General features: G+C 43.2%; 2 protein-coding genes and 1 non-coding gene across 5 annotated transcripts; all 3 read left to right on the top strand.

The window, feature by feature from the left end:
• Window positions 1–2,453: 2,453 nt before the first annotated feature.
• Hemgn (hemogen) lies at window positions 2,454–16,893 on the top strand. Its single transcript, XM_045142012.1, has 4 exons — window positions 2,454–2,532; window positions 5,148–5,241; window positions 11,017–12,191; window positions 16,787–16,893. Exons 1-4 carry the CDS (start codon window positions 2,454–2,456, stop codon window positions 16,891–16,893), a joined length of 1,455 nt encoding a protein of 484 aa, XP_044997947.1.
• LOC123458251 lies at window positions 15,599–15,705 on the top strand. Its single transcript, XR_006635547.1, has one exon. It is a non-coding gene; the product is annotated as a U6 spliceosomal RNA (small nuclear RNA).
• A 3,956-nt stretch (window positions 16,894–20,849) lies between the features above and the next one.
• Trmo (tRNA methyltransferase O) lies at window positions 20,850–52,165 on the top strand. Of its 3 annotated transcripts, none has more exons than XM_004657037.2 (5): window positions 20,850–20,955; window positions 27,958–28,132; window positions 30,451–30,608; window positions 37,443–38,063; window positions 50,279–52,165. In XM_004657037.2, the coding sequence occupies exons 1-5, from the start codon at window positions 20,880–20,882 to the stop codon at window positions 50,500–50,502; spliced, it is 1,254 nt and encodes a 417-aa protein (XP_004657094.2). In that variant the 5' UTR covers window positions 20,850–20,879; the 3' UTR covers window positions 50,503–52,165. The 3 variants fall into 3 exon arrangements, with proteins under 3 accessions (XP_004657094.2, XP_045014775.1, XP_045014779.1); XM_045158844.1 differs by lacking the exon at window positions 20,850–20,955 and adding an exon at window positions 28,481–28,610 and having other exon boundaries at window positions 28,013–28,132; XM_045158840.1 differs by lacking the exons at window positions 27,958–28,132; window positions 30,451–30,608 and having other exon boundaries at window positions 20,869–20,955.
• Window positions 52,166–60,948: the final 8,783 nt, after the last annotated feature.

Genomic DNA, 60,948 nt, shown 5'->3' with positions numbered 1-60,948 from the left:
CACAAGGGGGCGCACACATCTGGAGTTCGTTTGCAGTGGCTGGAGGCCCTGGCGCGCCCATTCTCTCTCTCTATCTCTGCTTCTCTCTCTCTGTCTGTCGCTCTAAAATAAATAAAATAACAAAAAAATTAAAAAAAAATAGAATAATTAAAACATTCCAAAGGAACTAGTATTTAAAATGCTGGCTTAGGTTGTTAGGCACTTTTTTAATTAATTTTTTTGTTCATTTTCATTTATTTATTTGAGAGTGACAGAGAGAGAGAGAGAGAGAGAGAGAGAGGGAGGGAGGGAGAGGGAGAGAGGGAATGGGTGCTCCAGGGCTTCCAGCCACTGCAAACGAACTCCAGATGCATGTGCCCCCTTGTGCATCTGGCTAACATGGGTCCTGCAGAATCGAGCCTTGAACCGGGGTCCTTAGGCTTCACAGGCAAGCGCTTAACTGCTAAGCCATCTCTCCAGCCCTTGTTAGGCACATTTATTTATTTATTTATTTTGGTTTTTCAAGGTAGGGTCTCACTCTAGCTCAGGCTGAACTAGAATTCATGAATTCACTATGTAGTCTCAGGGTACCCTTGAACTCATGGGGTTGAGGATGTAGCTTGGTGATAGACTCTTGCCCTGTATGCCTGGGGCATTGGATTAATGCCCAGTACCTCACAAACCAGGTGTGATGATGTACATGCAGGAGGATCAGGAGTTCAAGGTCATTCTTGGCTACTTAGGGAGTATGAGGCAAGCCTGGAATACAAATGAGTAAATAGTGGGTTTCACTAGTTTTATTTATTTTAATTTATATATTAGAGAGAGAGAGAGAGAGAGGCAGATAGAGAGAGAATGGGGCATGCCAGGGCCTCTAGCCCCTGCAAATGAACTCCAGACATATGCGCCACCCTATGCATCTGGCTTATGTGGGTTCTGGGGAATCAAACCTTGGTCCTTAGGCTTCACAGACAAATGCCTTAATTGCTAAGCCATCTCTCCAGCCTTATTTATTTATTTATGAATGAGAGAGAGAGAGCCAGCAAGAAACAGATAGAGAGAATGGGTGTGTCAGGGCCTCTAGCCATTGCAAATGAATTCCAGACATGTGTGTCACCTTGTGCATCTGGCTTTTACATGGGTACTGGGGAATCAAACCTAGGTCCTTAGGCTTTTTCTTCTCTCTTCTCCTCTCCTCTCCTCTCCTCTCCTCTCCTCTCCTCTCCTCTCCTCTCCTCTCCTCTCCTCTCCTCTCCTCTTCAATTCTCTTCTCTTCAGTTCTCTCCTCTCCTCTCCTCTCCTCTCCTCTCCTCTCCTCTCCTCTCCTCTCCCTCTCCCTCTCCCTCTCCCTCTCCCTCTCCCTCTCCCTCTCCCTCTCCCTCTCCCTCTCCCTCTCCCTCTCCCTCTCCCTCTCCCTCTCCCTCTCCCTCTCCCTCTCCCTCTCCCTCTCCCTCTCCCTCTCCCTCTCCCTCTCCCTCTCCCTCTCCCTCTCCCTCTCCTCTCTCTCTTTTTCTTTTCTTTTCTTTCTTTTTTTTAAAGTTTTTCTGGGTCTCACTCTAGCTCAGGATGATGTGGAATTCACTGTGTAGTCTCAAGGTGGCTTCAAACCCACAATGATCCTTCTACCTCTGCCTCCCAAGTGCTGGGTTAAAGGCATGTGCCACCATGTCTGGCTTGTCCTTAGACTTTGAAGGCAAACGCCTTAACCACTGAGCCATCTCTTCAAGCCCTCACTAGTTATTTTGATTAGGTGAGCAATTGGGTACTAACTTGCTTTGAATTTCCAGTTTGGTCCTTTATTGCTAAGTCAAGGAGCACACACAGCAAAACTTGATAATATTTTGTTTAAGGTGAGGAAAGCCACCATCAAAAAGAAATTCATAATTCTCATGTCCATCTTTCATTTTTGCAAGAATTGATTGTATGAAATAAACAAGAGGAGAACTATTTACTTATTATGCAAATCAGGAAGAAAGTCACAGGAAGGGAAGTAACTTGTTATGGGGCCACTGATCTAGTTGGAATCTAGTCCCAGGATTCTTTCTATACTTGGCTTGGCCACCTCCATTTGTGAAAATGGAATCTCTCCAGCTACAGCTTGGGAGGACATAGCCTCTATGTCAGTCACTTGGTGTTATAAAAAGGAACGTGGACACTTGCTGGCTGCTGGGCCAGACACTGCACATGCTGGGCTGTGCCAGAGGGGTTCCCTGCATAAACAGAAGCCACACTGGAAGAGCAGGACAGCACCAGCCATTTCCCCACTCACACCTGTGCTGTGTGATAAAGAAAGTAGAATTCGCCCACAGCTGTGGTCCAACCAGATAAAACTTTTAGGCGGGCAGTAAGTGACAAGTGAACTTGTATGTGGGCATTTTTTTTTAAAGTGTGAGTTGGTTTTGATATTTTCAAAAAGCTTTTAGGCTGCTTGTGGAAGTCAGAGCAAATACCAGGGAGGCATTGCGGCCAGCAAGATGGACTTGGGGAAGGAGCAGTCTCATCAGAAACTCCATCAGACACTGGCCCCTCATCCGGAGGAGTGCCGTGTGCCAGGTAATGAAGGGATCTTCTGCGGGCGGGGGCTGTTGCAAACACTCAGGCTACGATTCTTTTTCTTTTCTTTTCTTTTCTTTTCTTTTCTTTTCTTTTCTTTTCTTTTCTTTTCTTTTCTTTTTTTTTTGTGGATCTGGGGGTGGCAAGCATAACTGTACATTTCTTATAACCTTAGATGTGAAGAACTGGGATTAAATAGGCCAGAGAAACACAGGGGGATAATAAATCATTAATAAGAAATCTGCTTAAGTGAGAGATAATGAAAATCCCCACTACAGAGTGGCTGCAGTAAAGCAAGTACATCCCACTGCTGTGTGTGGCATTTGGAAAGAGATCTGGTGACAGGATGCAAGAATTAGAATAGCGCTTACTCTTTCTTATTCTGTCTTTACATCTGACCTAAAGCAGCATTTCTCCAAGTGTTTTATAGAACCCTAGGGCTTGAGATGTCCTAAGAGTGTCTTAAAACTTTCTGGAAAAAAAAAAAAAACTTTTTGGTTTGATGGATTTCTGGTATTCTGATAAACTGATAGACCCCTTCTTATAATAATTAAATACATCAAATTGGATACATAAGGTTTCAGTTGTATTAAGAAAGTTGTTAAAATTGAGCCAGGCATGGTGGTGCATGCCTTTAATTCCAGCACTTGGGTGGCAGAGGTAAGAGGATCGCATGAGTTCAAGGCCACCCTGAGACTACTGAGTGAATTCCATGTCAGCCTGGGCTTCAGCGAGACCCTACCTTGAAAAAGCAAAAAAGCCAGGCATGGTGATGCACGCATTTAATCCCATTACTCTGGAGGCAGAAGTAGGAGGATCACCATGAGTTCAAGGCCACCCTGAGGCTACATAGTGAAATCTAGGTCAGCCTGGACCAGAGGAAAAAAATAAAAAAGAAAGCTGTTAAAATCTTAAAATTTTTAACACACTTGTAGATATGCATATTTATAAATGCATTAAATGAGATCAATGAAAGGTGTGGTTGAGATAATGCAGTTCTGAGCACTCCTCTGTCACTTCTTCTCAGCACCATGGTGCCTTCTGAGTCATCCCAAGGTCACTGCCATCTGAAAAGAGAAGGTTCTCTAACCAAAAGTGAGAGTAGCATCAACATATGGGTATGAAAATTAAGAGAAGTGTTGCCGGGTGTGGTGGCTCACGCCTTTAATCCCAGCATTTGGGAGGCAGAGGTAGGAGGATTACAGTGAGTTTGAGGCCACCCTAAGACTACAGAGTGAATTCCAGGATTCCAGGTCAGCCTGAGCTAGAATGAGACCCTACCTTGAAAAAAAAAAGTGCTTATTGGGCTCCCTTTCTAATAAATAAATTTCTAAAAAGGATAAAATCAGCCAGGTGTGTTGGCACACACCTTTAATCCCAGCAAAGGTAGGATTGCTGTGAGCCAGAAGCCACTCTGAGATTACATAGTGAATTCCAGGTCAGCCTGGACTAGAATGAGACCCTACCTCAAAACAACAAGAAGATAAAATCATGTTACGCTATTGTATGATATAAGGCTTAGATAGAATTGAGGAATAAAATAAAAGCAAGTTATTATGTTAAAAGTGACAGATTTTTTTTTCTTTTTTTTTGGGGGGGGGTTCAAGGTAGGGCCTCACTCTAGCCCCTGCTGACCTGGAATTCACTATGTAGTCTCAGGGTAGCCTCAAACTCATGATGATCCTCCTACCTATGCCTCCCAAGTGCTGGGATTAAAGGCATGCGCCACCACACCTGTTTTGTTTTGTTTTTTTCCTCGCTAGGCCAGGCTGTTCTGAAATTCACTTTGTAGTTTTGGGGTGGCCTTGAACTCATGGTGGTCCTCCTATCTCTGCCTCCCAAATTCTGGGATTAAAGGCATGTGCCACCATGCCTGGCTATGATCAGTTTTTTCTTTCTTTATTTCCAATGACAGAAAGAAAAGAGAATGGGTGCACCAGGGCTTTTAGACACTGCAAATAAACTCTAGATGCATGTGCCACCTTGTGCATCTGGCTTTAGGTGGGTATTGGGAATTGAATCTGGGTCATTATGCCTTGCAGGCAAGTGCCTTAACTGCTGAGCCATCCCTCCAGCCCAATTTTTTTCTTTTATTATTTGTTCAACATATCAAATTATTTTGAATAAAGCAATAAATTGACTCACAACTATGGACAAATACTATGTCTGACTAATCTCTAATCTTTTCACACACTGTTCACTAAATTTCTGTTCTGCTTGTTTGGAGGTACATGGATAATTAATACATGGTCCTTGTCCTCAAAAGTCTCGGAGCAAAGTCTTGGGATGGAGAGATGGCTTAACAATTAGGGCATTTGCCTGTGAAGCCAAAGAACCCAGGTTTGATTCTCCAGGACCCATGTAAGCCAGATGCACAAGGGGCACATGCATCTGGAGTTGGTTAGCAGTGGCTGGAGGCTCTGGCATGCCCATTCTCTCTCTGTTTGCCTCTGTTCTCTCTATCTCTCTCTGTTTGCATATAAATAAATAATTTTTAAAAAAAGCCTTGGAGCAAAACCTAGGACAGGGATTCTCCCACTTTGCAATAGGGTTCTTTTACTAACCATTGCCATGGACCACCACACTCTCCAATAACTTTTATTTTCACCCTATAGAAATCATTGGAACATGGCGTCTACGAAATAGAGACCAACTCAGGAAAAGAAAAGCTGAAGCCCAAGAGAAGCAGACGTCACAGTGGCTCCTTGGGTATGGTCCTGTCATACAGGAAAGGGATGACTATTACCCAATGGCTCCTGGGGCATGATGTTATCAATGGGAAGGGATGAATACTGACAGAATATGCTATGTGGCACACAGTCTTGCTCATGCTAACACGAGCCATTCTACCTTTCCTACTCTCTTTTAAGTCAGGTGCTGTTGTTATCCTTGTTTTACAAACACAAGGGAGAGCAGGGGCTACCTTGCACAGAATCACATAGTGGTGTAAAGTCATAGCAGCAGAATTCATTCTCTCTCTCTCTCTCCCCCTCTGTGTTCCGCTCTGTCAGGATAGCTCATGCTGGTCTCTATCTTGCTTGAACTTCTGATCCTCCTGCCTCCACCTCCTAAGTGTGCATCACCACACCTGGGTTATGTGGTGCTGGAGAGCAAACTGAAGAGCCTTGTGCATGCTAAGCAAGCACTCTACCTCCTGAGCTTCATCCAGCCCTCAGCTGAGCAATCTTGATCTCCTTTGGTTTCCAGGGCATACCTCCAGAGGACTGCCTTTGATTGCCTTGCATTCCTATTGTTGTCCCAAGCTTTCTTTACTGTGTGACTTTGTATTTGTCATTGCTAATTAAAAAAAAACTGGTCTGTGCCAGGCATGGTGGCGCACGCCTTTAATCCCAGCAGAGGCAGAGGACCACTGTGAATTCAAGGCTACCCTGAGACTACGTAGTGAATTCCAAGTCAGCCTGAGCTAGAGTGAAACCCTAACTCAACCCGCCCCCCACAAAAAAAAAAACCTGGTCTTTAGGCTTGCCTATCCATCTCTGTGCCTGAGCGCCACTGTTACTGTACTGATGGATGGTTTCCAAGCTTTCTGAGTTGAGGAAGTCACCGAGGTGGATGACACTGTGGTGAACTTCCTGGGAACTAACTGGCTAGACTTGCTCTGCAGACATGTCTTCATGTGGCCGAGGACTGTGCCCTTTTTTCTCACCACAATATATGTACACAATGGTAGTGGCTTCAGAGGGTGCCAGCAGAGAGTAATGGTCCAGAGCATGGCTGATAAACCAGAACAACCAGCTTGGCACTCCCAGCTTCCTAGTCATTGACTTTGGGCAAAGTGTTCAGTATCTCTGTGCTTCAGACATGCCATCTGCAATGTGGAGAGAAGAGTGTCCACCTGTGTGAGGATTACATGAGCTAATAAAAGTAAATTACTCATGTCGGGCGTGATGGTGCACACCTTTAATCAAAGCACTCAGGAGGCAGAGGTAGAAGGGTTGCTGTGAGTTCAAGGCCAGCCTGAGACTACATAGTGAATTCCAAATCAGCCCGGGCTAGAGAGAGACCCTACCTTGAAAAGAATTTTATCATTTGACAAAGCTTGGTGTGGTGGCACACCCTGTAATCTCAACATTTGAGAGGAAGAGGCAGGAGGATTACAAGTTTGGGGCCCGCCAGAGATACATAGGAAGACCCCCATCTCAAAAACAAAGAACAAAAACAATTTTCTTAATTGTTTTATTATCTTGGTTACTGGGAATAATGATTTAAAATGTTGAGGTGCCATAATCTCATCTTTAGATTACCTTTGTTTTTACTGACCTTCTTCCTTTCCTTCTCTGACAAGGTTTCATATAGCACTCTGCCATGCACTCTACCAATTGAGCCATCTCCAACCCCTTTTATGTGATATTTTTTTTTTCGAGGTAGGGTCTCACTCTAGCCGAGGCTGACCTGGAATTCACTATGTAATCTCAGGGTGGCCTTGAACTCAGAGCAATCCACCTACCTCTGCCTTCTGAGTGTTGGAATTAAAGGTGTATGCCATCACACCTGGCATTTGTTTGATTTTTTGAGGTAGGGTCTCATTCTAGCTCAGGCTGACCTGGAATTCACTATGTAGTTTCAGGGCAGCCTTGAACTCACAGTGATCCTACTACCTTTGCTTCCCAAGTGCTGGGATTAAAAGCATGCACCACCAAGCCTGGCTTGCTGGTGTTTTGTTGTTGTTGGCTTTTTTTTTTTTTTTCCAAATTTGGGTCTCACTGTAGTCCAAGCTGACCTGGAACTCACTCTGTAGTCCCAAGATGGCCTTGAACTCACAGCAATACTCCTACCTCTGCCTCCCAAGTGCTGAGATTAAAGGTATGTGCCACCAAGCCTGGCCACCGTGTTGCTCTTCTTTTTTAAACTATTTATTTGAGAGAGAGAGAGAATGAATGGGTGTTCCAGTGGTCCTGCCTCTACAAACAAACTCCAGATCCAACCACAACTTTGTGCATCTGGCTTTATGTGGGTATTAGGGAACTGAACCAGGGCTGGCAGACTTTGGAAGTAAGTGTCTTTAACAGCTGAACCATCTCCTCAGCCCCCACACTTTTTTTTTCAACTTTTTTATTGACAGCTTCCATAATTATAAACAATAAATCATGATAATTCCCTCCCCCATTCTTTCACCAAAAGTGAGAGTAGCATAAATATAGTGTATAAATCTTTTAAGAAGTGCTCACAGGACAGTTTGGCCCTACACTTTTTTTTTTTTTTTTTGAAGAAATCATCTAGGGATGGCCCAGGTTCAATACTCCAGGACCCATATAAAGCCAGATGCACAGTGAATGTGTCTGAATTTTGTTTGCAGTGACAAGATCTTATTCTCTGCTTGCGAGTAAGTAAAAATAGAGTTAAAAAAATAATGGGCTGGAGAGATGGCTTAGTGGTTAAGGTGCTTGCCAGCAAAGCCTAAAGACCTGGTTCGCGTCCCTAGTACCCATGTAAAGCTTGATGCACAAAGTAGTGCATGCGTCTAGGGTTTGTTTGCATTGGCTGGAGGCATTGCTGCACCCATTATCTCATCTCCTTTATATTTCTCTCTGCTTACAAGTAAAAATAATCAAACAAATAAATAATAATATTAAAAAAAGAATAAGAGCTGGGCGTGGTGGCGCACGCCTTTAATCCCAGCACTCGGGAGGCAGAGGTAGGAGGATTGCTATGAGTTCAAGGCCACCCTGAAACCACATAGTGGATTCCAGGTCAGCCTGGGCTAGAGTGAAACCCTACCTCAAAAAAAAAAAAAAAAAAAAAAGAATAAGGCCAGGTGTTATGGTGCACCTGGGAAGCAGACTAGGTGTATTGCTGAGTTGAAGCAAGCCTGGGACTGAATACAAAGTGAGTTCCAGGCCAGCCATGCCTAGAACAAGACCCTACTTCAAAAAAACAAAAAAATCAAACAATAACAATACAAACAACAATGGTAGTACACGTCTATAATCCCAACGCATGGGAGACCTAAGCAGGAAGAGTGAAAATTTGAGAATTGCCAGGCATGGTGGTGCACACCTTTAATCCCAGCATTTGGGAGGCAGAGGTAGGAGGATCACCATGAGTTCAAGGCCACCCTGAGACTACAGAATGATTTCCAGGTAAGCCTGAGCTAGAGTGAGACTCTACCTCAAAAAAAAAAAACTAAAAAAAGGAAAGAATATTTGAGGACTGCTGGGTGAGGTGGCAGAGATAAGAGGATGGGCTAGAGAGGTGGCTTAGTGGTTAAGCGCTTGCCTATGAAGCCTAAGGACCCCGGTTTGAGGCTCGATTCCCCAGGACCCACGTTAGCCAGATGCACATGGGGGTGCATGCATCTGGAGTTAGTTTGCAGTGGCTGGTGGCCCTGGTGAGCCCATTCTCTCCCTCCCTCCCTCTCTCTCTCTCTTTCTCTCTTCCTCTTTCTGTCTGTCTGTTGCTCTCAAATAAATAAAAATAAACAAAAAAATTTTTAAAAAGAGGATCACTGTGAGTTCAAGGCCATCCTGAGACTACATAGTGAATTCCAGATCAGTCTTAGCTAGAGTGAGACCCTGCCTCAAAAAAACAAACAAAAGGGCTGGAGAGATGGCTTAGTGGTTAAACGCTTGCCTATGAAGCCTAAGACCTCCAGTTTGAGGCTCCATTCCCCAGGATCCACTTTAGCCAGATGCACAAGGGGGGGCACGCATCTGGAGTTCATTTGCAGTGGCTAGATGCCCTGGCGTGCCCATTCTCTCTCTCTCTCTCTCTGTTGCTCTCAAATAAATAAATAAAATAAACAAAAAATATTTTAAATAAACAAACAAATAAATAAAATAAACAAAAAAATTTTAAAAACAAACAAACCAAAAGGACAGCCTGGGAAATACAGCAAGATCCTGCCTCAAAAATCAAAAGATTAAAAAAGAGGTATACATTGATTTATTGAGTCCCATAAAGGTCTAGGAAACACTGGTTTTACCCAATAAGCATCTCGTTAACTTAAAAAACAAAAACAAAAACATGGTTTCTTCAGGAATAACAACAGTAGGAAGTAGCTTGTGTGCCTTGCTGCAAGATAAACCGTGGTCCTCATGATCTTCACGAGAGGTCCCACAGGAAGACGAAGCAGGGAGAGCATTTCAGCCCTCCTAGTCTGTTAGAGAAGGAGCCACAAGCAGGTAGAATGGAACAGAATTTCAATAAGTTTGGAGAAATGCTGAAATGCTTATTTATGGCACCTCCCCCACCCCTGCCCATCTGTATTAGCCATCTGTATTTGGTTATATTTGCAGTGCCTAAAAATTTGTCATTGGCTGCAATTCACATGCATATACTTTCATTTTCTAGATCTTTATCTATTTATTAGGAGTAATATGCTACGCGTGCCTTTCTATAAGGCTTCTCTTTGCAACCTTTGACTCCACATATGGAACACCTCATTGGCTATGTATTGTAGTTGGCAGTCTGCACAGAAGGTACTGTGTCACACAAGCAAGCCATGCACACCACCCCTGCAGCCTGCACAGAAGACAAACCATGCTGCAGCACAGAGCCAGACTCACCTTACATGTTCAGACTTATGCAGGGATAGTGGGGCTCCCTCACACAGACTAAACTCAGAGTGAGTGTGCATGTAAACCAGGTGTGCCAGTCTATTAACATGAAGTAGGGGGCTGGAGAGATGGCTTAATGGTTAAGTCACTTGCCTGTGAAGCCTAAGGACCCATATTCAAGTCTTCAGATCCCATGTAAGCCAGGCGCACAAAGGTGAGGCAAACACAAGGTGGCACATGCTCACTAGGTGGCACAAGCATCTGGAGTTCAATTTCAATGGCTGAGGCCCTGGCATGCAAATGATCTATCTGTCACTCTCTAAAATAAAAAAAAAATAAATAAAGGGCTGGAGAGATGGCTTAGCAGTTAAGGTGCTTGCCTATAAAGTCAAACAACCCAGGTTTGACTCCCCAGGACCCATGTAAGCCAGATGCACAAGGAGGTGCACACATCTGTAGTTTGTATGCAGTGGTTGGAGGCTCTGGTGTGCCCATTCTCTCTCTCTCTCTCTACCTGCCTATTTCTGTATTTCTCTCTCTTAAACAAACAAGTAAGTAAATAAATAAATAAAAAAGCATGTGCTAGCATGCCTGGCTTATTTAAAAATAAAAAAAAACCCACATGTATACATCTTCCATAACCAAACTTAAAGAATTATCTGTCCCTCTCTTCCTCTATCTCTACCTCACATCAAAACCAAACCCTTTCCCCTCTCATTCTCTCTCTCTTTCTCTCTGCTTTCAAAAAAAAATATAAAAAAAAAAATTCCTGAAGGAACAATTCCTCTCCTAATAGTTGAGACTATCTGGGTCTGTTCATTTTGCAAACAAAGAATGAAGTCTACAGAGATTAAGTGATTTGGTCAAGGTCATACGACAAGGTGGCAAGGGATCTGGGTTCGTTACTAGAAGCCTTTATTGGAATTCTGTAGCCCTGTGGTTAACACTAATTTTGGTTTTTCTGCAGAGAACAGAAAAAACGCAAGTATCAGAGAACAGGCAAAGGAAATCAAAGAGGCCAAAAGAGACAACGAAATGCAGAAGCAAAGGTGGAGCCTCCACCACAAAGAGAAAAGGAAGTGGAGAAAGTGCCCGCACTCGCTGAGAGAGACACCGAGCCACCTGCCACCGAAGCACTTCCACTGCCAGCCTCCCCGCCAGAAGCTGCGCCTGCCGAGCGCCCATCTGAACTACGTGAAGAAAGCATTGGGTACCAGGAGAGTCCTGAGTGCCACGAACCGGCAGTACTGAGCCACTCTCCTGAAACAGGCCAAGATGTGACTGAACCTGAAGACCTCGCTCCTAAAATGTCCCTAGAAACAGCTGTCTGTCAAGACCATTCTTTCAAAATAATCCAAGATGTGGCTGGACCTGAAGTCCTTTCTCCTAAAATATGTCAAGAAACTGCTATGTGTCAAGACCTTGCTTCCAAAGTATGCCAAGACATGGCTGAGCCTGAAGTCCATTCTCCCAAAACCTGCCAAGAGACAGCTCTTCCCAGAGACCTTGTTTCTGTATCTGAAGACGCAGCTGACCCGAAAGGATGCTCTCCCGAAGTATCCCCCAGAGCACATGTGCCTGAACCCTATCCTCTTGACACGAGCCAAACAATAGTCATACCAGAAGAATCTGTTTCTGAACCAGATCAAGAAATGGCTGAGGCTGAAGGCTCCTTTGCCAAAGCACAAGCCATAGCGCTGTCTGAAGATATTTCTGCAGAAACACACCGAGAAGCAGTTGAACCTGAGTACTTTTCCCATAAGATATGTAAAGAAATTGCTGTGCCTACTAACTCCTTTCAAAACACAATCCAAGAAACACCTGGGTCTGAAGAATATTCACCTGAAATAGACCAGGAGACTACTAAGTCTGAAGATTATTCACCTGAAACCTACCAGGAAGCAGCCAGGCCTGAAGAATATTTACCTGAAATATACCAAGAAACACCTGAGCTTGAGAACTATTCACCTGAAACCTACCAAGAAGTGCCTGAGCCTGAAGATCTCTCTATTAAGACTTGTAAGAATAGGGAAGTGCCTAAAGATTTCCTTCCAGAACCAAGCCAAGGAACAGATGGGCCCCAAGACCAGGACCCTAATGCACGGCAGGAAAATGCCAAGGATGTCTGTACTTTCTGTCCAGGTAGGGGCTATTTATAGCAATAACGTAGGCCCATCTTCTTTAGAACTATAATTTACAACTGCCTTTGACAGTAGCCAGTTATCTCATCAGATACTATGCCTATCATTGAATACTTTATATATATATATATATATATATATATAAACTTGAAATATATATGTAGTAATATATATGATCTTTTAAAAAACATTTTTATTTATTTTCAAGGAGAGGGAGGTAGAGAAGAGAGAGTGAGAGAATGGACATGCCAAGGCCTTTGTATGTGCCCTTTTGTGCATCTGGCTTTACATGGGTACTAGGAAATTGAACCCTGGTAATCAAGTTTTGCAAGCAAGGGCCTTAACTGCTGAGCCATCTCTCCAGCCCTAAAATATATTTTTTCACATAGCCAATAGTCTGTCTTGGCACATTTCCAAATAATTAAAAGAAAAAAAATTGAAAATGCAAGCTACCTAGTTGGACAAACCATAGCAAGCAAAACTAGCCCAGAATTGGATGGATAAATTAAGTGTAAATTATTTTTATTTGGTCTATGTGTGGGGGGAAGTTAGTGTGTGCTGGTGGGGCAGCATAGTGCATGTGTGGAGGTCAGAGGACAATTTCTTTTTTTTTTTTTTTTAAGGTTGTTTTTTTTTTTTTTTTTTGAGGTAGGGTTTTACTCTAGCTCAGGCTGACCTGGAATTCACTATATAGTCTCAGAGTGGCCTCGAACTCACGGTGATCCTCCTACCTCTGCCTCCCGAGTGCTGGGATTAAAGGCATGTGCCACCACACCCAGCTGAGGACACTTTCAAGTTGGTCTCTCGCTTTCCATCTCATTTGAGGCAGGGTCACTTCTTGTTCACTGGCCCCTCAGCCAGTTTCCAGGAAATTCTCCTGTCTGCCTCCCTTCTGGCCACAGGCATCTAGAGTTTGTTTGCAGTGGCTGGAAGCTCTGGTACACCCATTCTTTCTGTCTCTCTTTTCTCTCTCTCTCCCTCTCTGCCTGCAAATGAATAAATAAATAATTTAAAAAATCTTTAAGATGCATGCCTTTAGTCCCATCATTCAATAGGTTGAGATAGGATCACTGTGAGTTCAAAGCCAGCTTGGGCTTGTGGAAGGAGTTTCAGGAGGGCTACAGTGACACTTTGTCTTACAAACAAAACAAAACAAAACAGGGCTGGAGAGATGGCTTAGCTGTTAGAGCACTTGTCTGCAAAGCCAAAGGACCAAGGTTTGATTCCTCAGTACCCAAGTAAAGCCAGATGCACAAAGTGGTGCATGCATCTGGAGTTTGTTTGCAGTGGCTAGAGGCCTTGGCCATTCTTGCTGTCTCTCTCTTTCTGCTCGCAAATAAGGAAAAATTCTTTCTCTTTGCATTTTTAATTTTAATATTTTATTTTTATCTATTTGAGAGAGAGGCAGATATATATATATATGTATATATATATATATGTATATATATGTGTGTGTGTGTGTGGGGGGAGAGAGAGAGAGAGAGAGAGAGAGAGAGAGAATATGGGTGTGCCAGGGCCTCTAGCCACTGCAAACAAACATAAATAAAATATTTTTAAAAACAAAACAAAAGATACATATAGTCAGTGATACAGTGCTTGCCTAGCATGTGTGAGACCCCATTCAATCCCCAGTACTGGGGCAGCAGTGGGGGGTGGGAGGGCAGGTTCAAGCTTATAATGAATGCCCAGGGAGGTGGAAGCAGGAGGGTGAGGAATTCATGGTTACTCTCAGCTACATAGGGAGTTGGAGATCAGCTTGGACTACATGAGACCTTGTCTCAAAATATAAAAATAGGGGGCTGGAGAGATGGCTTAGCAGTCAAAGCCCTTGCCTGTGAAGCCTAAGGACCCCAGTTCGAGGCTCAATCCCCCAGGACCCATGTAAGCCAGATTCAAATCTCCAGTATCCATGTAAAGTCAGATGCACAAGGTGGTGCATGTGTCTGGAGTTCCTTTGCAGTGGCTAGAGGCCCTGGCATGCCCATTCTCCCTCTCTATCTGTTTCTCTCTCTCTCTATTAAATAAATAAATAGATAAATAAATAAGTAAATAAACAGCTGGGCAAGGGCATGGTAGTGCACTTCTTTAATCGTAGCACTGGGGAGGCAGAGGTAGGAAGTCGCTGTAAATTCAAGGCCAGCCCGGTGCTACAGAGTGAGTTCCAGGTAAGCTTGTGCTAGAATGAGACCCTACCTCAGGGGGAGGGGGGAAGTAGGGCTGGTATTGACTCCAAGGTTAAAGGTGCTTATGTGCAAAACCTGCTAGCCTAGCTTCAATTCCCACATAAAGTCAGATGCACAAAGTAGCACATGTCTGAAGTTTTCAGGAGGCCCTAGCATGCTCAGTCTTTGTCTCTCTGTCTCTCCTTGCAAATAAATTTAAAAAAAATTTTAAATATTTTTATTTATTTATTTGTGTGTGTGAAAGAGAGAAAGGAAGATAGAAAATGGGTATACCAGAGCCTCTAATCACTGCAAAAGAACTCCAGATACATGGGCCACCTTGTGCATTTGGCTTTACATGGGTACTGGGGATTAGAACCTAGGTCCTTAGGCTTTACAGGAAAATGCCTTAACCACTAAGCCATCTCCTCACCCCCCCCCAATATTCTTAACCCCCTACCCCGAACAAAAATGTTACCGGGCATGGTAGCATGTACCTTTGGTCCCAGCATTCAGGAGGCAGAGGTAGGAGGATTGCTGTGAGCTTGAGGCCAGCCTGAGACTACATAGTGAATTCCAGGTCAGCCTGAGCTAGAGTGAGACTTCCTTGAAAAACAAAAAACAAGGAAACAGAAAATCTTTGCCAGGGCTGTGAGTATAGCACAGTGGCTCATCATTTGCTTAGCATACACTAGGGCTCTTGTTCAGTGCTAGTACGATCATATATACTATATATATATATTTTTTAAAAGAGTGAGCTGGGCATGGCAGTGCATGCCTTTAATCCCAGTATTCGAGGAGGCAAGAGGTTGGAGGATCTCTGTGAATTCAAGGCCAGCTTGAGACTACATAGTGAATTCCAGGTCAGCCTGGGCTAGAGAGCGAGACCCTACTTTGAAAAACCTAAAAAACAAAGCAATGGAAGGGGATTATTATCAAAATACATTACGTACATGTATGAAAGCTGTCAATAAAAGAAGCCGAGGAAGTAGGTGTGGTGGCACACACCTTAATCCTAGCACTTGGAGAGGCAGAGGTAGGAGTATCACGGTGACTCTGAGGTCAGTCTGGGACTACAGAGTGAGTTTCTGGTTCAGAGATACAGTGAGACCGTGCCTCGAAAAAAAAAGAAGAAAAATGTGTTTAAAGTCAGCAGCCTGGAGCTACAGAATAAGCTCCAGGTCAGCTTGCGTTAGGGTTATATTCTGTCTCAAAAACAAACAAAACACTGAAAAGAAGTAAAAAGGTGCTTGCTTTGGCAGCACATATACTAAAACTGGAATGATATAGAGAAGATTAGCATGGACCCTGCACAAGGATGTAAATTCATGAAGCATTCTATATTAAATTTTTTTTCTTTATGAGGGAGAGAGAATTGATGCACCAGGGCCTTCAGCCACTGCAATCAAACTCCAGATGTACGCATCTTATGTACATGTGCAATCTTGCATGTGTCACCTTGTACATCTGGCTTATGTGGAATTCTGAGGAATTGAACATGGGTCCTTAGGCTTTGTAGGCAAGTGCCTTAACTGCTAAGCCATCTCTCAAGTCCCTTTGTATTTTTTAGTGACTCTTTTCTAAAATTTTTGTTTATTCATTTGAGAGAACAAGAGAGAGAGAGGGGGGGGGGGGAGAATGGGCATACCAGGGACTCCAGCCACTGCAGATGAACTCCAATGTGGGTCCTGGGGAATTGAACTGAGGTCCTTTGGCTTTGGAGGCAAACACCTTAATCGCTAAGCCATCTCTCCAGCCCCCCCCTTCATATTTTTTAAAACAAAAATACAGACTTCCTTTAATCCTTCATTAAATACATGTTGTAAATATTATTTATAGTAGTTTGTGATTTATTTTGGCATATTATGGGTTTTGCTATATGGAATTTTAATCTTTTTGTTTTTGTTTTTGAGGTAGGGTCTCACTGTAACCCATGCTGATCTGGAATTCACTATGTAGTCTCAGGGTGGCCTCGAACTCTTGGTGACCCTCCTACCTCTGCCTCTGGGAATGCTGGGGTTAAAGGCGTGTGCCACCCACCCAGTTCTGGAATTTTAATCTTAAAGTATTTAAACTTGTCAACAGTTTCCTTTATGGTTTTTGGTTTCTGTGTCTTAGAATCCTAAGATTATAAAAACAATACTGCTTCTAGGACACAACTTTTTTTTTTTTTTTTTTTGCGGGGGTGGGGGGTAAGGTAGTATCTTGCTCTAGTCCAGGCTGACCTGAAACTATTGGCAATTCTCCTACCTCTGCTTCCCAAGTGCTGGGATTAAAGATGTTGCCACCATGCCAGATACAACATGTTAATATCTAATCCACATCAAGTTTGTTTTTGTCCAACATTTGAGGTACAGGATTTTTTTTCTCTACCAGAATAATCAATCTTTTACATTTATTGAATCTAGTTTTTGTATTTTATTTGATTTTACAGAAATGAGAGAAAAAGTCAAAGCAGAAGAACCTGAAATACCAGCAATTCCACATGTTCCTCAAGAGAATTGCCCAGAAAATGACATCTATAGTTATGTTTTGTTTTAACAATACTCAACTATAAAGTTGTAGTACAACAGAGTATGTCTTAATATTTTGTGTGACTTTTCTCAAAACGTGGTAGCAGCCTCTACAATTTGCATTACTATTTTAAGTCTTTCTTCCACTTATAGGCCATGCCTAAAATAGAGAACTAACATTTTTAAGGCTCTAACACACAGACAGTATTGCACTAGCTTGTGTGTGTGTGTATGTGTGTGTGTGTGTGTGTATGCACGTGTGTGCTCAGTAAGAATAATTGAACATGAGGAAGATAGTGGGGGGAAGGAATAAATAAGAGAAGGAGAAGGGCTGGATAATTGATGTCCCTTATAAGAACAAACACTTATTTGATTCTTTTTATTTTTTTTATTAGTTATGGTATTTGATTAACGTAAGACTTATGTGAACACTTTAAATTTTTTTGTTTCTTTTTTTTAAATTTATTTATTTGAGAGTGACAGACACAGAGAGAAGGACAGATAGAGGGAGAGAGAGAGAATGGGCGCGCCGGGGCTTCCAGCCTCTGCAAACGAACTCCAGATGCGTGCGCCCCCTTGTGCATCTGGCTAACGTGGGACCTGGGGAACCGAGCCTCGAACCGGGGTCCTTAGGCTTCATAGGCAAGCGCTTAACCACTAAGCCATCTCTCCAGCCCTGAACACTTTAAATTTTGAGAGTATATAGCTTCCTTATAAACTTCATTCATTTATTGATGTCACACCACCACCAGAAATGTATGTGGTATTTTCCACATAAATGTGGCCTCTGAGTTGCTCTGAACAATGCTTAATGAGACTCCCTGAAAGATGTTTTGGAATTAATGTATGTGATTTACTTTTTGTGCTTGAACTTGGAATTCATATTTCTACTTTTTAAATATATTGTGTTTATGAAAATGTATATTAAATACGTTTTACATGTTTAACTGCTTGGACAGCGTCATGGGAAGCACTGTAGGGATGGGGTCAAAACACATATATGACTTATCCTTGCTCACCAGGGTTTAGTCTCATGGAGCGTTAGAACAAAACAATTCCAAAAGAAAACAGTGACTTGGGAGGCAGAGGTAGGAGGATCACCAAGAGTTTGAGGCCACCTTGACACTACATAGTGAATTTTAGGTGAGCCTGAGCTAGCATGAGAAACTACCTCAGAAAACCAAAAAAACAAAAAACAAAAAAACCAATAAGAACTCGTGCCATAGAACAGTAGTAGGTAAACCAAGTGTGATGGCACACTCCTTTAATCCCAACACTTGGGAGGCAGAGGTAGGAGGATCAATGTGAGTTCACTGGGATTACAGAGTGAGTTCCAGGTCAGCCTGAAGTACAGAGAAACACTACCTAGGAAAAATTTAATCTCCCTCACCCCCCCAACAAAAAAAGATGCACTTTATTTTTTTAAATTTATTTGAGAGTGACAGACAGAGAAAGAGGCAGATAGAGAGAGAGACAGAGATTGGGCGTGCCAGGGCCTCCAGCCACTGCAAATGAACTCCAGACACGAAAGATGCACTTTATTGAGAAGGGTTTCTGAGTACTATAGGCTGACCTACCTCTTGGAACAGTCACTTTTTTTTTTTTTCTTTTGTTGTTTTTTTCAAGATAGGGTTTCATTCTAGTCCAGGCTGACCTGGAACTCACTATGTAATCTCAGGGTGGCCTCTAACTCACAACGATCCTCCTACCTCTGCCTCCCAAGTGCTGGGATTAAAGGTATGTGCCACCATGCCTGGCTTACTTTGCGTTTTTTAAAAAATACTTATTTTTATTTATTTGAGAGAGAGAAAGAGAGAATGAGAATGGGGATACCAGAGCCTCCAGCTACTGCAAATGAATTCCAGATGCATGTACCATCCTGTGTATCTGCCTTACATGGGTCTGGAGAATTGAACCTGGATCCTTTGGCTTTGCTGGCAAGCACCATCTCTTTAATCCAGTCACTTCGTTTTGAAAAACAGATTCTTAAGGTCTACATCTCAAAGTCTACTTTGAGTTTCAGTAACCTGTGCAGTTGGTGATCATGTACTTTGGTATGATATTATCAAGCATTTATCATGCTTTTCTGAAATAGAAATACTTTTCCTACCTCACGTGGATAATATGACTAGGCTCAACTAAGGTGCCAACTAAGGGAAGTCAGCTATCCCACCCTAAGTAGCACAGTGGGTCTCAAACTTGTTTCTCCAGCTGGACAGCACTTTTTAAAAAAATGATTTTGAGAGAGAGAGAGAAACAGATAGTGAATGGGCATGCCAGGGTCTCTAGCCACTGCAGCCGAACTCCAGATGCATGCACCATGTTGTGCATCTGGCTTATGTGGGTACTGGGGCATTGAACCTGGGTCCTTAGGCTTCACAGGCAAATAAATGCCTCAACTGCTAAGCCGTCTCTTCAGCCCTGGACAGCACTTCTTAAATGGGAAGAGTGTGAAGGGAAGCTTTCCCCAGATTTCATGTAGAAAAAGGCCTGTCTAAAGGACGCGATACTAAAATATTTAACCCACAATTTCGAGGCTGGAGATATGGCTCAGCCATTAAGGTGTTTACCTGCAAAACCTAAAGACTGGAGTTGGATTCCCCAATACTCACATACAAGCCATATGCACAAAGTGCATCTGGAGTTTATCTGCATTGCCTAGAAACCCATTCTCTGTCTCTCCCTCTCTGCTTGCAAATAAATTTTAAAAGTTTCTTTAAAAAAAACCCATAATTTCTATAAGAAACCTGTCTGGTTATTTTCTATAGTGGTTTGTCAGTGAAAATGAGCAGACTTAGCCTTTCATGGTTAACCATTTTATTTTGGAGATTGTTATTTGTTGAATGCTTTATGTTGAATATTTTGTTATTTTACTTTTTAAAATTTATTTGAGAGGGAGAGACAGAGAAAGAATGGGCATGCTAAGGCCTCCAGCCACTGTAAACGAATTTCAGATGCATGCGCCACCTTGTGCATCTGGCTAACGTGGGTCCTGGGGAATTGAACCTGGGTTCTTTGGCTTTGTAGGCAAAGGCCTTAACCACTAAGCCATCCCTCCAGCCCTGAGAAAAGGATTCTTGGCCCTCAACTTTCCAGAGATGCTCAGAAACGATAGTAACCCTCCCAGTGTGCACACTGACCCTCATTTCATTCGCACTTCAGTTCCAGTGAAGTTTGGACCACAGGACACAATCCTTATTCATTAGCCTGAGACAAGACTTACTATAAGAGGTCTGCAACATCCATGACACATGCTTTTGTTGGGATTCTGACAAATCATTTTATGGAAAAAGTGGGATGTAATGAGTATGATTTGTATTCTCACCACCCAAGAAGAATTCTGAACATTTTGTCTCCAATTCTTTTGTTATGTCATTGATATGCACTCATAAAAATAAGGGTCATTCATTGGTCAGGACTTTTTTAGAAACATTTTTTTTTTTCCTTTTTGCAATACTGGGGGATTGAACCCAGAACTTTGTCGTACCAGGCAAGTACTCTACCACTGAGCTATAAACCCCAGCTCAAAGACTTTAGTTTTTTGAGCTAAGGTCTCACTCTAGCTCAGGCTGACCTGGAATTCACTCTGTAGTCTCAGGGTGGCTTCGAACTCACAGAGGTCCTCTTACGTCTGTCTCCCAAATCCTGGGATTAAAGGTGTGCGCCACCACGCCCGGTTTAAAGACTTGAGTGCAAATTTTGTGCTCCTACCGTCCTTCGGAAGGTGAGGGAACTACCAGACTGCCCCGTGAGGGCGATGCCACAGTGAATGAACGCCATTAAGCCGAGTTCCACGTGGGAGTACTAGGCACGGACGCAGCCCCACCTCCAACCCTCCCCAAGCGCACACTGAGGCCTCCACGCGGGCAGCGGCACCGCCCACCGCCCTTCGCGCGCGCACTCTGGGCCACACATAGCGCGGCTACTGCGCAGGCGCCAAAGCCTGCCGAGCGGAAGCGGAAGCGGAAGCGGAAGGCAGGACGCCTCGCGTGGGCACGTCTGCGACCCGTAGCCATGCGCGGTTTGGAGGAGCCGGGGCCGCGGCCCACAGCGACCCCGTGCGGGTGTCCGAAGCCGGCCCTGGAGACAGGTAACAGAAAACTGGAGAATCGGCACTCCGGATGGGCCTAAGCCTGGACCCGACCTGGTGGAGGAGAGGGCTGTGAAGTGCGACATAGCAGCGTGACGTGCGTCATTGTTCTACTTACCGCGAAAGCCCGGGTCACGTGTTCAGCGAACCACGTGACGCGTCCGCGGCGGCCGGTGTGACGTCACTGCAGGGTCTCAGGGCCTGGTGGTGGGGTCGCACGTGCGATGTGACCTGTTGCCTTTCTCCAGAGCGGGCGGCGTCCTGCAGGGCCGGGATTAGCTAGTGCCCTGCCTTGAGACCCAGGGTATAGTTTTAGACTCGGCCTGGATGTGTGCCTCTTCCCTCCTGTTTCCAGGAAGCGACAAGCCATTCATTTTATTTTATTTTATTTTTTTGGTTTATTTCGAGGTAGGGTCTTGCTGCAGCTCAGGCTGAATTGGAATCCACTATGTAGTCTTAGGGTGGCCTAGAACTCACAGCGATCCGCCTCCCGAGGGCTGGGGTTAAAGGCATGCGCCACCCACGCCCGGCTTGCTAGAAACAAAAATAAAATAAAATAAAATAACCAGCTATCACCTTGAGAAAACAAAACTAAAAACAAATACGGCTAGTATCTTGGGGTTGCTCTCCCAGCATTGTTTCACGCTGTGCTGCTAGGAAAGTAAGCCAACAATGGGGCTCCTCTGTCTGTCCTCCCCCCCCCCCCCAGGGTCTCGCTTAACCTTGGCTGACCTAGAATTCACTGTGTAGTTTCAGGGTGGCCTCACAGCGCTCCTCCCTCTCTCCCTCTCTCCCTCCCTCTCCAGTGCTGGAATTAAAGGCATGCACTACCACCCCTGGCTTCCTCTGTATTTATAACTGCTTTAAAAATGCTAGTTTTGGGGGACTGGAGAGATGGCTTAGAGGTTCAGGCGCTTGCCTGCAAAGCCAAAGGACCTAGGTTCAATTCCCCAGGACCCACGTAAGCCAGATACATAAGGGGGTACACACATCTGAAGTTTCTTTGCAGTGGCTGGAGGCCCCAGCGCCCCTATTCTCTCTCTCCTCTGCCTATTTTTCTCTGTCTCAAATAAATAAATAAAAATTCTATTTTCCACAAAAACCTCTCCATGACAATTTTAATTTTAAGGGGCTGTATGCCATTTTTATTTATTTTCATTAGTGTGTGTATGTTTGCACCAGGATCCTGCCGCTGCAAATGAATGCCAGTTGCAGACTGCAAACAAGCACCGTTTAAGGACTGAACCATCTCTCTAGTACCTACTATTTTGTTTTAGAGATACATTCTAATGTGCCAGCACCTTGCTGTTGGTTTAGGTTTTGTCAGTTTTTATTGTTTTAAATGAAAATTACTGCCCTGTGTGGTGATACACACCTTTAGTCCCAAAACTCTGGAGGCCCAGGTAGGAGAATCCTTGTGAGTTTGAGGACAGCCTGGGGCTATAGATTAGTTCCAGGTCAGTTTAGGCTAGAGTGAGCTCTCACCTTGAAAAAACAAACAAACAAGATAGATCCCGAAGTCTTTGTGTATGTTCTGTTGTAAAATTTCTTGGGAGCTGCGCACTGCCAGGATACAGATCTAATATTCCTAAAGGCAGGTGCAGGCAGGAACTATGGCTAAGAGGTTTACAGAACCAGGGCTGGGGGAAACTATATTTTAAAGTGTTGGATAGAAGTGGGGTTATTCATATTGGGGAGAAGGTAGCTTGAACACTGCATTAGGAAATAGAAGTTTGTTCACAACTGGCAGCATGCAGAATTTCAACAGTAGCATATATAAAGAATTACAGCTCTGTGAAGGATTGGTTTGCATCTTTTGGCCATGGCAAGGACCTGGAGAGAGGGAGGGAGAGAGAGAGAGAGAGGGAGGGAGGGAGGGGTGAGAGAAAGAAATAAATACAAGGGTAATTTGATAATCTAGACAGAGATGGAAAGAACCTGACCAAGACCTATAGCTAAGTTTTGTATACAAAAAACTGCAGTAAAAACTTGCCATGTGCCTTTTGCAGGGGTTTTTAAAAAGGTCATTCCTTGGGCTGGAGAGATGGCTCAGCAGTTAAAGAAGCTTGCTTACAGAGCCTGATGACCCAGGTTCGATTTTCTAGTACACACATAAAGCCAGATGCACAAAGTGGCTTATGTGTCGAGTCCATTTGCAGTGGCAGGAGGTTCTGGCATGCCCATTCTCTCTCAACCTGCCTCTCTCTCTCAAATAACTAAAAAAAAAAAAAATTAAAAAAAATATATATTTAAAACAAATTGACTCCTTATTTAGTACTCTGTTAAACTCAGTGCTTTATGTATTTTCTTAGTAATTTACAACTTTGCAAAGTAGATATCTTTGTTTTATAAATCGTGCAGAGAGGTAAGTTAATTTTGCCCAAGGTCACATATCTAGTATTGTAGTTCTTTGTTTTCTCTATTTTATCACCTGATAGGTCTTAAGCCTCCCAAGGACCACTACTTTCCCTTCTATGTAGTTCTTAGACATAAATGCTACTTTGACATGCCTAGTTTATTCTGTCTCTTTGTGAATCTGTCAGTACATTGGAAATCATTGAGAGCAGGGACCCATTGCTTTCTGTGTGCCTTAAGTCTCATATTACAACACTTGCTAAATGATAGGTACTTCTTTCTTTATTTATTTTGTTTTTTTTTTTAATTTTTATTAGCATTTTCCATGATTATAAAAAAAATCCCATGTTAACACTTTCTACTTTGAAATTCCATTCTCCATCATATTACCTCCCCGTCACAATCATTGTACTTACATATATACAATATCAACCTATTAAGTACCCCCCTCCCTTACTTTCTCTTCCCTTTATGTCTCCTTTTTAACTTACTGACCTCTGCTACTAAGTATTTTCATTCTCACGCAGAAGCCCAGTCATCTGTAGCTAGGATCCACATATGAGAGAGAACATGTGGTGCTTGGCTTTCTGGGCCTGGGTTACCTCACTTAGTATAATCCTTTCCAGGTCCATCCATTTTTCTGCAAATTTCATAACTTCATTTTTCTTTACCGCTGAGTAGAACTCCATTGTATAAATGTGCCACATCTTCATTATCCACTCATCAGTTGAGGGACATCTAGGCTGGTTCCATTTCCCAGCTATTATAAATTGAGCAGCAATAAACATGGTTGAGCACGTACTTCTAAGGAAATGAGATGATTCCTTCGGATATATGCCTAGGAGTGCTATAGCTGGGTCATATGGTGGTTTTGGTTTTTTGAAGTAGGGTTTCACTCTAGTCCAGGCTGACCTGTAATTCACTATGTAATCTCAGGGTGGCCTCGAACTCACGGCAATCCTCCTACCTCTGCCTTGAGTGCTGGGATTAAAGGCATGTGCCACCCAGCTAAGATAAGAATTCTTTTTTTTAAAATTTTTATTAATATTTTCCATGATTATAAAAAATATCCCATGGTAATTCCCCCCCCCACACTTTCCCCTTTGAAATTCCATTCTCCATCATATTACCTCCCCATCTCAATGAAGATCAGAATTCTTTTTTTTTTTTTTTGGTTTTTTCAAGGTAGGGTCTTAGAAGATCAGAATTCTTGATAGATACTCTTAGGTCCCTCCTTCAAGTAGCATGTATTTATTTATTTGGCCAGGGTTACATTTATTGTAAACTGGCTTTGAACTGGCTATGTAGCTGAGAGAGATGACCTTGAACTTATTCTCCCACTTCTATCTCTCAAATGCTGGGATTACAGACCTGTGTCACCACACTGGGTGTATGTGGTTCTGGGATCAAACCTAAGGCCTCATAGACACTAGGCAAGCACTCAGTTGAGCTATATCCCCAGCTCTCACAAAACATTTATATTTGGAAAGGTTTGAGTATTTATATTTCTTGGCATCTGTGGTGTCATGTCTACATAGAGACTTTATGAATAGGTTCTAGAAGAGTTCAGACATAACAGGATGTGGATATTTGGTACTTTGAGAGTATCCCAAGCATTTAAGACTGATATTGCTAGAGGAACGCCTACAGAGTCACTTCTGAGTACATTGTCAGTTCATAGTGAAACCGTTAACAGTGAGGAACATGGAAGGTTTTTGTTACTGTGGAGACATGCTAAAAGGATTGGAGTACATCAAACTGGTTGTCACTCAGCATGTATATAACCTGTGAAGAACAGACATAAACTGTTTCAGAAGACTAGTTGTAAACTTAGAGTTCCCTAGATCAGTCAAGGGCAGAAGTCCTTGAGTGTGTCACTGCAGACAGGACATTTCGCATGATATTGAAAGAGAGTAACATTGTCCCCAACCATGTGTTAATTCCATTGTGAGAAGAGTTCCCCCTAATTTAACACAATGGCTGACAATTTTAGAAACTGGAAAAATGTCTTGAACAAATGTAAATAAGGCATAAGGATCCTATGATTTAGAATTTGTATTTGGATTTTTAAAATCTCCTCCCGCCCCCTCCCTTTTACTGTTTGGGTTGAACCTAGATCTATGCATGGGAAACACCTACTTTGCCTCTGAACTGCATGAAATCATTCTGCTTGAGTTTCTTCATCTTTAATTTTGTTCTGCAAGAGTTTTGGTGAAGATTTACAAACAAACAAATAGGGCTGGAGAGATGGCTAAGCAGTAAAGGTGCTTGCCTGTGAAGCCTAAAAACTCACGTTTGAATCTGCATGTCTCATGTAAACCAAATGCACAAAGTGAGGCAAGTGCAGGGTCACACATGCCCACTAGGTGATGCAAGTGTCTGACGTTCAGTTGCAGTGGTTGAGGTCTTGCCGTGCCAAATCTCTCTTTCTCTATTGCTCTCGCTCTCTTAAAAAAGATTAAAAATAAAATAAAAACAAATAGGTAACAATAATAAAAATACAGTGCCCATAAACATACCCTAGAAAAAACTTTAAAGATCTCAGGAGCATACACAACGTGGATGAATGCAAAAAAGAAAATCTAAGAAGATAACTTTCAACTTGGTGTCAGTTTTATTTCATTTATATATTTTTGGGAGGATCTTAATCTAGCCCAGGCTGATCTGGAACTCATTCTGTAGTCCCAGTCAAACTCATGGCAGCTCTCCTACCTCAGTCTCCTGAGTGCTGGAACAAAAGGTGTGTACCACCATGCCTAGCTGATGTCATTTATATAGCTCAAAGACAAAGTAAATGAAATATTGTTGAGGCAAGCATGTAAATGTCATCATATCATTCCAAAAGGAAGAAGTGGAGCAGGGAGGGGTTAGAACAGTTGGTCCTTAAGCATGAAGACCTGAGTGACTGGGTTTCCTTTGCCCTGAACAGCACAGATGATCTCTATTGACAAGCAATGTTTAGAGATGCTGAGTGATCTTAAGCTCTTTGCCTAATTTCTGCAGTGACCTGGTTGGATTCTCAACCCAGAACAAGCACATAAATATAAGAAGTGCTGGCCATAGTGTTGAAGACATGAGGTCAGTAACAAAGAGCCCACAGGTCAGTTGAAGACAACAGGTGGGCCTGATGAGATTGCGTTTGTGATCAGAGTGTGTGTGTGTTCTGGATCAGCAGAGTCTGGCAGGTCACATGCCTCTAAATTCCTCCCTTCAACAAATGTTTAAGGATTTTCCAAAGTTGAAGAAAGTTTCTTACCTTTTGCTCATACAATACAGTACTTGTTCATGCATTACTGGTTTTCTGGCTTATCAATAAAAATGCCAATGGAAGTGACTGGAGAGATTACTCAGTGGTTAGAGGCATTTGCTTATAAAACCTAACTGTTCTGGTTTGATTTACCTAATTCCTAATAAAGCCAGACTGCTAGAATGAAAGTTGTATACCATCACTTCCAGCTATATTTTATTTTATTTATTTATTTTGGGAGACAGAAAGAGGCAGATAGACTGGGTATGTCAGGGCCTCCAGCCACTCCAGACGAGCTCCAGACACATGAAGCCCCTTGTTCATCTGGCTTACATAGGTCCTGGGGAATTGAACCTGGGTCTTTAGGCCTTGCAAGCAAACACCTTAACCACAAAGCCATTTCTTCAGCCCTGTGTTTGTTTTTTTTTTGGTGGAAGGTCTTCCTCTAGCCTATGTGGACCTGAAATTTACCATGTAGTATCACAGTGGCCTCAAACTCATGCTGATCCTCCCAATTCTGCCTCTCAAGTGCTGGAATTAAAGGTGTGCACCACCATGCCTGATGCCTTTGTTTTTTTTTTTTTTAGTTTTTCGAGGTAGGGTTTCACTCTAGTCCAGGCTGACCTGGAATTCACTGTGTAGTCTCAGGGTGGCCTTGTAATCACAGTGGCCCTCCTGCCTCTGCCCCCCAAGTGCTGGGATTAAAGACGTGCACCGCCATGCCCTGCTCCAATTTTTTTTTTAAAGATTTTTATTTATTTATTTGAGAGTGACAGATAAAGAGGCAGATAGAGAGAGAGAGAGAATGGGTGTGCCAGGGCTTCCAGCCACTGCAAACGAACTCCAGATGCGTGCGTCCCCTTGTGCATCTGGCTAACGTGGGTCCTGGGGAATCCAGCCTCGAACCAGGGTCCTTAGGCTTCACGGGCAAGCACTTAACCGCTACACCATCTCTCCAGCCCTCCAATTTTTTTTTGAGAGAGAGAGAATTCGCGCACCCAGGCCTCCAGCTACTGCAGTCTTAACACCAGATGCGTGTGCTATCTTGTGCACATGTGTGGCTTATGTGAGATCTGGAGAGTCTGGGCTGAGTGAGACCCTATCTCAAACCCTTCCCCCCCCCAAAAAAAATAGCTATAAATTCAACACATTAGAGAAAACATGTGTTCTTACATCTTTGTTTGACTTTTTTGTTTGTTTGTTTGTTTTGTTTTTTGAGGTAGGATCTCACTCTAACCCAGGCTGACCTGGAATTCACTATGTAGTCTCAGAGTGGTCTCGAACTCATGGCGATCCTCCTACCTCTGCCTCCCAAGTGCTGGGATTAAAAACATACGCCACCAAGCCCAGCTTTGTTTGACTTTTTGAGCAGTCATTTCCTACCCAATTTTCTCTTGTAGGGAATATTTTAACTGAGCCGATAGGCTATTTGGAATCCTGTTTCTCAGCCAAGAATGGTACTCCAAGACAGCCATCTGTTTGCAGGCATTCACGGGCCTGTTTGAAGATTAGAAAGAACATCTTTAATAATCCTGAACATTCCTTGATGGGCCTAGAGCAGTTTTCTCATGTTTGGTAAGTTGATTTATATTTAGAAGTGATACATTAGGCCTTGAATAAAATATTCCAGATATTCCAGTTGGAGGCAAGTTTTTAGAGTGGAGTTGACTGTCCAAATCCCCCTTATCTGTTGTTTATGTGTAAAATCCCATACCAACTTGGTGTGTGTGATTGCATCATTTGGGCACCTTGAGGAAAGCTCAGGCCCCACTGTGGGTACATATTCTAATTATGGTGGATCTCTTCTGTGAGCTGAAACCACAGGCCTCCTTGATTGTGCCCACAGCTCATCATGCTGTTCTCCAGAATGCCAGTCAGCAGCAAATGTGACCTTCTGTCCATTTTTGTACATTACTCCTTCAGGACTGCACGCTCATTTGTGTGTGCATTGTCTGCCATGCCCACTGTTCAGGGGCTATGGGTGGCTGCCCTTGTGAACGTTGGTGACTGGAACTGAGAAAGCTTGTGGACTCTGCTCGTACACTCCTGAAGAGTTAAGTGTGCCCTGCCTAACATACAAGAAAGCTAAGAAATCTGGGTGTTACTTGCTGTCATTGGGAACTCTTTCTTCACCTTTCTTACCCCAGCAGTTTGAGTTGATTTCATTTTATTGGTGGAGATGTAACATTTTTTAGTCTCAAATAGGTTATTTTTTCTTCTCAACTTGAGGATAAGACTAAATTATTCTGACATATTCTGTTATCTTTGTTTTACTTGAGTCAGGATCTCAGTCTAGCCTGTGCTGACATGGAACCTACTCTGTACCCCAGGCTGGCAAGTTTACTCAGATGTATATAAAGATATTTCTTAGCTCCTATTTTTCTGTTCTCTTAGCCCTATTCTTCCCAAACTCTTCAGAGATCATTAACATTGTTAAGGGGTGGGGTTTTTGTTTTTATTTATTTGTATTTTTTCTTCTTGCAATACTGGTAAGTGAGCCTGGAGCCTTGCTCTTGTTGGGCAAGTACTGCATCACTGAGTTATGCTCCCATCTCTCTCTCTCTACTTGTGTGGTTTTTCATGGTAGGGTTTCGCAGTAGCCCAGGTTGGCCTGGAATTCACTATAAGGTCTCAGGGTATCCTGAAACTCATAGTGATCCTCCTACCTCTTCCTCCCAAGTGCTGAGATTAAAGATGTGCGCCACCACGGCTGGCTCTTTTTTACTTTTTATTTAGAGACCAGGTTTCAGTAAGTTGCCCCTGGAGGGCCTTGATCTTGCAAACCTCCTGCTTCACTTTCTGAACAGCCAGAATTACAGGTCTGTGTCAACAGTCTGGTTCTTTGTTAATGGTTTGATATAGCTCCTGCCAGACCTTCTTGCTTTTCTTTTTTTACATATACATAGAAGCTTATATACTCACATTGAGAGTGGGTGTTGATTTTAAAAATGGGGTTTATTTTCATTCATCAGTGTATATCATGGAAAGCCTTCAAGGCAGTACATGCAGATATAATTATTTACTTTTTAAAAATATTTTCTTTTTATTTGTTTATTTGAAAGAAAGAGGCGGAGAAAGGGAGAGGTAGAGAGAGAGATTGAGAATGGGCACACTAGGAACTCTAGCCACTGGAAACAAAGCCCAGGTGCATATTCCACCTCATGTATCTGGCTTATGTTCGGTCCTGGGGAATTGAACCTGGGTCCTTTGGCTTTGCAGACAAGTGCCTTAACTACTAAGCTATCTCTCCAGCACTGTTTTTTTTTTTTTGTTTTTTTGTTTTTTTTTTTGAGGTAGGGACTTACTCTAGCTCAAGCTGATGTGGAATTCACTATGTAGTCTCAGGCTGGCCTGAAACACACCGTGATCCTTCAACCATCACGACGCCTAGCTGTTTAACATTGAGATTCAGTTTCTTCTTCTTTCATCTTTAAAATGAAAGGTTGTTTTTGCTTGTCTGTTTGTTTTTGTTTTTGTTTTGAGGTAGGCTTTTACTCTAGCCCAGTCTGACTTGTAACTCTGGTGCCCAGGCTGGCTTTGAACTCATGGTGCACCTCCTACCAGTGCTGAGATTCAAGGTTTGTGCCACCATGCCCAGCTGAATAATTGTTAAGATGACATGAAGTGGGTATAAAAATGCCTGGCATATTATGTGGCACACAGTAACTAGGTAACACTGTTTACTTGGGCATGAGGCACATCTGTTCAGTTCCTACAGTATGCCAGTCATGTCCTACATAAAAGGGATGGTGTAGAGATGATGCTCTTGTATCATCTCCATCAGCGAATTTCAGTAAAATAATCCTTTTGTTAATTTGTGAGTTACTACATTTCCCTCCCTAAATGATTATAAATATTCTTTTTTAACAAGTGATTTGCTTTATTTTCTATAGGATTTTGTTTGTTTTTCACAAAAATGGTCATTTAAGCACTAAGGCAAAGGTGCAGCCCCCTAGGCTAAATGGGGCAAAGACTGGAGTGTTTTCCACGAGGAGCCCTCATCGTCCCAATGCAATAGGACTGACCCTGGCCAAGCTAGAGAAGGTGGAAGGTAACTCAACTTTATTTCTACTTTTGCCGTAAAATTTTTTATCATTTGTTTGCACATGTGTATGTTTGTGTGTGCATGCACACATGCAAACCAGGGTCTCTTGCTGCTGCAAAGAAATGCCAGATTGCCTTGACATGGGTACATCTGGCTTTATGTGGGTATTTGGGAATTGAACTCAGATTTGATTAGGCTTTGCAGGCTGCTGAGCTATTTCTCTAGTACCCCTCCCTGCTTTTTTTTTTTTTTTTTTAATTTTTATTAACACTTTCCATGATTCTAAAAAAATACTCCATGGTAATTCCCTCCCTCCCCCCCTCACACTTTCCCCTTTGAAATTCCATTCTTCATCACTCCCTGCTTTTTTTGAGGTAGGTCTTGCTCTAGCCTTTAATCCCAGCACTTGGGAGGCAGAGGTAGGAGGATCACTATAAGTTTGAGGCCAGCCTAAGACTACATAGTGAGTACCAGGTCAGCCTGGGCTAGAGCAAGTCCTACCTTTAAAAAAGTCATGGCTAGAGAGACGGCTTAGCATTTAAGGTGCTTGCCTGCAAAGCCTAAGGACTCAGGTTTGATTCACCAGTACCCACATATGCCAGATGCATATGGTGGCACATGCATTTGGAATTCCTTTTCAGTGACTGGATTCCCTGACATGCCCATCCTCTCTCTCTCTCTAATGAATAAATAAATGAAAATCAAAAAGATTAAAAAAAAATCAGCTTAGCATTCACTGCTGGCTGTTACCAACCCGTCTTAACTTCTGAGAACCCTCAGATGTGGAGGAACTTGTGATGATTGGAAAAGTGTTGTCATTGAACACTATGAAATATGCTCTCGTAGAATGCTCAGTTTGTTTTTGTCACTCCTGTACCAAAAAGCCAGTTTTTTCAATGTTTTATTTTTTTAAATTTACCTATTAGAGACAGAGGGAAAAAGAGAATGGGTGCACCAGGGCCTCTAGCCACTACAAATGAACTCCAGACTCATGTGCCACCTTGTGCATCTGGTTTATGTGGGACCTGGAGAACAGAACCTGGGTCCTTAGGCTTCACAGGCAAGTGTCTTAACCACTAAGCCGTCTCTCCAACCCAAAACTGTAGTTTTGAAAATCACAGATTTCACAATCATTAGATTATGAGACTGATGTGCTACCTACTGTGCTAACCAGGCTCATTTGATCATTACATTAGTAATTAAGCTGGGCATGGTAGCATATGCCTTTAATCCCAGCACTCAGGAGGTAGGAGGACTGTTGTGAGTTCAAGGCCAGCCTGAGACTACATAGTGAATTCCAGGTCATCCTGGCCCTAGAGCAAGACCCTACCTTGAAAAGCCAAAAAAACTAATTAAATTTTTCTCAGCCTTGGAATGCAGCAAATATGAAATGATTAAAATTTATTGGATGCTTGGGCTGGGGAGGTGGTTCAGTGGTTCAGAGTTCTTGCCATGCAGGCATGAGGGACAGAGAGGACCTGATACCACCTAAATTTGATTTCCTAACACCCATATAAATAGCTGGGTGTGGTCACACACACCTGAAACCCCAGTTTTGTGGGGACCAAGATTGGAGAATCTCTGGGGCTCAAGAAAAATGGCAAAATCCCAAAGAAACATGTGGATGAGCCGTGGAGGAGTGACACCCCGTGTGCTCTGGCCTCCACACGCAAGCACACACCATGCATATACCATTCCACACATTAAACACACCCATGCAAAAAAAATATTGGATGCTTTGAAATACAACACACAGCAGTTTTACGTGTCCACCTAGTAAGCAGGTGAAGGAGGGTGAGGTCTCATTTCTTCTGTGTAGCCGAGGAAAGAGCCGTTTGGGCAGCAGTGCAGCCATTGGCTGTATTGGGTGGTAGTGACCTGAGATGAGTCACACTATGGGACTGAGCATTTGTCAGACTGCCGAAGTACTGGGCTGATTTTAACTGCTTGTCACAAATTTTTAAAGAGTTTTTTTAAAAAAAAAATGTTTTATTTATGAGGAGAGAGAGAAAGGAAGGAAGGTAGGAAGAAAGGAAGGAAGAAAGAAAGAAAATGGGCACTCCAGGGCCTCTAGCCCTGCAAATGAATTCCAGACACATGCACCACCATGGGCTTATGTGGGTTCTGGGGAGTCAAACCTGGGTCCTTAGGCTTCTTAGGCAAGCGCCTTAAGTGCTAAGTTATCGCTCTATCCTAAGAGCTTTTTCTTTTTCTTGGTATAGGGTTTCATCTATCTTGGGCTGGCTTCAAACTTGGGAAGATGTCTTTTAACTTCTGATCCTTCTGCCTGTACCTCCAGAGTGTTGGGAGCATAGACGTGTACCATCCTGACAGGTTTATGTGGTGCGAGGGCTCAAGTGCAGCGTTTTGTACTTGCTGGGCAAGAACTTTACCAACTGAGCTTTATCCAGCCCAGAGAACATCTCATTGTTGATCAGTAGTGACCCAGTACGTATCTAAAGACAACAGCATGTGGACAGGAGTTGGAAACCCACTGCAGGCTTGCTTGCTTGTAAAGTGCGCAAAGGAAAGGGGCCTGCCTTTTCTGTGGCCACATAGGATTTTTGTTGTTGTTGAGGATCTTATGAGAGCAAGCTTTAAAAGTATTTAGAAATCTGGGCACTACATAGAGGAGGATGTTTTGCTTGTTCTTTCCCAGAACTTGAACTCCTCTGCTGGGTGTGTGCTCAATTAGATAGGTTTTCCAGGAAATGCAGCAGCTGATCCACCTTGAGGTTTTTGTTTTTGTTTTTTTTCCTTCTTCTTCCAGGTAGGGATCACTCTAGCCCAGGCTGACCTGGAATTTACTATGTAGTCTCAGGGTGGCCTCAAACTCACTGCGATCCTCTTGCCTCTGCCTCCTGAGTGCTGGGATTAAAGGTGTGCGCTACCACGCCTGGCCCACATTTTGTGATCATTTGTGCACACACACAAACACACACACACATTAGCACTGAAAAAGTATTGTTCTAAGTGTAGAGACATGGTGGTATCTAAATCAGAGAACAATTCCTGATCTGAAGAACTTGCATTTTCTTGGGGAGGTCAAATTAGAAAAGGTGAAAAGGCAAATATCAATCAGTTATAAAGAATGTGCCAGGCACAGTGATGCATGCCTTTAATCCCATCACTCAGGAGGCAGAGGTAGGCGAATTGCTGAGTTTGAAGCCAGCCTGAGACTACATAGTGAATTCCAGGTTAGCCTGGGTTAGAGCTAGACCCTACCTTGAAAAGCACCCCCCCCCAAAAAAAAAAAACAGGCTGGAGAAAGGAGTGATTCCTTTCCTGCCCATCATAAAAGGGGTTGGAGGGATGGCTTAGTGGTTAAGGCAGTTGCCTCCAAGCCAGATGTACAAAGTGGTGCATGAGTCTAGAGTTCATATTTAGTGGCTAGAGGCCCTGGCATACCCATTCTCCCTCTATCTGCCTCTTTCTCTCTTTCTCAAATAAGTAAAAGAAAAGAAAAAAAAAATGCTTTAAAAAGGACATGACTAAGGAGAGACAAGCAAAATACTTTTTTGTTTGTTTGCTTGTATTTCAAGGTAGGGTCTCACTGTAGTTCAGGCTGACCTGGAATTCACTATGTAGTCACAAGGTGGCCTCAAACTCATGGTGATTCTCCTACCTCTGTCTCCTGAGTGCTGGGATTAAAGGTGTGCGCCACCACACCTAGCTCAAAATACATTTTTTAATATACACAGAGAAAGCTCACAACCTGAAGCATGTTTTCCTTTGAGCCTACACACACGTGCACACGTGTGCATAAGCATGTACAGGTACATGAACACATGCATATACACCATGTATACAACACACCTCAAACAAGCTTGTGCCTTTATTTTTGCGGTAGGGTTTCATTCTAGCCCAGACTGACCTGGATTTCACTATGTAGTCTCAGACTGGCTCACAGCTATTCTCCTAGCTCTGCCTTCCAAGTGCTGGGACTAAAGGTGTGTACCACCACACCCAGTGCTCATACCTTTTAATCCCAGCATTTGGGAGGCTGAAGTGGGAGGATTACTGTGAGTTTGAGGCCAGCCTGGGCTACAAACTGTTTATAGGCTAGCCTTAGAGAAAGACCCTACCTCAAAACAAGCAAAACCAAGTTCCTCCATGAACTGTTACCTTTACTACAGTCTTTCTTTCTCCTGCGTAGTCCATCACTTAGAAAGTCCACAGTCCGCTGGGCATGGTGGCGCATGCCTTTAATCCCAGCACTCGGGAGGCAGAGGTAGGAGAATTGCCGTGGGTTCAAGGCCACCCTGAAACTACATAGTGAATTCCAGGTCAGCCTAGACTAGAGTAAAACCCTACCTCAAAAGACCAAAAACAACAACAACAACACAAAAAAAAAACCCCAAAAAAACTCCACAGTAGTCAACTTTCCAGAGTTCCAGGCTTGTCATAGAATGGGACCCAGCCAGACGTGGTGACACATGCTTTTATTTATTTATTTATTTTTTGGTTTTTCAAGGTGGGTCTTACTCTAGCTCAGGCTGACCTGGAATTAACTATAGAGTCTCAGGGTGGCCTCGAACTCACGGTGATCCTCCTACCTCTGCCTCCCAAGTGCTGGGATTAAAGGTGTGTGCCACCATGCCCGGCCGACACATGCCTTTAATCCTAACACTCCAGAGGCAGAGGTAAGAGGATCATTGTAAGTTCAAGGCCAGCCTGGCCTACAGTGAGACCCTACCTCAGAAAAACAAAAGACAAACAAACAAACAAAAAAGAAACCTGGGACTCTACTTTTTTTTTTTTTCCAGTTTTTTTGAGGTAGGGTTTCACTCTTCACACTAGTTTAGGCTGACCTGGAATTCACTATGTAGTCTCAGGGTGGCCTTGAACTCATGGTGATCCTCCTAACTTTGCCTCCCGAGTGCTGGGATTAAAGGTGTGCGTTACCATGCCTGGCTTATAGTTAATGGTCTTAAATGGAGACAGAGCCAAGTATGATCACATGCAGCTTCCCCAGGGTCAGGTTAGTATCAGTAAGTGGACATCAGCTATTGTAGTAGGATAACAGGAAACCTATTCTTAATATTTGGTAATATTCTTATGTCCTGCTGATTTGCTTGAGGGTTTTTTTGTTGTTGATGTTGTTATTTGCTTTTCAAAATAATTTTATTTATTTATTTGAGGAGGGGGGATATAATGAGCACACCAGGGCCTCCAGCCACTGCAAAAGAATTCCAGGTGCATGCACCACCTTTTGCATCTGGCTTGTATGGGTACTAGGGAATCAAACCTGTGTCATTAGACTTCACAGGCAAGGGCTTTAACCACTAAGCAATCTCCCCAGCCCTATTTGTTTATGGTTTTTGAGATGGGGTCTCCACTCTAACCTGGAAACCTGGAACTCATTCTGTAGCCCAGACTGGCCTCAAACTCAAGGTTGTCCTCCTATTTCAGGCTCCCTAGTGCTGGGTTTCAAGGCATGATCCACTATGCCCAGCTTGTTTACAGTTTTGTGTGTATGTGTGTGTGGTGCATTAATCCATGTGTGCTGGTGCACATGCACGTGTGTGCGCATGTGTGGAGGCCAAAGGTCAACATCTGTTGTCTTCCTGAATCACTCTCCACCTTATCTTCTTTTTTTTGTTTGTTTTTGAGGTAAGTGTCGTGCTCTAGCCCAGGAATTCACTCTGTAGTCTCTAGCTGGCTTTGAACTCACAGCGATCCACTTACCCCTGCCTCCTGAGTGCTGGGACAAAAGTTGTGCACCATCATGCCCAGCCCACCTTACTTTTTTATTTATTTTTATTGACCTACAATTTTTTTTTTTTTTTGAGATAGAGTCTTTCACTGAACCTATACCTCACTGATGTGGCTAGACTAAGTAGCCAGCAAATCCTCGGCCTAGTTCCTCCTGTTTCTGCTTCCCCAGTGATGGGATTCTGAGTGTGTGCCCACATGCTTGGCTTTTAGTGTGTGCTGGGGATCTGAGCTCAGGTCCTTAGCTTATGCAACAAGCACTTTACCTACTAAGCCATCTCCCTGAGCCCTCTCCACAGTCCATTGTTTGAGTCTTGATGCACATATCATGTTATATTTCTGTATAACAAATTATCAGAAATGTACTTATTAATTTAGACAACACATCTTAATGGTGTGCTTGAAATATTGCTGCTTCTGTGGGTTGGGGTAGATGAGATAGATCACTTGGGTTCTTTGCAAAGCATCGACCCCTGGGATGGGTTTTACCTGGAGGTTTGCCTATGGGAGAATCCAAACCCCAGCTTATTGAGGTTGCGGCAGAGTTCATGTATGAAAACATCATCACTGGAGGACATCGGAGCTCAGTTGCCACATTCTGTGGGTTAGAAGCAAGTTACACCCAAGAGAAGGGGTTACACGAGGGCATGAGCACTAGGAGGTGAGGAGAGTAGGGAGTTTTCTAGAGTTTGTTGGCCACAATGGAAACCCTCTTTGGTTTCAGCCATGTGCTGAGAGGACTGGTATGTGTCTGGGACAGTTAGAAGCACCATCCATGCAAAGATGAGTGGACCCAAACTTTTGTTCAGGGCCTTGACAGATTCCAGGCAGGCTATTGCCATTCTGTGTGAAAGAGCTTGAGAGAGGTTTGTACACAGGCTCCTGTGGGACCCAGAAAGAATGCTTGTGTCTGAAAGAGCCAGAAAGGTGTGAGAAGAGGTGTTCTGGGAGAGCTTAGAGCTGAAGAAGAGGATGGGTTTCTGGTAGAAAGAACAGCATGTGTGTGAGCCCAGTGAGGCACAAGTAGACCATGTTGGAGAGCATTTGGAGTATAATTCTGTCCTCCATTCGTATGCACTGTTCCCACTGTGAACACCCCTAAGAGGATTTCTTTTCACCTTACAGGTGGCGCTGTTTACCTGTCTGGAATTGACATGATACATGGCACACCAGTGCTGGACATTAAACCCTACATAGCTGACTATGACTCGCCACAAAACTTCGTGGAGCCTTTACAGCATAACCAACCTAAACCAAGGGCTGTGTCCCAGTCTGAAGGCAAGACTGATGGCTGTGACCAGCAACTGTCAGAGTGTGAGGAGCCACAGCCCTGCCATAGCACTGAGGAGAAACCTAAATGCCTTGAAGATAGAGCTTCAGAAGACAACTGCCCGAGTCCCAGGGACACCACAGAAACCCAGCGAGCCGTGCCTGAGCCCAGAGTGAGTGCAGCAGATCTGGGGCTGGAATCAAGAAGAGGTCACGGTGTAGGTGTGGTGCAGGAGCAGCATGGCACACGGGATCCGGAAGAAGGGACACAGAGGAGGCCCAGGAGAGGGCAAGGCCTGGCCCTCCTGCAGAGCAGCAGTGTGGAGCCGCAGTGGGCTCCTCTCCACCCTGCCCGCCCAGCGGAGAGAACTCCCTGCAGTGTGGTGCCCGCCTGGGTGAAAGAGGCCCCTGTGGTGCGCCTACACGTCCGGTTCACTCCTCATGCAGAGGTGGACCTGGAACTTCTCAGTTCAGGAGGTGAGCTGGGTACCCCAGGTTTCCTAGTTCCCAAAGATGTGAGTCTATGGTATACTTATTTGGCTTTGGTTTTTTGTTGGTTTTTGAAGCAGGGCTCACTCTAGTCCAGGCTGACTTGGCACTCACTGTGTAGTCCAGATTGGCTTCAAACTGACTCTGATCCCTCAACCTTTGCCTCCTGAGTGTTGGAATTAAAGGGGTGTGCCACCACACCTGCTTTTTCTTTTTATTTATTTATTTTTTGAGGTGGGGTTTCCCTCTAGCTCAGGCTGACCTGGAATTCACTCTGTAGTCTCAGGGTGGCCTTGAACTTAAGGTAGTCCTCCTACCTCTGCCTCCCGAGTGCTGGGATTAAAGGCATGCACTATCATGCCTGGCTATGACTTTATTTTTGTTTGTGGTGTTGGAGACCAAACCATTGAGGACTTTGTTATTCACATTGGAATTTAGCCAGATTTCTCTCTCTCTCTCTCTCTCTCTCTCTCTCTCTCTGTGTGTGTGTGTGTGTATTATTTATTTATTTATTTATTTATTTTTTCCTGAGGTAGGGTCTCACGCTAGCCCAGGCCTACCTGGAATTCACTATATAGTCTCAGGGTGGCCTCAAACTCACAGTGATTCTTTTTTTTTTTTTTTTTTTTTTTTTAAATTTTTATTAACATTTTCCATGATTATAAAATATATCCCATGGTAATTCCCTCCCTCCCCACCCCCACACTTTCCCGTTTGAAATTCCATTCTCAATCATATTACCTCCCCATTACAATCATTGTAATTACATATATACAATATCAACCTATTAAGTATCCTCCTCCCTTCCTTTCTCCACCCTTTATGTCTCCTTTTCAACTTACTGGCCTCTGCTACTAAGTATTTTCATTCTCACACAGAAGCCCAGTCATCTGTAGCTAGGATCCCCATATGAGGGAGAACATGTGGCGCTTGGCTTTCTGGGCCTGGGTTACCTGACTTAGTATAATACTTTCCAGGTCCATCCATTTTTCTGCAAATTTCATAACTTCATTTTTCTTTACCGCTGAGTAGAACTCCATTGTATAAATGTACCACATCTTCATTATCCACTCATCTGTTGAGGGACATCTAGGCTGGTTCCATTTCCCAGCTATTATAAATTGAGCAGCAATAAACATGGTTGAGCATGTACTTCTAAGGAAATGAGATGAATCCTTTGGATATATGCCTAGGAGTGCTATAGCTGGGTCATATGGTAGATCAATCTCTAGCTGCTTTAGGAACCTCCACACTGTTTTCCATAATGGCTGGACCAGATTGCATTCCCACCAGCAGTGCAGAAGGGTTCCTTTTTTTCCACATCCCCGCCAACATTTATGATCATTTGTTTTCATGATGGTGGCCAATCTGACAGGAGTGAGATGGAATCTCAATGTAGTTTTAATCTGCATTTCCCTGATGACTAGTGACGTAGAACATTTTTTTAGGTGCTTATATGCCATTCGTATTTCTTCCTTTGAGAACTCTCTATTTAGCTCCTTAGCCCATTTTTTGATTGGCCTGTTTGATTCCTTATTAGTTATCTTTTTGAGTTCTTTGTATATCCTAGATATTAATCCTTTATCAGATATATAGCTGGCGAAGATTTTTTCCCATTCTGTAGGTTGCCTCTTTGCTTTTTTCACTGTGTCCTTTGCGGTGCAAAATCTTTGTAATTTCATTAGGTCCCAGTGGTTAATCTGTGGTTTTATTGCCTGAGCAATTGGGGTTGTATTTAGAAAGTCTTTGCCAAGACCAATATGTTGGAGGGTTTCCCCAACTTTTTCCTCTAGCAGTTTCAAAGTTTCCGGTCTGATGTTAAGGTCTTTAATCCATTTGGACTTAATTCTTGTGCATGGCGAGAGAGAAGAATCTATTTTCATCCTTCTGCAGATATTTATCCAGTTTTCAAAACACCATTTGCTGAAGAGGCTGTCTCTTCTCCAATGAGTATTTTTGGCATTTTTATCGAATATCAGGTGGCTATAGCTACTTGGGCTTACATCTGGGTCCTCTATTCTGTTCCACTGATCTACATGTCTGTTTTTGTGCCAGTACCATGCTGTTTTTGTTACTATGGCTCTGTAGTATAGGTTAAAATCAGGTATGGTGATACCACCAGCCTCTTTTTTGTTGCTCAGTATTATTTTAGATATTCGAGGTTTTTTATGATTCCAAATGAATTTTTGGATTGTTTTTTCTATTTCCATGAAGAAAGCCTTTGGAATTTTGATAGGGATTGCATTAAATGTGTAGATTGCTTTAGGTAAGATTGCCATTTTCACGATATTGATTCTTCCAAGCCAGGAACAAGGGATGTTTCTCCACTTTCTAGTGTCTTCTGCAATTTCTCGCTTGAGTGTCTTAAAGTTCTCATTGTATAGATTCTTTACTTCCTTAGTTAGGTTTATTCCAAGGTATTTTATTTTTTTTGATGCAATTGTGAATGGGAGTGATTCTCTGATTTCATCCTCTGTGTGTTTGTTGTTAGCATATATGAAGGCTACTGATTTCTGTGTATTTATTTTGTATCCTGCTACATTGCTGTAGGTTTTGATTAGCTCTAACAGCTTGCTAGTAGAGTCTTTAGGGTCCTTTATGTACAGAATCATGTCATCTGCAAATAATGATAGCTTGATTTCTTCCTTTCCAATTTGTATCCCTTTTATGTGTGTCTCTTGCCTTATTGCTATGGCTAAGACTTCCAAAACTATATTAAATAGAAGTGGAGACAGTGGACACCCTTGTCTTGTTCCTGATTTTAGTGGAAAAGCTTCCAGTTTTTCCCCATTTAGTAATATGTTGGCTGTAGGCTTGTCATAAATAGCCTTTATTATATTGAGATATGTTCCTTCTATTCCCAGTCTCTGTAGGACTTTTATCATGAAGGGATGTTGGATTTTGTCAAATGCTTTCTCTGCATCTAATGAGATGATCATGTGATTTTTGTCCTTCAACCCATTTATGTAATGTATTACATTTATAGATTTGCGTATGTTGAACCATCCCTGCATCTCTGGGATAAAGCCTACTTGGTCAGGGTGAATGATCTTTTTGATATACTCTTGTATTCTGTTTGCCAATATTTTGTTGAGAATTTTTGCATCTATGTTCATGAGGGAGATTGGTCTGTAATTTTCTTTTTTTGTTCTATCTTTGCCTGGTTTTGGTATCAGGGTGATGCTGGCCTCATAGAAGGAGTTTGGTAGGATTCCTTCTTTTTCTATTTCCTGGAAAAGCTTAAGAAGCAATGGTGTTAGCTCTTCCTTAAAAGTCTGGTAAAATTCAGCAGTGAATCCATCCGGGCCTGGGCTTTTTTTAGTTGGGAGATTATTGATAACTGCTCGGATCTCCATGTTTGTTATAGGTCTATTTAAGTGATTAATCTCATTTTGATTTAATTTAGGTAGGTCATATAGATCAAGGAAATCATCCATTTCTTTCAGATTTTCATACTTTGTGGAGTATATGCTTTTATAGTATGTCCCTATAATTTTTTGAATTTCTCTGGAATCTGTTGTGATATTACCTTGTTCATCTCTGATTTTATTAATTTGTGTCTCTTCTCTCTTTCTTTTGGTCAGATTTGCTAAGGGTTTATCAATCTTGTTTATCCTTTCAAAGAACCAACTCTTTGTTTCATTAATTCTTTGGATTGTTCTTTTTGTTTCTATTTCATTAATTTCTGCCCTAATCTTTATTATTTCTTCCCGTCTACTACTTTTTGGTTTGCCTTGTTCTTCTTTTTCCAAGGCTTTAAGGCGAAGCATTAGGTCGTTTACTTGCGACCTTTCTAATTTCTTAATATAGGCACTTAAGGCTATAAATTTACCTCTTAGAACTGCCTTCATTGTGTCCCAGAGATTTTGGCATGTTGTGTTCTCATTATCATTTGACTCTATAAATTTTTTGATTTCCTTTTTGATTTCTTCATTGACCCACTCATCATTTAGTAGTGTATTGTTTAGCTTCCATGATTTTGTGTATGCTCTATAGCCTTTCTTGCTACTGATTTGTAGTTTAATTCCATTGTGGTCAGATAGAATGCAAGGAATTATTTCAATTTTCCTGAATTTGTTAAGATTTGCTTTGTGTCCTAATATATGGTCTATTTTAGAGAATGTTCCATGTGCTGCTGAAAAGAATGTATATTCTGCAGCCTTTGGATGAAATGTCCTGTATATATCTGTTAGGTCCATATCTTCTATGACCTAATTTAGTCCAGATGCCTCTCTGTTTATTCTTTCCCTGGATGACCTGTCAATTGATGAGAGTGGGGTGTTAAAGTCACCCACCACCACCGTGTTTGGTGTTATCTGTGACCTTAGTTCTAATAGTGTTTGTTTGACGAATTTGGGAGCCCCCATGTTAGGTGCATATATGTTTAGGATTGTAATGTCCTCCTGTTGGAGTGTGCCCTTAATCAATATAAAGTGACCTTCCTTATCTTTTTTGACTAACTTCGGACTAAAGTCCACCCTGTCTGATATTAGGATAGCAACCCCTGCTTGTTTTCTAGGCCCATTTGCTTGAAACACCGTCTTCCAACCTTTCACCCTAAGATAATGTCTATCCTTTGTAGAAAGGTGAGTTTCTTGAAGACAACAAATTGTAGGATCCTGCTTTTTAACCCAGTCTGCAAATCTGTGTCTTTTCGTTGGGGCATTGAGACCGTTGATATTAAGAGATATTATTGAAAGGTGTGTATTTATGTTTGCCATTTTTGTGTGTGTGTGTGTGTGTGTTACTGGTTCTACCTGTGCTCTCTTCTGTTAACTGGTATTTGAGTATGGCTGGTTTTTTCTAGGTTCCTTATATGTGTGCTTTTCCTTTTGTTCAGCATGGAGGATTCTATCAAGTATTTTCTGTAGAGCTGGTTTTGTCTTCAGATATTCCTTTAACCTGCTTTTGTCATGGAATGTCTTTATTTCTCCATCTATTTGGATGGATAACTTTGCAGGATAAAGTAACCTTGGTTGACAGTTGTTATCTTTCAGAACTTGGAATATATCACTCCAGGCCCTTCTGGCTTTAAAAGTTTGTGTTGAATAATCTGCTGTAATCCTGATGGGCTTGCTTTTGTAGGTAACTTGATTTTTCTCTCTAACTGCTTTCAATATTTTTTCTTTGGTTTGTGTGTTTGGAAGTTTGAGTATAATGTGGCGAGGAGAGTTTCTTTCTGGGTTTTGTCTGGCTGGGGTTCTAAAGGCTTCCTGTATCTGTATTGGCACCTCTTTCCCAATTTGGGGAAAATTTTCCTCTATGATTTTGTTGAAGATGCCTACTATGCCTCTGGAGTGGAATTCTTCTCCTTCTACTATGCCCTGAATTCTTATATTGGATCTTTTCATAGTGTCCCGAATATCTTGAAATTCCCACTCATACTTTTCTATAAGTTTGTCTTTCTCTTTGTTGGACTGCATTAGGTCTGCCACCTGATCTTCTAGCTTAGATATTCTGTCCTCTCCCTCATCCATCCTACTGGTGAGATTTTCTACAGAGTTTTTTATTTCATTAACTGTGTTCTTCATTGCTAGTAATTCTGACTGGTTTTTCTTTATTATTTCTATTTCTCTATTTATGTCTTGTATTGCCTTCTTTATTTCATTAAATTGGTGTCCTGCCTCTTCTTTGATTCCTTTGATTTCCTCTTTGATTTCCTCTTTGATTTCTTCTTTGATTGTTTTCATGTGTTCTTTGACCTCTTTGAACATATTTATAATTATTCTTTTGAACTCTTTCTCAGGCATTTCCTCTAACTCTTTCTCACTGGAGGACATTTCTGATGCATTAATACTTTTAGGTGGATTTATATCGTCTTGCTTTTTAGTGTTTCTTGTGTTATAATGTATATATTTTTGCATCTTGGATTAAGTTAATGCTTGGATTTTCTAGCTAGCTGTGTATTCTTAGCTGTATCAATTGATTTGGTGTAAAATATTTTCAGGGTAGGACCTTAAGGTATTAGGTGTGGCTCTTAAGACTCTCAGAGTATCTACAAAGATGTTCTTAGGGGTTGAGTTTCCCTGCTATAGGAGTATTCAAGCAGGCTGAGTGGAATAATATACTGGTAGATTCTAAAATTTAGCTAAACACTGTACCCATTCCATCAAAAACAGCCCCGAGTATGTATGCAAGAGTAGTTATTATAATGACCAGATCCTCTATCAACAAAGAGGTTTAGATTTCTGGTCTGTTGAGGTATCCAAGTCAGCTTGTGACCAGGTGAGACCCTTCCCTGGTGCAATCCCAGTTACCTTGGGTGATTGTGGTCTCAGTCAAGTTGCTGCCTGGGTCGTCGGGCTGCTGTTCTGATTTCTGGAGCTGGGCACTTGCTTTTCCTACGGGGCAAACTGAGCTGCTGCCGCCGCCTCTGCAGCTGTTGTAGGTGTCACCGCCGGAGCCCCCACCACTGCTGAAGCTGCCGTTGTCGTGTCCACCGCTGCTGCTCACCCCGAAGCCGCTGCTCTCCTGGGTCCGCTGCTGCTGGGGCCACTGGTACCGGTGCTGGAGCCGCTGAAGTTGCTGCCAAATTCTGCTCCTGCTTGGGTCCCGCCGTCAGCCCAAGTTGGCGTGGCCGGGTCCCGGGCCGCTGCTGTGTTCGCTGGAGCTGGGTTCAGGTGGTGGGAGAGGGGAGGGAGCCGCGGCTGCTCTGGTTGTATCGCTGTTCCACGTGTGCTTCTACCTCGCGGTCTGCTCTTCCCTCCGTTGCTCGCTGCCGCTCTCCCCTCACGTTTCCCGAGTTGCGGAGAGCGCGGTGTGAGGGGAAGATCCCGCACCTGGCTTCTCCTGCGGCTCGAGCGGAGAGTCCGGCGGTTTTCTGCCGCTCCGCGGTTGCGGCGGGTAGCTGAGCCGCCCCGGAGCCGCTGTTCCCGCCTGTGCAGGCTCTGGATGCTCTATAACTCTTCCACTTCTCCGCTGCCGCCTCAACTTCCTATACACCTCACTTTTTAGTAAAAGTGTGTATTTTGCTGAGTTTTTTTTGGTCTTCCCCCCCCAGGCTGTTTTGGCGTGGTACCTACGCCGCCATCTTAACTGGAAGTTCTATCACAGTGATTCTTATAGCTGCCTCCTGAGGGCTGGGATTAAAGGCATGCACCACCACACCCAGTTCATATTTGTTATTAGTGTCACATGGAATGTTTGTTACTGAGTGATTTGGGGGGAACAGGAGCATAAACTGTCATTTCGGTACAGTGTCACATGACAGCTATTTGACAACTGCTTGGTTGGTGTAGTCAATTCAGGGCCCAGTAGAGCATTTGCAGAAAACAGCTACTGTCTCAGGACCCACGTTCCCTTGTCTCTTTGTTATAGTTGTCTTCTTTAGAATTTTCATACAGTGTTCACAGACTGAACTGTGCTTCCTGTACTCTTAGATACACTCAGCTTCTTTCTTTCTTTCTTTCTTTTTGGATTTTTGAGGTAGGGTTTCACTCTGGTCCAGGCTGACCTGGAATTAACTATGTAGTTTCAGGGTGACCTCGAATTCATGGTAATCCTCCTACCTCTGCCTTCCGAGTGCTGGGATTAAAGGCATGTGCCACCACGTCCCACTACACTCAGTTTCTTATCTAATTTGCTATCTGACTAGAGAAGTGTCACATTTTATTAAAACAGTCAAGTGGCCAGTAGCACAGCCTGTCACGCAGAGGCTCCTAAGAGCCCACAGGGAGAGAATTTCCTACCACAGCATTTTCCTGTACTAGAGAAGTCATAGGCCCCTTTTATGCAGCCTGTTCAACATATGGCTATCAGCACATGCTCTTTGGTTTCCCCAGGCCACAACAGATGTAGAATGAAGGGTGTGGCTGTCTCTTAGGAGGTGGGAATGGTGATGCCAGAAAGAAGTAGCCAGTTTCCAAGGAGATGGCAGATTTCCAAAGTACAGAAAGCTGTTCTTTGTGTTCCTTCTCAGAAAAGAGCCAGTTTAGTTGTAGGAAGAAATATATTAATTTACTCCACAGTAGGTGCTGTTCTAGGCCCTTGAGGAAACATCAGTGAATAAAACAGACCAAAATACCTCTGCCTTCATGGAGCTTGCATTCTAACGAGGTGGAGAGACAAACTAAAAGCATAGTAAGTGAGCCCAGTGTGAAAGCAAACAGAAACAAACACGCAGTGTTAGCAGTGATGATGGCTATCAAAAATGCAAGTGAGTAGACAGGATCAGAGTGTTGCCATTTAACTTTTTAATTTTTTTATTTTTATCTTATTTTATTGTTATTATTATTTTATTCTTTTGAGGTAGGGTCTTGCTCTAGCCCAGGTTGCCCTGGTATTTACTATGTACTCTGTGGGTGACCTTGACCTTATGACAGTTCTACCTTTGCCTCCCAAGTGCTGGGATTAAAGACGTGTGCCTCCATGCCTGGCTCCTAAGTGTTGCCATTTTAAATACATGGCCAGAGTAGGCCTTACTGAGGAGACACAAATGAGGAGAAGTTACAGGTGTAAGAGATGAAGGGTGAGCCAACCTGATCAAGGGCAGGGCATGCCAGCCCGAAGACAGCCAGTACACAGTTCCTGTGTGGCTCATTGAGGTCACATGGCAGAGAGGCTACAAGGAGGGCAGGAGGCCACCTGGGATTTTACAGAACTTTAAGTCTTAGGAGAAACAGAAGGCTGAGGAACTTGATCCTTGTATTTCCAGAGATTAGGAAACCATTTCTGGGGTCAGATCAGTACCTCCAGTAGACCATCAGAAATTTTAGGGGTGTTATTCTTCCATGGCAGATGACAAGTCTGTGGACTGGAAAGCCTTTCATTGTGTATTCAGAAAAAATAAAGGTTTAAATAATTCTAGATGTTAGATTTCCCCTGCTTTAAAAGGAGGGAGAAGCTAGGTGTGGTGGCTCATATCTATAATTCTAGCACCCAGGAGGCTGAGGTGAGCAAATTTTCATAATGCAAGGCTAGCCTGGGCAACATAGTGAATACCAGGCTAGCCAACACTATATAGCAAGACCCTGGAGAGAAAAAGGGAGGGAGGAAGCGGGGGAGAGAGGATAGACCCAAAAATGTGAACTCCAGGACATTCACATTCATTACCACCTAGAAGATGTGAAAGGCATAGAGGGCAGGGAACAGGTGCCAGCACCTGGGTTTGTGGTGTGGGCACCCACCTTCCTGAAAGGAGCCGACCTTCATTTGGATGCATTATGTTATAGCCACAGTTCGTCTTTGTTTAACTGTGGTATATATTGTATCGATAAAAATTAAAATTGAAATGCTAAAGATGACATAAAACATTGGAGGTGTTTTCACTTGAAAGGCCAAGCATCTTTACCTGAAGTGTGTACTTAGATGGGACACAGTAGTTAGGATATAACCCCTAGTAAGGATGTTTAGCTTTCTCAGTGGGTCTTTGACCTTTATTCTAGAACTCTTATCTTTTTCTTTTCTTTTCTTTTTTTCTTTTTTTTGAGGGTAGGGTCTCACTCTGGTCCAGGCTGACTTGGAATTCACTATGTAGTCTCAGGGTGACCTCGAACTCATGGCACTCCTCCTACCTCTGCCTCCTGAGTGCTGAGATTAAAGGCGTGTGCCACCATGCCTGGCTAGAACTCTTATCTTTCTTCTCTCTATATATAAATTTTGTTTTTGTTTTTTTGATGTAGGGTCACTCTCGCTCAGGCTGACCTGGAAGTTACTATGTAGTCTCAGGGTGGTCTTGAACTCACAGTGATCCTGTTACCTGTGCTTCCTGAGTGCTGGGATTATAGGCGTGTGCCACCATGCCTGGCTCTATTTTTTTTTTTAATTATTTATAGATTTGCAAGTAGAGAGATAAGAGAGACAGACAGACAGAGAATGGGTGCTCCAGGGCCTCCAGCCACTGCAAATGGACGCCAGACACATGAACCACTTTGTGCTCCTGGCTTTATGTGAGTAGTGGGGAATCAAACCCTTTGTTAGTCTTTTCAGGCAAACTCCTTAACTGCTGAGCCATCTCTTCAGCCCCTCACTAAAAAAATTTATTTATTTATTTATTTGAAAGTTAGAGAGTGAGTATAGACATGCCAGGCCCTCTTGCCACTATAAATAAGTTCCAGATACATGTGCCACTTTGTCTGGCTTTACTTGGGTACTGGGGAGTCGAACCCAGGCCTTCAGGCTTTGCAAGCAAATACCTTTTCTAATCCATTGCTCCAGCCTTCTTTTTGATCTTTTTGTGACAGGACTCATGTGGCTGCAGCTGGCCTTGAATTTCTAGTCTTCCTGCCTCCACCTCAAGTGTATATACCACCATGCCCAGCTTACATGGACCTTTACTTTGAGTTAAGATCTGGAGTATCTTTGATTCCTTTCAGTGTTAAGAACATCTTGGTAAGCCTCCTTCTGTCAGGGGTAGGGCATTACTTCACTATGGGACTGTGGCACTGAGTTCTCTGATGTTCTTTGGCTGCTGCTGGCTCGTGTTCCTGGTAATATGGGTTCAGCTCATGTTCTGTGATTGTGAGAATACTGACACTACCAGTTGTTTCCTTGATATGTCTCTTCCAAGAAGGAAGTGACAAGGAACTGAAATCATGATTGGATTTGACAATGGCAGCATTTGATTGACAGAAAATGAAAACTTACCTCTCCTACTTTAAGAGTAGTGAAGCATGAAGCACTGGGTGTGGTGGCGCACGCCTTTAATTCCAGCACTCAGGAGGCAGAGGTAGGAGGATCGCCTTGAGTTTGAGGCCAGCCTGAGACTACATAGTGAATTTTCCAGATCAGCCTGGGCCAGAGTGAGACCCTACCTTGGGGGAAAAAAAAAAAGAAGAAAAAGTAATGAAACATATACCATCGTGGTATTTTGTTCAGTAAAATAAAAATTTTTGGCAGGGGGCCGTACACACATTAACTCTTTTTGGGGTGTGTGTGCAGAGTATATCTTTAGGTTAGGCTAATTAGAGCTTACTCTGTAGTCAGGCTGGCCTGGAACTCATGAAAATCCTTTTATTTATTTGAAAGTGAGAGAGTATGGACACACCTCCCAAGTTCTGGGAGTAAAGGCATGTGCCTTCACATCCAACTACATGTTAGCTATTTATTTATTTGAGGTAGGGTCTTATTCTAGCCTAGGCTGGTCTCAAACTCACAATGATTCCCCTACCTTGGCCTCCCAAAGGCATATGCTACTATGCCTAAAAAAATATATGTGTGTGTGTGTGTGTGTGTGTGTGTGTGTGTGTGTGTGTGTGTGTTTGAGAGAAAGAGACAGAGAGGAAATGTGGGCTCACTAGAGCCTCCCACCACTGCAAACAAACTCTAAATTTATCCACCGCTTTGTACATCTGGCTTCACATGGGTACTGGGGAATCGAACCCAGGCCATCAGGCTTTCCAAGCAAGTGCCTATAACTGCTGAGCCATCTCCTCAGTCTCAATATAGGTTAATTCTTTGTTTTTTAAATTATTATTATTATTATTATTATTATTATTATTATTATTTTGGTTTTTCAAGGTAGGGTCTCACTCTAGCTCAGGCTGACCTGGGATTCACTATGTAGTCTTAGTCTGGCCTCAAACTCACAATGATTGTCCTACCTCTTGCCTTCTGAGTACTGGGATTAAAGGCATGTGCCACTATACCTGGCTAACTCATTTTTATTATTTAATAGTTTTTATTTATTTGCAAGCAGAGAGAGACTGGAGAAAGAAAAAGAGAGAGGGAGAGAGAATGGGCACACTAGGGTGTCTAGCCACTGCAAATGAACTCCATATGCATGAAGCACTCTGTTCATCTGGTTCTATGTATATACCAGTGATCAAACCAGGGTTGTTGGGCTTTGCAGGCAAGCACCCTAATCACTGAACCATCTCTCCATTTCCCAGGTTAATTTTTTGTGTTTTGTTTTATGTTTTTTTTTTTTTTTTTTTTTTTTTTTGAGGTAGGGTCTCTAACTGGGGATGACCTGGAATTCACTATGTAATCTCATGCTGGCCTGAACTCATGGTGATCCTCCTACCTCTGTCTCCCAAGTGCTGGGATTAAAGGCATGTGCCACCAAGCCTGGCTTAGGTTAACTCTTTAACGACTGTAAATACTACGTGGCGTGAAGGTGATGTTCTCTGAAATGACTAGATAGATGTCCAGACCTGTTCATTTCAAGTGGCATACAGGGAACCAATACATTCCATATTGAAGCTCTGTGTAATGAAATCTGACCTGCATGATTTTGAGTAAAGCATGTGTCCTTCTCTTTGCAGGTGTTGGTGGTCAGACATCCTTTAACTATTTTCAGTCAGCTGAGGAAGCCAAGTGTGCCATTGAGGCTGTGCTGTCTGCCGACCCTCGGTCTGTATACCGCCGGAAGCTCTGCCAGGACCGCCTTTTCTACTTTACTGTAGACCTGGCGCATGTCACTTGCTGGTTTGGTGATGGCTTTGCAGAGGTTCTAAGGATCAAGCTCGCCTCTGAGCCATTTAGGTGACTTACCTGAGGAGTCCTTGTGTGCATGGAATCTTCAGGAGCCTCCGTCTTGTCTGTGAGAGAGCCTCCCTGACGTCTGGATGCAGCTGCTTTCTTCAAGTATATGCTTGCACTGCTTTGATTGGTGCTGGTCACAATATTTATTTGAAGAAAAAAGTATTTTAATAAACTGAACTAAGAGATATAAAATAGAGAGTAATCACTGTGTGCTTTTTGCCCTGCTAATAATAATACAAGTGAAGCTGTCTCAGGGATCACCCAAAGAAACTGTTTTTGGTCCTGGATCAGTCTAGCCTTAGAGCCTCTGGCAGGGACCTTCGAGTTACAGTTCTCTGCTCAGCAGCTCATACTGTTCTTCTCTTTGGAAGAGCTTGGACCCTTTCTTTTATTGCAGGTCAAACTGAGTTATGTTATCTTAGGGACTTAACCAAAAATAAAGTTATATAGAGGTTTTAGGGATTAAATTTCAGAGAATTGAGACATACATCTGTACAAATACGAATTTGATTTTGATTCCAAGGTAAAAAAAAAAAGCTAAGATTTCTTTGCACATCTTTAAATCAGAAAAGAAAATCAATCACTGCCAACATCTCAAGAAAATCATTGCTGGTATGTTTTGTATTTACCCTGTGACTCTTGTATTTCATTTTAAATTATTTATTTGTATTTATCTGTATTTATGTAGAGAGAGAGAGAAAAAATGGGCACACCACCTTGTGCATATGGCTTACCTGGGTCTTGGAGAATCGAACCTGGGTCCTTTGGCTTTGCAGGCAAGTGCCTTAACCACTAAGCCATCTTTCTAGCCCATACTCTGTGACTCTATTGAGATATAGTATGGTTATGTTTTGGTGATTAACATGAGATAAACAGAGTTGCAGTTCTTTTGTTTATTTGAGAGAGCGAGAAAGAAAAAAGAGAGAGAATGGTACACTAGGACTCTTGCCCCTGCAGTTGAACTCCAGACACATGTCACCATTTTATGCATCTGGATTTACATGGGTACTGGGGAACTGAACCCAGGCAATCAAGGTTTTCAAGCAAGTGCCTTTAACTGCTGAGCCATCTCCCCAACCCAGGGATGTACTTTTTTGGGGAACATTTTGTAGCCCAGGCTGACCTTACTTAATTAAACTAATTGAAATCCTACTACCTCAGCCTTTTGCGTGCTGGGATTCCAGGCCTGGGCCAACATACCTGGCTCAAGATACATGTGTATTGCAAGTCATGGGTTGTGGAGGAAGTAATACAGAAGCAAATTAGTATAGTACAGGTTGATCAACTAATTAACACTGCACAGTACTTGTACCACGTAGGAAGCAGCTATAGGAATGTGTAGCCTATAGGTAATTTTAATGAGATGATCTGAGATAACTGAAGATTTATGATCAGCATAAGCAAATTAGACACCCATCAACATGACACATACTTTACTAATCACAGTTGTAGATCTTAAAGCTGATTGATCATGGTTTGGAAGGGAACCCACAGCCTGTGGATGCTTGTGCAGTCCTTTGTGGCTGATGGCATTGCATTTCCAAGCCAAACTGGTTTGGAGTTGTTGTCTTTCATGTTACTTAGAATGTCTTGGGAAAGTATCTTAACTTTGATTTTTCTAAAGCTTTGTGTTTTGAAGTAAAGATTTGTAGAAGTTGCAAAAATAATACAGAGGTCTTCTAAAGCCTTTGCCTACCTTCTTCCAGTGGTACTTACATAGTATAGTATACATTCTGTAGATTAGAGGTTAACATTGTTACAGCCTTCCCAGTCATATGATTTTGATGTCTTAAAAAAAATTAAAAGTAATATATATGTATATATTTTTTGGTTTTACGAGGTAGGGTCTCTCTCTAGTCTGACCTGGATTTCACTATGTAGTCTCAGGGTGGCCTTGAACTCACAGTGATCCTACTTCTGCCTCCCGAGTGCTGGGATTAAAGGCTTGTGCCACCATGCCTGGCCTAAAATGTTTTTATTTGAAAGAAGGAGAGAAGAGGTGGGGAGGGAGAGGGAGAATGGGCACACCAGGGCCTCCAGGCACTGGAAACAAACTCCTGATGCATACGCCATCTTATGCATCTGGCTTACATGGGTCCTGGGGAATTGAACCTGGATCCTTTGTCTTTGCAGGCAAGTGCCTTAACCTTTAAGCCATCTCTCCAGCCTCCCCAATTTTTTTTTATTTATTTGCAAGCAGAGAGGGAGAGAGAAAAAGAGAGACAGAATGGGCACACCAGGACCTCTTGTTGCTGCTACAAATGAACTTCAGATGCATGAGCCACCTTGCATCTGGCTTTATGTAGATACTGGGGAATCAAACCTTGGGCTGGCAGGGTATATGAGCAAGCATCTTTAGCCATTGAGCCATCCCCCTTGTCCTTAACATTGATGTCTTCTTGTTTTTGATGTAGGGCTCATGGTAGCCCAGGCTGACCTGGAACTCACTCTGTAGTCCCAGGTTGGACTCAAATTCATACCACTCTTCCTACCTCTGCCTCCCAGGTGCTGGAATTAAAGATGTGCATCACCATATCCATCCTGGTGCCTTTTAACATATTTTATTTTTATTTATTTATTTTTGAGAGAGAAAGGGAGAGAGAGAGAAAGAGAGAGAGAATGGGCATGCCAGAACCTCCAGCTGCTGCAAACACCAAACACATGCATCACTTTATGCATCTGGCTTACGTGGGTCCTAGGGAATCAAACCTGGGTCCTTTGGCTTTGCAGGTAAGCACCTTAACCTCTAAGCCATCTTACCAGCCCAGATACACAGTTCTTTGTTGTTATTTTGCTTTTTTGAGGTAGACTTGCTCTAGCACAGGCTGACCTGACTTCACTATGCAGACTCAGGGTAGCCTCGAACTCATGGCAGACAATCCTCCTACCTCTGCCTCCTGAGTGCTGGGATTAAAGGCATGCACCACCACACCCAGCATCTTAAAAATACACACACACACATATAATTTTATTTATTTACATGCAGAGAGAGATAAAAGAGAGACAGAATGGGCATGCCAGGCCTTCCAGCTGCTGCAAATGAACTCCAGATGCATGGGGCACGTTTTGCATCTGGTTTTATGGAGGTACTGGGGGATCAAACCTAGATTGTTAGGCTTTACATGCAAGTCCATTAATTGCTGAACCATTTCTCCATTCCCTTGATGCCTTTTACAAAAATACTTTTTGGGGGCTGGAGAGATGGCTTAGCAGTTAGGGCATTTGCCTGCAAAGCCGAAGGACTCAGATTCAATTTCCCAGGAACCACGTAAAGCCAGATGCACAAGGTGGCACATGCATCTAGAGTTTGTTTGTGGGCTGGAGAGATGGCTTAGCGGTTAAGCGCTTGCCTGTGAAGCCTAAGGACCCTGGTTCGAGGCTCGGTTCCCCAGGTCCCACGTTAGCCAGATGCACAAGGGGGCGCACGTGTCTGGAGTTTGTTTGCAGTGGCTGGAAGCCCTGGCGCACCCATTCTCTCTCCATCTGTCTTTCTCTCTGTGTCTGTCGCTCTCAAATAAATAATAAAATAAATAAATAAATAAAAATTAGAGTTTGTTTGCAGTGGCTGGAGGCCCTATTGTGCCCATTCTCTTCCCCTTTGTCTGCCTTTTTCTCTCTTTCAAATAAATATACAAAACACATCTTTAAATATATTGTTTTTTAAAATTTGACAGTTTTAAAAATATTTTTATTTATTTGAGAGAGACAAAGAGGCAGAGAGAGAGAGCCTGACAATGGGTGTGCCAGGGCCTCCAGCCACTGCAAATGAACTCCAGATGCATGCACCACCTTGTGCATCTGGCTTATGTGGGTCTTGGGGAATTGAACCTGGGTCCTTTGGCTTTTTAGGCAAGTGCCTTTACCGCTAAGCCATCTCTCCAGCCCATAATTTGACAGTTTTTAATTTTTTTTTTTTTTTTGATTTTTGAGGTAGAATCTCACTCTAGTCCAGGCTGACCTGAAATTCACTATGTAGTCTCAGGGTGGCCTTGAACTCACAGTGATCCTCCTACCTCTGCCTCCCAAGTGCTGGGGTTAAAGGCATGCACCACCACGCCTGACCAGTTTTTAAATTTTGAAAAAACTTTGAGGTAGGGTCTCACTCTGTCCTTGGCTCACAGTGATCCTTTTACCTCAGCCTCTAAAGTATGAGTGAGAGTAAAAATTCATGGGTTTCATTATAACATATTCATACATATGTCCTATTGTACTTTGCTCATATTATCCTCACTGCATCTTCCCTATTCCTCCTTTCCACCTCTCACTGGTTCCTTTACTCCCCAGGCAGTCTACTTTCTAGTCTGTCTGTCTGTCTACCTACCTACCTATCTATCATCTATCTATCTCTATCTAGATTCTGTATGAAAGAAACCCTTTATAGTTTATTTTCCCCATTGCTCTATTATTTCCCTTCCTTCCAGACTCCTTCCTCCTCCCTCATAGCATCTCTTCTACCTTTATGTCTTACTTATTTGTTTATATAGCTGTATTTAAATCTAGATTCCACATAAGAGGGAAATCACGCAATATTTGTCTTTCTAGGTCTGGGTTATTTCACTTAACATGATGATCTCCAGTTCTCTCTCTTTTCCTGCAGATGTCATAATTTCATTCTTCACAGTTAATAAAATTCCATGGTATGTGCCTCAGTTTTTGTATCCAGTCATCTGTTGATGGTCCTCTAGGCTGGGTTCATATCTTGGCTATGGTGAACAGTGTCATAATAAACATGGATGTGCAGGTATCACTGATTTACTGCCTTAGATGCCTTCAGGTATATAGACCCAAGAGGTATATAGCTGGATCCTATAATGGCTCTGCTTCTGAGGACCCTTCATACTAGGTCCCATAGTAGCTGTACCAATTGACATTCTCATCCAGATGCTGATGTTTAACATGGAATAGTCACACCGGGGATAGTACTAGCCAGCCCCTGCCAAGAGAACTGTTCAGTTTTCTGGTGTTTAAGAGCTAAAAAGGATTTAAAAAAATTATATACAGGCTGAAGAGATGGCTTAGCAGTTAAGTGCTTGCCTGTGAAGCCTAAGGATCCAGGTTTCATTACCCAGGACTCACATAAGCCAGATACACAAGGTGGCACATGCTTCTGAAGTTTGTTAGAGGCCCTGATGTGCCCATTCTCTCCCTCTCTCTCTGCCTTTTTCTTTCTCATATATATATATAATTTGGGAGGGAAGGAGAGCACCAGGGCCTCTTGTGCTGCAAATGAACTCCAGATGTATACATCACTTTGTGTGCCTGGCTTTATGTGAGTACTGGGGAACTGAACCTGGGCTGGCAAGCTTTGCAAGCAAGTGCCCTTAATTGCTGTTTCATCTTCCAAGCCCTGAGGATTTTAAGTATAATTTGGTTGAGTTTTATGCCAGTTCATGAACCTTCTCTTCAGAATTCCTAGATTCCACCTTCCAGCTCCTGCTTAAGCTAAGATCTCTGCCCTGTGTAGTTTGCTTGGACCTATTATTAAAATGTCCTTCCAGTCAGGTGTGGTGGAGCGCACCTTTAATCCTAGCATTTGGGAAGCAGAGGTAGGAGGATCACTGCGATTTCGAGGCCAGCCTGGGACTACAGACTGTAATAGTAGACATGTATGTCAGCCTGGGCTAGAGTGAGACCCAACCTCGAAAGAGAGAGAGAAGAAAGTCCTTCCATTATGCAGTATCAATGCTGCTTTCTTGTTAACTTCATCCACGAATGGGGCCACACAGAATAAGCCTAGCCCTCCTTCCAAGTTAGGTGTCAGTGGTAGACGCCCTGCCAAGGGCCTGGGTCGTAGCTACCAGCACTGCAAAGACCACAGCAAACATATTATCCCGTTAGACCATGCCTTAACTGAGCAGTGTGTATGTGTAGATGCACATGCCTCAAGCACGTATGAGTGGAGGCTGGAGGAAGACATCACGTCTTTTCTATCTCTTCCACCTTATTTTCTTGAGACAGCATCTCAGAATCTGGAGCTGTTTTTCTGTTAGGTGGCTGACAAGGGAGCCCCAGTGATCCTCCTGTCTCTGCCCGTACCCCAGCACTCCCGGAGCTGGACGCAGGATCGTGCTTGGCTTCCTACTTGGGTGCTGGGTATCAAACTCAGGTCCTCGTGTTTGTCCAGCACGCATGCTCATCCCCTGCCGTGTCCCCTGCTCCACACCCCTGTCCCTTTGCTTCTCACATAACGTGACCATAAGCCTCTCCCCACACAGCAAATCTTCTTGAGTGTTACCTGCGAGGGGACAAGGTCCCTGCGGGCAAATACTCCCTGTGTCCTGATGTAAGGAAGCGTAGGTTGCTCGTTTGTGGATTTCCATCTCAGAGACAGAAACAGGTGGAAGCACAAGCCTGAAACAAGTGTAGTTCTTTTCTGTTGTTGTTGCTGAAATCACTTCCAAACCAGAAAAAGACAACAAACACTTCTCAGCTAGGCACAAATTACACCCGTCCAATTTTCAGCCGTTCCTCCTCGGTACCTGTAGGGGGAGCCCTTGGCGGAGCTTGGAGGTAAACGCAATATCAAACTGCTGGGGTTGTGACGTTGGCTTGGGCACATCTGCCCCAGCTTTCTACAATAGTAATTTCTGTAAGAAATGCCAGCGCATGTCAAACACATGTAAGAAGAGATCAGGAAGAGCGAGTGGCGTTTAGCATAGTTTTTCTTAAGTTGTAGCTTGCTTTGTGGGGTGGGGAGGTGCGTACAGCCCCATAGACTCGTTAACTAAACCACTGAGCGTGCATAGGCTTCGCTCTGCCTCCATGTCTGTGGCTCTTTCTTGGACAGAAGGAAGTGAATTTTTAAATTTTAATTTTAATTTGAGAGAGAGAGAGAGAGAGAGAGAGAGAGAGAGAGAGAGAGAGAGAGAGAGAGAGAGAGAAGCGGGGGAGGCAGGTAGAGAAAATGGGTATACCAGAGCTTTCAGCTCCTGCAAACTCCAGACACATGCATCTCCTTGTGCCTCTGGCTAACGTGGGTCCCTGGGAATCGAACCCATGTCCTTTGGCCCACACGTGTCTTAACTGCTAAGCCATATCTCCGTCACGGAAAACTTTAAGACATGAATCAATCTTTTTTTTCTTTTCCCAAGGTTATTTCTCACTAGCTTAGGCTGACCTGGAATCCACTATGTGGTCTTAGGGTGTCCTCAAACTCACGGCAATCCTCCTAAATGCTGGGATTAAAGGTGTGCGCCACCACAGCCAGCTGGGGTTGAATCAATCTTCTGTTGGTAGTTTTCTCATCCAGTTCCAAAGATGACACATGAGAACACAATGCTAATGAAGACTGCTACCATTATTGTACTTTCATCTTGTTGTCTGCATTGGACAGTGTGCTTCATATCCTGATGAGAGTTAACTAGCGTCTTCAAGGTCTGGGTAACATGCATATGGGATGCCAGCCCACCCAGTCTAGCCCCCAAATCTGTTCTCTTTTCTTTTTGTTTGTTTGTTTCAAGATAGGGTCTCACTATAGCTAAGGCTGACCTGGAAATCACTCTGTAGACCCATGTTGGCCTCAAACCCTCAGTAATCTTCTTATCTCTGCCTCCTAAGGGCTGGGAATAAAGGTGTGTGCCACCATGCCGGGCTTCTGTTCCCTTTTGGGCTTGGGTCTAGGACCTCTCCATTGCATACTGATGCTTAGCAAACCAGGCTGGCTCCTTTCAGAGTCAGTGTTTCCACATGTGTAAGCCCGAGACACTTTATTACTGAGGGCTGTTTGTGGAAACCCAGCCACGAATGAAGAACGGAGAAGAGGATCTGTGTGCGGCCTCCTGGAAGCAGGGGGGTGAGTGGGAAGAGCACTAGGTTTGGCCTTAAAAACTTCCAGCAGTTTTCTGTTGAATATTAGCTGCTGCACCTCATCTCGAGCTTGAGGATCTTACAGGGATGTTGCTTGAAGGGACTTTTCTAGTATTTTCAGTGGTCTATAAGATAATGCAATAGTTCATTGTGCCGTCATTCATTCCTTTAGAAAACAATAACAGACATTTATTCATTATTTATTTGAAAGCAGAAAGAGAAGAGAGACAGACAGACAGAATGAGTGCCCCAGGGCCACTGCAAATGGACTCCAGATGCATGTGCCACTTTGTGCATCTGGTTTTATGTGGAAATTGGGGAACTGAACTTGGGTTGTTAGCCTCTGAAGGCAAGTGCCTTAACCATTGAGCCATCTCTCCAGCCCTCATTCCTTTTTTGTTTGTTTTTTGTTTTACAAGATGGGGTCTCACTCAAGCCTAGGCTGATGTGAAATTCATTATGTAGTTTCAGGGTAGCCTTGAATTCATAGTGATTCTCCTATCTCTGCCTCCCAAGTGCTGGGATTAAAGACATGCACCTCCATGCTGGGCCCAATTAATTTTTTATAGAACACATTCCTATTCATAATTAAGCAGATAATTACATGATCATCTTTATAAAATATTTATTTATTTACAGAGAGAAACATTGAAAGAGAGAGATAGAGGGAGAGAATGAGTGTGTCAGGACCTCTTGTCATTGCACATGAGCTCCAGATGCATGTGCCACTTTGTGCATCTGGCTTTACGTGTGTCCTGGGGTCTCAAAACCCAGGCCAGCAGGCTTTGCATGCAAGTGCCTTTAACTGCTGAGCCATCTCTCCAGCCCAACACTATCATCTTTTGAGGGTTTTTAAATTGGTGTTGAGGCGACATATAGCTATTTCATCAAGTTTATCATAAGTATGTTAGGACTGAGGCTGACCTATATTTATATCCCACACTGAAAGGTCCCCCTGAAAAGTCTACACTAGTTTTGTTGGGTTTTAGTAATGACATCATGCTGATTTCATTAACTAAGGAAAAGACAGAGTAGATCTTAATTCTACCAGGAGACTGCATAGCATTACACACACACACACACACATTTGGCTTTTTTTAAAAAATATTTTTTGTCCGTTTTTTATTTATTTATTTGAGAGTGACAGACACAGAGTGAAAGACAGATAGAGGGAGAGAGAGAGAGAATGGGCGCGCCAGGGCTTCCGGCCACTGCAAGCGAACTCCAGACGCGTGCGCCCCCTTGTGCATCTGGCTAACGTGGGACCTGGGGAATCAAGCCTCGAACCGGGGTCCTTAGGCTTCACAGGCAAGTGCTTAACCACTAAGCCATCTCTCCAGCCCACATTTGGCTTTTTGAGGTAAGGTCTCGCTGTAGCCAGGGCTGACCTGGAATTCACTATGTACTCTTAGCAATCCTTCTACCTTTGCCTCCCAAGTGCTGAGATTAAAGGCGTGCACCACTACGTCTGGCTAAAGGTTTTAAATCTTTTTTTTTTCATTCATTTCAATCTCTTTGCATTTGTATGGTGTGCATGTGTGTTTATGTGTGAGTTCACATGTATGCCTATGTGTGTGTGAAGGCCAGAGGTTGACATAGGTATCTTTCTCAATCGCTCCCACTGTATTTATTATTATTAAGTTATTATTTATTAATTTATTATTATTAATTTATTTTTGAGAGAGAGAGAGAGAGAGAGAATGGGTGTTCCAGGGCATCCAGTCACTGCAAATGAACTCCAGACATATGTGCCCCTTGTGCATCTGGCTTACATGGGTACTGGGGCTCAAACTTGGGTCCTTAGGCTTCACAGGTAGGCACCTTAACAGCTAAGCCATCTCTCCAGCTCTCCCACTGTCTCAACATGCCTCTCACTGAATCCAGAGCTTGCTGATTCAGCTAGTCTAGCCAGCCAGTTGTCTCTGCCTCCCAAGCACTAGGATTACAGGTGTGCACTGCCATGTCTGGCATTTTCATGGGTTCTGGAGATTTGGATTTATGTCTTCACACTTACATAGCAGGCACCTAGACACCTAGCCAGCCCCTCAGGCCTAGATTTTAAGTCTTTGATAGAATTTGTTGGAGAGGCCATCTGAGCCTGTAGTCCTCTTTATGAGAAGGGTAATCATGTTATCTTGAAAAAAAAAGCTTATAATTGTTCCTGGCTTCCATGCAGTGTTGCTGCAGAGAATGTGCCCCTCTCCCACCCTCTTACTTTGGCTTACCTGGCTGGATGAGTAGGCTTTAGGGCGATCTAGGGATATTTGAGTAGCCTCTCTATTATTATTATTATTATTATTATTATTATTATTATTATAATAGATATACTTTTAGAGGATTCTTCAGGCCAGACAGGATGGCAAACATTTTGTAATTTTAGGATTTGGGAGGCCAGCCTTGGATTATAGTGAAACTTTTTTTTTTCCCCTGAGGTAGTCCTACCTAGTGAGGCTGACATGGAACTTACTCTGTAGTCAGTCCCAGGCTAGTTGTGAACTCATGGCCATCCTCCTACCTCTGCCTCCCAAGTGCTAGGATTAAAGGTGTGTGCCACAATACCTCGCTGTGAAACTCTCTCAAAATAAACAAAATCCAAGATGGAGAGATGGCTCAGTAGTTGGGGCGCTTGCCTGCGAAGCCTATA

The sequence above is a fragment of the Jaculus jaculus genome, chromosome 1 (assembly GCF_020740685.1).
Source record: "Jaculus jaculus isolate mJacJac1 chromosome 1, mJacJac1.mat.Y.cur, whole genome shotgun sequence".
NCBI lineage: Eukaryota > Metazoa > Chordata > Mammalia > Rodentia > Dipodidae > Jaculus > Jaculus jaculus.
The sequence above is the reverse complement of the archived record's forward strand: the minus strand, read 5'-3'. Positions and strand labels throughout refer to the sequence as shown.

Bases quoted from the DNA above. Each gene is read 5' to 3' on its own strand.
- Hemgn (XM_045142012.1), top strand. From the start codon at position 2,454: ATGGACTTGGGGAAGGAGCAGTCTCATCAGAAACTCCATCAGACACTG. The intron at 2,533-5,147 runs GTAATGAAGGGA...TTCACCCTATAG, and splicing joins GGAGGAGTGCCGTGTGCCAG to AAATCATTGGAACATGGCGT. The intron at 12,192-16,786 runs GTAGGGGCTATT...TTGATTTTACAG, and splicing joins TGTCTGTACTTTCTGTCCAG to AAATGAGAGAAAAAGTCAAA.
- Trmo (XM_004657037.2), top strand. From the start codon at position 20,880: ATGCGCGGTTTGGAGGAGCCGGGGCCGCGGCCCACAGCGACCCCGTGC. The intron at 20,956-27,957 runs GTAACAGAAAAC...TTTCTCTTGTAG, and splicing joins GAAGCCGGCCCTGGAGACAG to GGAATATTTTAACTGAGCCG. The intron at 38,064-50,278 runs GTGAGCTGGGTA...TTCTCTTTGCAG, and splicing joins GGAACTTCTCAGTTCAGGAG to GTGTTGGTGGTCAGACATCC.